Genomic DNA, 56,141 nt, shown 5'->3' with positions numbered 1-56,141 from the left:
TACAGGCCTTTGCTTTCATCAAGATTATGTGAATTAAACTTATATCACAGAACAACATTATTTTATATAGTGTTACAGTTTTGAATGTATTGGCAAAGACGGAAAAATATACACAACTGATTTTCAACGTATTTTAAACATTGTCTGCACACTGAACTGTTTATACTTGTGATAATGTTCAGGGTGTCCTCACATCCTACGGTGGATTTAGGCCCACGACAGGACCGTCTTTATGTTGAGCTGCCTCTGTGGTCTAGTGGTAGAGTGTCCGTGAGTGTAACGTGAAACCGTTTTGTAATCATCACCTCGTTGATCATACACAACAGCAACCTGATCACTGTTCAGCTGTATTCGTGGTCTTCCACGAACAATATAACTGTGTCATCACGTCAGCCATCACTGTTCAGGTGTATCCATGGGCTTCCACGAACAATATAACTGTGTCATCACGTCAGCCATCACCGTTCAGCTGTATTCATGGGCTTCCATAAACAATATAACTGTGTCGTCACGTCAGTCATCACTGTTCAGCTGTATTCGTGGGCTTCCGTGAACAATACAACTGTGTCATCACATCAGACATCACTGTTCAGCTGTATTCATGGGCTTCCACGAACAATATAACAGTCATCACGTCAGACATCACTGTTCAGCTGTATTCATGGGTTTCCACGAACAATATAACTGTCATCACGTCAGACATCACTGTTCAGCTGTATTCATGGGCTTCCACGAACAATATAACTGTGTCAACACGTCAGACATCACTTTTCAGCTGTATTCATGGGCTTCCACGAACAATATAACTGTCATCACGCCAGACATCACTTTTCAGCTGTATTCGTGGGCTTCCGTGAACAAAAAAAACTGTCATCAGGTCAGACATCGCTTTTCAGCTGTATTCATGGGCTTCCACGAACAATATAACTGTCATCGAACCAGACATCACTGTTCAGCTGTATTCATGGGCTTCCACGAACAATATAACTGTGTCAACACGTCAAACATCACTGTTCAGCTGTATTCATGGGCTTCCATGAACAATATAACTGTCATCACGTCAGACATCACTGTTCAGCTGTATTCGTGGGTTTCCGGGAACACTATAACTGTGTCAACACGTCAGACATCATTGTTCAGCTGTATTCATGGGCTTCCACGAACACTTTAACTGTGTCAACACGTCAGACATCACTGTTCAGCTGTATTCATGGGTTTCCGGGAACACTATAACTGTGACATCACGTCAGACATCACTGTTCAGCTGTATTCGTGGGCTTCCATGAACAAAAAAACTGTCATCAGGTCAGACATTGCTATTCAGCTGTATTAGTTGGCTTCCATGAACATTATAACTGTGTCATCACGCCAGACATCACTGTTCATCTGTATTCGTGGTCTTCCATGAACAACTGAAAGTGCAATTCTCATGAGTATATACAACTTGGCAGACTTGGCTAGATCGTAGCATCGTTAATTCAAATATCGTATGCAAAACATCGAAAGCGGCGCGTAAATAAGGTTTATTTGCACATTTGGCCTATCAATTTCAAAGCGAAGCATGCTAATTCTGAAAATGCGTTTATTGTTCTCATTTCGGTACTTTCATGTATTTTGTTGTGAGACCTCTCTGTGTTTAAAATATTCGTTGATCTGTGTATAAAATGATGAAGCATCGAGCGTACTGACGTCGTTCCATTTCGCGGTGTCCAGTGCACAACTTGCCCATGTGTTCGGCTCTGACAGTGATAATGGGTTTCGAGTGGTCATGGAATGTGAATGTATCGCGGAAGATGAATTGTGATTTCTGAAGAAGTACAAGTGAACGCCTACCCGTGACCGACAAAACTGACGGAAATAATCAGGATTGTCACCATCTTGGACGCATGGATTACAAGTGATTGCCAAACTCAGACTCGACCGTTTGTTTAGTATATTTCCTCCAAATCACAATATCCCTTCTTTACACTATACACATGACTGGGTGTTTTATGATAGCTGGTCTGACTGCTGGCATACATTATGAAATAATCTACTGCAGTTACATGTTGTTGTGAGACTGAAGGTCAGACAAGTATAGTTCTCGTTAAATGAAGGTTACTTGACAAGCCCCCACTCGCCATACTCGTAACATACATGGAATCCATACCAGTATTATATATACAACAGCTAAGGAAACGATCGCGTGCCCCGCTTGTGGTAATATCCAATCAGCTTGCTGGCCTAGCTAGCTGTGCTAATTAAGCCCCGCCTACTCGTTAGGGTTTTAAACCCGACACGGGAGAGAGGTGCCCTTCATCCGGGTATTGGTAGAGTACGTAGACTGGAGACAGGTGCCCTTTATCCAGGTATTGGCAGGCCACAAGGTACTGGGGACAGGTGCCCCTTTATCCAGGTATTGGCAGGCCACAAGGTACTGGAGACAGGTGCCCTTTATCCAGGTATTGGCAGGCCACAAGGTACTGGAGACAGGTGCCCCTTTATCCAGGTATTGGCAGGCCACAAGGTACTGGAGACAGGTGCCCTTTTTCCAGGTATTGGCAGGCCACAAGGTACTGGAGACAGGTGCCCCTTTATCCAGGTATTGGCAGGCCACAAGGTACTGGAGACAGGTGCCCTTTATCCAGGTATTGGCAGGCCACAAGGTACTGGAGACAGGTGCCCTTTATCCAGGTATTGGCAGGCCACAAGGTACTGGAGACAGGTGCCCTTTATCCAGGTATTGGCAGGCCACAAGGTACTGGAGACAGGTGCCCCTTTATCCAGGTATTGGCAGGCCACAAGGTACTGGAGACAGGTGCCCCTTTATCCAGGTATTGGCAGGCCACAAGGTACTGGAGACAGGTGCCCCTTTATCCAGGTATTGGCAGGCCACAAGGTACTGGAGACAGGTGCCCTTTATCCAGGTATTGGCAGGCCACAAGGTTCTGGAGACAGGTGCCCTTTTTCCAGGTATTGGCAGGCCACAAGGTACTGGAGACAGGTGACCTTTATCCAGGTATTGGCAGGCCACAAGGTACTGGAGACAGATGTCCTTTATCCGGGTATTGGTGGGATACGCGACACTGAAGACAGGTGCCCTTTATCTAGGCATCGGTAGGCCACACGGTGCAAAAGACAACTGTCCTTTATCCGGGTATTGGCAGGTCACACAGAACTAAAGACAGATGTCCTTTATCCTTGAAATATATGTTGAGATTTGAGACAGTTTATCAAGAGTACGTTCATGTAGAGTATACATGGTAAAATTAGTGATAGTAAAATCAGGTCGCAGGTGTCACAGCATAAATACAAAGGTACTTCAGCAGGCGTGTTGTAGAAGCCAACACGGACTATAAACGAACCTTCTTCATGTTGATATCATTCTGTGCTTAATTCCCCTTTTATGTTATATCTTTTCTAAATCATGACAGTGACAAAGAATATTTTTTCTGCCAAAGATACTTACAAATGTGACCTTAGTTCTTAGAGGGACCCGTGAAGATCCGGGGTAGAACAGGTCTTCAGCAACCCATGCTTGCCGTAAAAGGCGGCTATGCTTGTCGTTAAGAGGCGACTAACGGGATTGGGTGGTCAGGCTCGCTGACTTGGTTGATGCATGTCATCGTACCCCAATTGCGTGGATCGATGCTCATGATGTCAATCACAGGATTGTCTTGTCCAGACTCGATTATTTACAGACCGGCGTCATAAAGCTGGAATATTTCTGAGTGTGGCGTTAAACAACAAATAAACAACAAACAAACCAATCTTAGAATAAATGTTATGTTCATGACAATACACTATGTTCCAGCCAATCATGGACACTCAGAAATACCGGGATGCTAGTCTGAAGGCTGTCAACTGCCTTATTTCCCAGATGGACGAGAACGCTCTCTATCAACAAGAAGAACTTAAAGGGGAGTTCTCTGCCCTTTACAAACTACCAACACAACTCCTCTTGTGGGGCAAGCAAGAAATCGCCAACAAGATCTTTGACCACGTTAAAAAGAACGTCCTCCAACCTAACGGTGACTTCTACTCCTACCCCAAGAAGAAGGGATGGGAAAGGAAATGCTGCAACCCCCTCCTTGCATACAACTGGCCATATATCAACGGGTGGATCGCGGTGGCTGCTCAGAGGGGTGGCAGGTTCGACATCTCCGTCCCAGCCTTCAACTACATCAGGACCTTCTATGACCCTGTACAGAAGGGCTTCCTTTGGAATCAGCCCTATAACCCGGATGTGGACACCCTAGAACAGAGCCTCTGTGCTTTCATGTGTGGGCATCTTGGATACACGGCACTCTTCTGTGGAGGTGGGTTCTCTGACGTATTGGGGCGGTCGGGTAGCCTAGCGTTAAAACGTTCGTTCGTCACGCCGAAGACCTGGGTTCGATTCCCGACATGGGTACAATGCATGGAGCCCATTTCTGGTGTTCTCCGCCGTGATATTGCTGGAATATTGCTAAGAGAGGCGTAAAACAATATTCATCTACTCACTCTATGACGTGTTTAAAAATGGACGTCATTAGTCGGACTCGGAGATCGTTATATCCGAGAGTAAACGTATATATTACCTGTTCTTATTTATCATTATGTTATTTTAGATAAAACATTTCCTTCTCTTTCTTTTTGATGTCAAAAGTCTTGAAAGTGTTAAATGTGGCAATATGCTTTCAAAAGATTTCCATTTTACTTAAATTCAAAATATAGGTAAAATTCATATCTATTTCAGATCCTGGGTATTCTTATTGTCATGATGAAATATTTAATCATTTCTTGTTGTCAAAATGGTTTTATAATCACTGTTACCTTTGTCTTGAGAATGCAAGGTTAATTACAAATAACACTGATTCATCAGTGCATAGTTTACATGTTTTATTATAGGATTATATTGGCAAGAAGCTACGCCGATTAATGTCCTGGTTTGAAGTGTTCTTAGCAAGAAATTGTAACCATGCCTTGTGATACCTTACTGTGGCTTCATGTTTTCTGAACGTAAACCTATAATCATTTTCATTGGAAATATTACAAAATTACAACAATCCGGTTTGAAATATCCCCATTTTGAACTTCCTGGTGGTATTTGATATCAATAAGCTGCACTGTATATGAATTCAAAACGCCAGAGAATAACCAGCCTTGAATATCTACCGAAACAATTTCTATGCGGCGGTAAAGGTTGAGATGAAAATTATAAGAAAGGAACACTGGAAAATAGTGATACGCCAGGTGATCGCGAAAGGTCTAAGCACGTCCAGCTCTACCAGTAGCATCCATTACAATGTAAGTGTCAGTGAGTAAGGAGGCACTTTGAACTATGACTTTGATGGTGAAACCATGACTCCAAAGCTAATTCCATTCTTTCCAACATTCTATTCCTTGCCTTATTCCCGCTAGATATGGAGGTAGCCTGCAGCACTGGCGACACTCTGATCCGATTCATGGACATCCAACCCAACCTGGACGAAGAATTCCTGATGAAGATGGACAGCAGTGGTCAACTAATCCGATCCGGTTGGCCCGAAGACAAGGCTGTCTTCTTCCGGATCAAGCGGAAGGAGTCACCTAATCTCTTCTATCAGCTGGGGTTTCCTGCAATCTTGCTAGCTAAACTCTATCTTGCCACCGGTAAGTCCAGCTAGGGTTTTCTGTAATCTTGCAAGCTGAACGCTACCTGTCTACCTGATTTCCTGCAATTGTGCTGGATACATTCTACCCTGCCACCGGTAAGTACAGCTGGGGTTTCCTGCAATCATGCTGGCTCAAATTCGTATTTTCAATATGTTATGTATCGAACGTAATGAAATATGAGCTCGCAAAACGCAAAAATATAGTTATTTGGTTATGTTTATAGAGTAATATCTTCAAAAGAAACTTATGTAAATGAGGCAAAAATGTGTTATTAGACCAGAGAAAGACCCATCATACAAATAACAGCGTTCTGGCCAACACGTATGATGCGGGATACATATAATCGCACGATAGGGAAATCATTACGAAAATTATGAACCTTCGAAAAAAACAGTGAAAATTCGCTATATTTAATCCTTGGTGGTGTGCTCTCTTGAAAGAACATACCATCTGTGCGAAGGGTATATAACATGTCCTCTTTGTTTTTATTTTGTTTCTGAGTGGAATTGCTTCATGAATTATTGAAGATATTAATTTAACTAAACTCATCTCATTGCAGGTACGAAGCGTTACCTGGAAGGAGCCAGACGCTATCTTGACTTCGCCTACTCGTGTGGAGAATCGCTCTACACCTTTATCAAGAGTCACAAAGTTGCATACGGAGCATCACTCGTGGCCGCCATCACCAAAGAAAAGAAGTATGCCACCATGGCTACAAAAATATCTGACTTTATTATGTCTACGAGAACAGAGAGCGGCATGTTTCTGTCCACCTCCCCGATACTGGAGCGCTTCGACCAGACTGCCGAGAACATTGGATGGATGAGAGAGATATCCGTCGAGCTGGAATCCTATCAAAGATCTTAAAATTACATTTCTCAGTTCTTAATATCACATTTCTCAGGTGTTTATGGTGTATTGTCCTCAACAACTAATCCTAGCGATGTTTATAACAGTTCACCATATCTTTAATATGCATTCACTTGATGAAGGCGCAAGAAGTTGCTCTTAAACGTCGTGACAAAGAATAAAAGAAGTTGCTATCTATAAAAAAGGTGTCATGTATTCAAGTTCACCAAAAGTTCGCTGTTCACTTGATGACGTCAAATCCATTAGCATGAGGTTTGGAATTGGCTTAAAATTCGTTTAAGGTGAATGTATGCCGCATAGGACTTCTTTTTTTTCAGAATTTGGCATCCGTATCATTGTGAAATTGTGCTCAGCCATTGGTAAAACTGAATAAATGTTTCATGCTTGTAGACATTATTGCGTCAGGATCGTATCGTATGGTTGACGTTCACTGACCCTGTCTGGCTGGATCATGTTGTAGGCCTGACATGGGTTTTCCCTGTTTGGGGAGGATCATATTGTAGGTCTGACATGGTTTTTCCCTGTTTCGTAGGATCATATTGTAGGCCTGACATTGGTTTTCCCTGTTTGGGGAGGAACATCTTGTAGGTCTGACATGGGTTTTCCCTGTTTGGGGAGGATCATATTGATTGCCTGACATGGGTTTTCCCTGTTTGGGGAGGATCATATTGTAGGTCTGACATGGGTTTTTCCTGTTTGGGGAGGATCATATTGATAGGCCTGGCATGCACTTACCCTGTCTGGCTGGACCATGTTGTAGGCCTGACATGGGTTTTCCCTGTTTGGGAAGGATCATATTGATTGTCTGACATGCACTGACCCTGTCTGGCTGGACCATGTTGTAGGCCTGACATGGGTTTTCCCTGTTTGGGAAGGATCATATTGATTGTCTGACATGCACTTACCCTTGTCTGAATGGACTATGTAGTAGGCATGGCGTGCAATGTTCTTGTCAGGGCTGGTTCTTGCATCACCCTTCAACCGGCGAGTCACATCTGACATTGTATTTTTATATTTACGAATCTTCATTGTTTGTTGTCTTAAATTATATATACAGTAAACTACGGTTATAAAGAACTCAAAGGGACCACTAATTTTAATTCGTTATAACTGTAGTTTGTTATAAACATATATACGGCATACATACAGCACCTGGACAGGACCAAGAAATAGTTCGTTATATCCGTCACTTCGCTATAAGCGTGTTCGTCATAAACGTAGTTTACTGTATGTTAATTAGACCTTAAACTGGTTGACACGTAAAGTGACGCAGGCGAAGGAGAACTGGAGAACACAACTAGACTATTCCTTCACAGCTGTTGGAGTACCTCAAGGATCTCCCCCTTGACCCCGACTTTTGTGAAGGGTTCGTGAGACATCTCAGCTCAGAATTAATCACCGTAGACTTTGTCACGAACGCCTCTTTTGTTCTTTTATTCAGTGAATTGAATCTTATCTACGTGCAGGTATACATACCATGGCTCAAAACCCAATTATCTTCGCCCCGACTATGTTTCTAAGTTTGTCAGCACCATACCCGTGCTCTTGGGTTTCACCAAAGTGGTAAATGTTTGAGACCTGCTTCACTTCGGGCTTTCCTCACACATTAATCTGACACGTCGTGATTTAACTGGAATACTGTAAAAGTCGGTGTTAAACCCAACTCACTTACTCGCTCAAAACCCAAAACGTTTATTTGTTCGGGCGGTTTTGTCATCTCGCTATGATAGTGTGTTGTTAGGAACGTACTATCTTCAATATCAACTAGGCTTCCAACAGTACTAGTCAACCGGGGATGTGGATTATCGTGAACATTTAAAGGGGGTCGTTGGGTCAGGCATTTCACAGTCCAAGGAAGTTGGACTCCAAACGTCAGCCAAACGTATGTTTGCAACACTAGTTACGGATTTAGCTAAATATCCAGGTTCAAATCGGCCTGATGCTGATGATGCCAATCACTGGATTGTCTGGTCCCGACTCGATTATTTACAGGCCGCGTCATCTAGCTGGACTATTGCTGAGTGTGGCGTTAAACAAACAATTAAATTATTTGTAGTAAATAAACCCCCTGATCGACTTTGACATAATGTCCAATATGTTTAAGCAATCAAGTCAATGTAGATCAAAGTAAAAGTAAGTTTTTTTAGCAGTGTCATGCAGAGATAACGCGTTATCTGTCAATGGGTAGACCAAGGTTACTCACAGCCGAAAAACATGGCACAGTACAGACAGGGCCAAAGCTATACTGGCTTCAGTCGTCTATTCAAAATATTTTTATTTTTTGTATTCTGGTAACTGTACTGGGTCGTCATTAATTTATGATATGGAAATATGTCTTATTTAGTAGAACTCGTTTGTTTTTATTAATACTTAAAGTAACACGGATGTTTTACAATACATCCTTATGACACAATAACCTGACAGGTCGAGGGCGCCACTGTGCACCTGTGTTATTACGCGTTGCAAGAGATCGCCGTTTTCAAAGCGTTGTTGCCGTCAAAGCGCTCGGTTCAAAATTATAATAAAGAGGTATCTATTCTAAAGCGCTCGGTTCAAAATTATAATAAAGAGCTATCTATTCTACAGTGGGACTACATCAAATTTCAAAACACAGTCGGTTTATCTCCTAATTGAAAGTTGCATTATTAAATTGCAGAATAAATATACAGTAGACTACGGTTATATACCGAAACTCGAGGGGACAACTAACTTTAGTTTGTAATAACCGTAGTTCGTTATAAGCATACATACAGCATATATACAACAAATGGTCGGGACTCAAAATAAGTTCGTTATATCCGTCAGTCCGTTTTAAGCGTGTTTGTTATTTTTTGTTGACTTTTATTATATATACAGTAAACTACGGTTATAACGAACTCAAAGGGACCAGTAATTATAATTCGTTATAACTGTAGTTTGTTATAAACATATATACGGCATGCATACAGGACCTGGACAGGACCAAGAAATAGTTCGTTATATCCGTCAGTTCGTTATAAGCGTGTTTGTTATAAACGTAGTTTGCTTATAGTTATTGGCCTTATTGTGAAGCATGGTTACTTTATTCCGTTTGTATACATCATGAACCACACTAACTGGTAATGTAAAATAACTGGGCCACACTCATGTAAAGTAGACGCGCAACCAGACAATTGTGTTCGTCCACCTTTCAGTTCAGATAACGATATTTTCACTCATGCACATGTTCATGGTCTACCCTCGTGTCTTGCATAAACCGAGATATTAACACAGATACCTACATATCAATCTGACCTTTAACGCGGCAACTACTTGGATAAGGACAACTTACAGGAGGAACTCAAACCAGATGATCAAGGTATGGCACGGTGTGGCCACCCGTACTGTGAATTACCTCATTATATTGCAAGTAAACGTGTATAATGTTGGGGGTTGTTGTTGGAACAAAGCCAGACTCGACCCAGGTACACTTGCGCAAAGCAATCGTAGCTCTAACTCCCAAACATAGAATTACGATAGCCGTAGCGCTAAGATGGTTTTGTGCAAGTGGGCCCTAGTCTTAGACGAGTTTTAGCACGGATGCCGTGTTGACAAACCAAGCATGATGATCGGGGAAGGTGGGATTCGAACACGATCATTGGATCCTGGCACGACCAAGGGTCGCAACTCTGCACTATGGCGCATTAAACGAATTGGAAACATGCTACTGGAAAACGGGTAACCAATTTTCTGTCTCCAGCCTCTTAAGTGCAACTAACGAAGCGATAGTTAGATGGTTGGGCCACCCGTGCCCTGTAAGTCAATAAATATTATTGTACAGAGGGAGTATATAGTTTCGTAAAATACATATCCTAGCAAATATGTGAAGCGAGGATTTATTGGGCACATGTAAGGTCATATACAGGAGAGCATCACATTATCAATCGCATGATAATGTGTCAATCAAGTATACACACGAACTGATGAAAAAATTGTGCTTAGACGTCATAATATGACATTATATTACAAACAAGAACGTAAATTGTATGCTGAAAGTACGCATTTGGGTTATGTTCCTACATGTTCTCAATTCTCTTTTACCCTTTCTGAGAAAGAAATTGAAAATAACAACATGTCAACACAACTGTTCAACGTAAAACTTCTAATCCTGCTCAAACGCATCGAATTCCACGAACATTTCCCTGTACCAGCCCGCATTTTCTGATGTCTGATCAAATATGTCCAGAATTGGGCATTCGGGCAGCCAGCGTCCATCTTTCCCCTGATGGCCGAGGATGCTGTCTGCAATGGTTTCCGCCATCTTTTTATACTTCTCCTCCTTTGTAGCCGCTGCAAGAAGCCCCGCCCCGTACATCACCTTGTGGCTCTTGTCGTAGGTGAGGACGTCGCTATGGCAGGAGTGGGCAAAGTCGGCGACCTTCTTGGAGTACTCGAGGTAGCGCGGTTCTCCCGTCGCCAGGTGCAGCTTGTACAGGAATATGATCGGATAGCCGAGCTGCCAGTACATCTGACCCCCTACCTTCCTCTTGACGACGAAGAAGAGTGTCTTCTTGGGATCCTCGCCCCAGCCTTCGGTGACTACCTCGCCCTTGTCGCCTGAAATCTTCATGTACAGGCCTTCGTCAAGGTTGGGCTGACCGTCAAACGCTTTGATGATAGCATCCCCAGTTGATCTCGCTTTGTCCAGATCTGCGTGTATTCGGACATTGATTATTATAATCATTGTGGATATGCCTGGTTTGTTAGTGAGTGAGTGAGTATGGTTTTACGCCGTTTTAGCAATATTCCAGCAATATCACCAGAAATGGGCTCACACATTGTACCCATGTCGGGAATCCAACCCGGGTCTTCGGGCGAGCGAACGCTTTAACCACTAGGCTACCCGACCGCCTCGTCTGGTTTGTGAGCGTAATGCAATAGATAGTGAGTGAGTGAATATGGTTTTACGCCGCTTTTAGCAATATTCCAACAATATCACGGCGGGGACACCAGAAATGGGCTTCACACATTGTACCCATGTCGGGAATTCAACCCGGGTCTTTGGGCGAGCGAACGCTTTAACCACTAGGCTACCCGACCGCTTCGCCTGGTTTGTGAGCGTAATGATAATGATAACAATAACAATAAGTTATGACGAATATGCAGAAAGTGAGCAATTGAGGGAACGTTGTTTAATGCCGCACTCAGCACTATATAAGTTATATCAAAGTGGCCTGTAAACAGGCGAGTATGGACAAGGAGAACAAGCGACGGAGAGCATGAGCAACGATCAGACATTCCGGGTACGATGTGACACCATCTACCTAGTCCGAGCCCTGCCATTTGACAAGCTCGACAAACATAGGATACTTGGAACCCATTCTGATCAGGACTCCCTACAGTAATATAGCTATAGAAATACTTTGCAAGCGATTCCATCTTATTTGATGGTTATATCCCGTTCTCACGTGACCCGTAATGGGTTGTCCTTAGATCTTTGTTCAGCGGTAGCAAGAACTAAGGTCTGATTTTAATGAGATTGAGCTCACTCAGTTCTATCAGGTTAGCAGTAACTAGCAGGCCCAGGTTTAATGAGTGCCCACCCACCTCCGAAGTAGAGGCAGGTGAAGCCCAGGTGCGAGTTTAGGAAGATGCAGCTGGACTGGTCCACGCCTCTCCCCTCTTTGGCTGCGTCGTACGGCTCACACCAGTTGAACGCTCCCAGATTCGGGTTCCAGAACGTCTTCAGATAGCTGAAGAGAGCGAGTGAGTGAGTATGGTTTAATGCCGCTTTTGGCAACATTCCAGTAATATCACAGCGGGGGACACCAGAAATGGACCAAACGCATTGTACCAAGGTCGGGAATCAAACCTGGGTCTTCGCCGGGGTATCGAAGCCTGCCTTCGGAACGCAAACGTTTTGACCACTAGTCTAGTGACTTAGTGAGTAAGTGACTATGGTTTTAGCAATATTAATTCAAGATTCCAGCAATGGGTTTCATACATTGTACCAATGTCACATATCGGATCCGGATCTTTGGCGTGACGAGCAAACGCTTTAGCCACCTGGCTACCCCACCGCCCTCACAAAACAGTAGGTGCTTTGGTGTTTGTTTGTTTGTTGTTAAACGCCGCACTCGGGAATGTTCCAGCTGTATGACGACGGTCTATAAATAATCGCGTCTGTACCAGACATTCCAGTGATTGACATCATGACATGATCAACCAAATCACCGAGCCTGACCACCCGATCCCTTTAGTCTCATCTTATGACAAGCATGGGCTGCTGAAGAGCCGTTCTAACCCGGATCTTTAGGGGGGAATTTTTGTGTTGGGTAGCCTAGCGGTTAAGGCGTTCGCTCGTCACGCCGAAGACCCAGGTATATAGAATCGAAGACACGTTGTGGCATTTGTATAGGCCAGTTTAGTCTGTCGAGGCTGTTTACACGTTAATTACGTCATTAGGATCCTGAACATGTAAGTCAAGGACAGCACACGAAGAATGTTTGTTTGTTTGTGTGTTTGTTGTTTAACGTGACACTGTAAATAATCGTGTCTGGACCAGACAATTCAATGATGAACATTATGATCATCCATCCACGTAATTGGGTTACGATGAGATGCATCAACCAAGTCAGCGAGCCTGACCACCCGATCCCTTTAGGCGCCTTTTATGACAAGCATTGTCACCTTTTACGGCAAGCATGAGTTGCTGAAGACCTATTCTACCTCGGATCTACATGGGTCACACAAAGAATGAATAGAATGAACGTACTTGAAGGATGGGAATGAAATGTCGAATCTCCCCGCCTTCTGGGCAGCCATACAAATCCAAGCGTTCACGTATGGCCAGTTATAGGTTACGTGCCAGTCACTCGTTTTCCGCTCCCAACCGGTTTTCTCCGGAAAAGACAGAAAGTCTCCGTTTTGCTGCAAGAAGTTCTTCTTCAGATTGTTGAGCAGTCGGTTGGCCTCTCTCGGTCTGCCATCGAGGAGTAGTTGGTTAGGCAGTTTGTACATGGAGTCGATGTCGTACCTGACATCCTCCCCAGTGAACTGACCATTTTCGTCCAGGTTCTCAGCCATGAACTTGATCCCTTTACGACTTGCATCAATGTACTTTTGGTACTTCGCCATCTTGGATTGTCGGATAACTAAAAAATATTATTTCTGTTTTAAATTTACCTTACTATGGACCCATTTGATATGTTACGAATCTGATTGACTTGTCGGGTATTTATAACCCAATACCCTGCATCTCAACTACACCGCAGGCTTATGCCATAATTATATAAAGGTAAAATGTACCAGATTAAATCGCATGAATTATCTTAAGATTTGATATCGCTGACCCAGCATCTGTCAAATGTAGGAGTATCGAGACCCACTGAGCGACAAGGTATGTTTGGAATCACTGTGCATGTGCGATCTCACAGGTATCTTCAGGGTGTTTTCACGAATTATCTTCTTTACCGAAACGTCGCCTTTACAGTAATTTAAGAGGTTGTTATCCATAAATTGTGTCTACTTTGTCACTTCACATTAGACTGACACGCCCTGATATATCTGAAATACTGTTAAACGTTTCTTTAAACCCAACTCAATCACTCCGTTTTAGGCTGACACGCCCTGATATATCTGAAATACTGGTAAAATGATTGATAACCCAACTCTCTCACTCACTAACTTGAACTTGATGCGCGAGATCGAGGCTTGTGAGTGGCAAAGTATAAGTACCAAAATGAGGAATTTCACAAATAAACTGACAAATTTTAGAAAATGTAAATCTAAAAAACAAGAGTACCATGCTTTCAAAACAGTGATACATTGAGAAGCTGTACCAGATATACAGCCCCCACTAGATGCAGGTGAGCTACATATACCTTTGCTTCTCCACGGTGACTGTGCCAGAGAGGCGGAACAAGGAGAGAAATAGGCTTATATATGTCCCTGTTATCTCACCACTGTTCAGATGTAACTGACTCACGCCACGCTAAGCTGTTATATCTATAAATGTGTAGTGCGACAAACAAACAGATATTTCAAAGTCGTTCAGCGTGTGATTAAATATCATCGCTAGCTTGGCCATCATATAGACTTACGAAAGGGCTTCCATCCTTTGGATGAGACCCTGGATAGTGGAGTCATCCTCATTATGGACCTCGCAGTGCTCCATCAATAATACTTTTAACATACCCATTTTCACTACTTTATCCATGGAACATATACTTTTACGCGTACATCCTTGGCGCTGATCATTCTAACACAACAGACAGATATATGCGTGCCTTCAATGTTCAGCTAAAGACTGTCGCCCCGTCGTTGTGTATCTGTCTTTTGAAATGGATAGCATGTGTACAGACTGATGGACGCTTGCACATCAAACTTTATTGTCCAAATACTAAACCCAAAACATCTAGATACATTGCTAAACTAACCCTTTCCCCGAGCCTGTTACACTTTAGCGCCATGGCGCTGTGACTCATCTCAATATATGGGTAAGTGAGTACGAGTAACCACTTAACGCAGCTTCCTTAAAAAACAACTCAAATTCAAAATTAAATAAATTGGTTGCTAGTGGACAAATCAATCACCTACTTTGCAACAGTTCTATGCACCCTGCAAGTAGGTGATATTGGAACAAGGTCTTATGTCCTTGGAGAAAAAGATGTTTACAGCCCTCTTAGACGTCACCGATAGCAACACACGCCGGTCTGTCGCACTTCAGATGAACTATGTATGACTAATAAATAATATCAAGATGAGCTTCACGTCAGTTGGCTGTTGTTTGATCAGATAGCTAGTAATCATGTTTATCACCACACATATCTTCTTGACCGACGTATATACAGTCTCAGTTCACATCCTTGTTCTATTTGTCATTCAGTACATTATATCACCCTGACAGCAACCTGAAAGAGAAAGCCCAAAATATGTCATGATCACTCATCTCAATATTTCATCCTATTTCTCTATATCGCCCTGTATCGCAATATCACATATCATATTTCATCCTGTATCTCAGATTTCATCCTATTTTTGGGGGGCACGGGTGGCACAGTCGTCCATGGCGCCGTGATTCGCTGTGCAGAGTTGCGTCCCTTCTGGCACGCCAGAAACCAATGATAGTGGGTTCGAATCCCAATTCGCCCCTATTATGTTTCTGGGTTTGTCAGTACCATACCCGTGCTCGTGGGGTTCATTGCAGTGGTAAACGTCTGAGACCTGCATTATTTCGGGCTGTTAAAAGCGGCGTTAAAACCAAATCACTCACTTACTCATCCTACTTCTAAATATATCTTCTTATATCGTTCTGTAAATGTCATACAGGCACCTGTGACGCTCCGGGTTAGAACAGGCCATCAGCAACCAACCAATACTTGCTATAAAAGGCGACTATGCTTGTCGTAAGAGGCACTAACAGGATCGGGTGGTCAGGCTCGCTGACATGGTCGATGCATGTCAGTGTATCCCAATTGCGTGGAACGATGCTCATAACATCAATCACTGGATTGTCTGTCCCAGACTCGATTATTTACAGACCATCGTCTTATAGCTTGAATATTGCTGACTGTGGCGATAAACAACAAACAAACGTTGTTTCGTCCCAACCTGTGGACAAGTTGATATGCACCAAGACGTGTAGCGAGGGGAGCGTCTGAGAGAAGGCAGACATGAGCTACCCCATCGTTGCTGTGTCCAGTATAGATGTGACTGTGTTGTATCAAGAGTGTAGTGAGTAAATGAAGTAGTCACTAACGCTGTATCACCACACCCTTCTATATGAACTGTTGTCATTATAGACAATATATTGACTAAGGTTAATCTAACCTGCCCAATATTTGTCGTGGAGGACAATTAGCAAATGACTATGTGTTATCATTAACATTCATACTGTGTCAGGATAGACTAGAACTATTTTTTGTCGTCGGAAGATTCCCTTCTACATGTCTGTGTAGACATTTATCACTGTATTATTGTGATGTGAAATACCTTGTGATAGGTTTTGTACCTGAACCTCTTTGATTACATTGCAGATATACAGTTGTATGTAATTGTAGTTGATCTACTGAGGTATAGCACAACGATGGCCATGTTGTACCAGTATTGGTATGTGTACATATATATAGTATGTTTATAAGAAGTATTGGAGTAGAGTGAGTGAGTGAGTGAGTATTGTTTTACGCCGCTTTTAGCAATATTCCAGCAATAATACTACGGGGGAAACCAGAAAAGGGCTTCACACGTTGTACCCAAGTGGGGAATCGAACCGTGTCTTCGGCGTGAAGAGCGAACACTTTAACCACCACGCTACCCCACAGCCCCAGTATGGGTGTATAACTTTTGGTAATTTAGTGTATAGTCTTTAATAAGAGTATAATCAGTTAGTATTAGTAGTGTGTCTTAGTAGTGTGTCTTAGTAGTGTGTCTTAGTAGTAGTGTAATAGCAGCATTTTAGTTGTGGAGTATTAGATTAGTATTACATAGGGGTTCTGTCATTTCTGCTTCCTCTAGTGCACATCATGTAACATTTCTTGGAGGAGAATCCGGGTACTTATTAAAAGTGTTGCAAGATGTCGTACTAGTCTCATCATTCAGCTAATATGGACGTTTGAATATTAAGAAAGTTGTTGCTTTTGGTCAAACTGTTGGATTAGAGAATACGTACCTCAAGCAGTTCGTAGACGAACAGAGACACGTCGAAGGAACAAAGACGTATTGAACGGTAAGAGAAGGAGAAAGAGGGAATATCAGAAGGAGAAAGAAGAGAAAAAAAGGAAAATCAAAAGGAGAAAGAAGAGAAAGAGAGGGAATATCAGAAGGAGAAAGAGGGGAAAGGGAATATCAGAAGGAGAAAGAGGGGAAGGGGGAATATCAGAGGGAGAAAGAAGAGAAAAAAGGAAAATCAGAAGGAGAAAGAAGAGAAAGAGAGGGAATATCAGAAGGAGAAAGAGGGGAAAGGGGGAATATCAGAAGGAGAAAGAGGGGAAGGGAATATCAGAAGGAGAAAGAGGGGAAGGGGGAATATCAGAGGGAGAAAGAAGAGAAAAAAGGAAAATCAGAAGGAGAAAGAAGAGAAAGAGAGGGAATATCAGAAGGAGAAAGAGGGGAAAGAGGGAATATCAGAAGGAGAAAGGGGGAAGGGGAATATCAGGAGAAAGAGGGGAAAGGGGGAATATCTGAAGGAGAAAGAGGGGAAGGGGGAATATCAGAAGGAGAAAGGGGGGAAAGGGGGAATATCAGAAGGAGAAAGAGGGAAAGGGGGAATATCAGAAGGAGAAAGAGGGAAAGGGGGAATATTAGAAGGAGAAAGAAGAGAAAAAAGGAAAATCAGAAGGAGAAAGAGAGGGAATGTCAGAAGGAGAAAGAGGGGGTAGGGGGAATATCAGAAGGAGATAGAAGGGAAAGGGGGAATATCAGGAGAAAGAGGGAAAATCAGAAGGAGAAAGAAGAGAAAAGAGGAATATCATCAGGAGAGAGAAGAGAAAGAGGGAATATCAGAAGGATAAATTGTTTGATAGGCATTACTTACAAGTTGACGGATGACTTAGTATTGTTAATATCAGAAGGAGACAGAGGAGAGGGAAGGGAGTATCAGAAGAGAAAGAGAGGGAACCAAACAACCAAAGAAAAGGTCGGGTAATGGGTACAAGTTATGTTTCTTTATCACAATGTGAATGTTTTCTTTCTTATAGGAAAGGTAAACATCTCTCGGATTAAAGATCACAGATAGTCAAGAAGGAAGTTAGAAGTTGCACCACACAACAACCTAACAGTACAAAGGTCAAAAGGTCAGTATTATCCGTGATAGTGGTTGTACCACAGCATGTTTAAGAGGTTCTTTACTTCCAGATCCCATTGACAAAACCAGAACAGGAACGTACAAAGCCATTAATGGTATTGAATACAGTGCCACGGATTGTACAGTTCATCTCAATGCACCATACTGTACTGGCCAAGTTGATGCAATGTTGTTTCATACCACTGTATGGTGTCATCATAGGATGTATTCCAGGAGCCAGAGAGAGGTTGCTTGGTTGTTTGTTTGTTTGTTTGTTGTTTAACGTCGCACTCAGCAATATTCCAGCTATATGACGGCGGTCTGTAAATAATCGAGTCTGGACCAGACAATCCAATGATTAATATCATGAGCATCAATCCACGCAATTGGGATCGATGACATGCATGAACCAAGACAGCGAGTATGACCACCCGATCCCGTTAGTCGCCTCTTACGACAAGCATAGTCGCCTTTTACAGCAAGCATTACAAGACCCATTGTACCCCGGCATTGAAATGCAGTTTGGAAGAGTTGCCGTGGATCTCGTGGAACCACTGGATCCTATTACAGATCGGAAAAACAAGTAGACAATGCCACCCGTTATCGAGAAGCTATACCCTCAGCGAATATTGACACAGCAACAGCGCTGACGCGCTAGTACCTACATGTATTTTCAGTAGAGTAGGAGTTTCTAAGGAAACCGTGACAGATATGAGTACACAGTTTACATCAGATTTTATGAAAGAGTTCGGAAAACTGTTATCACAGAAGTAATTAACTACCACACCCTATCACCCCATGTGCAATGGATTAGTTGAAAGGTTCAACGGAACATTGAAAACAATGTTGAAACGTTTGTCATGAAGGCCCTAAGGATTGGGATAGGTATGTCATTTCCATGATGTTTGCTTGAAGAGAATGTACCCAAATGATCTGACTATTGGCAACGTGTTTTTGGGGTTTTTTTAAAGCTTGTGACAAGGAACACATCAAATTGAATCCAAGGGTATTGTTGGTATCTGCAGAGAGGTTATTAATGTCACCAAACTTCGATCCGGGTCTCTCCTTTTGGAATATGCAAAGAGACAGCAATACGTCAATATAGTCAAATTGAGAAGTTTGTTTATATCAACATTGCTATCTCTGAGCACAAGACACTGAAAAGTAATTAAAGATTATTTCTCAAAACAATGACTTATGCATCTTCAATGATGATTCTAACGCCTATCTGCATCCTGCCACAGGAACATAATCTCACCTTGATCTTTCACTGACATTCAACCATTTTAGATGAACTTTAATGAAGTGAGCAGTTTCAAACAATGCTTACAAGTATTAATCAAGCTGACGATCCACCTTCAACAAGGTGGAACTTTACAAAGGCCAATTGGTCTATATTGCAAACATTATGTACTGAAAAACTAAAATCTGAGAACTAAAACCTACAAAAATATTTTCAGATTAATTAAATGCCATTTGAGACGAAAGCATTCCTTAGTAGATTACATGTTTTGTCAACGCGCAGGTGGTATTTCAGTTGTGGTAAAATATAATGTGGAAACCCAACAATAACTGACCTGGAGAAGGGATGGAACAGGTGGTTTGAGCTGTAAACACAATAAAAGGTTACGTACGGAAACTAGGCTCAAATTTTGTATACCCCTCAAATATACAGAACCGCAACAAAAGGTCACCATGGACAGATATATGAGAAACCTTATATGTCCAAACACTGTAAACATACTTTGAAACATATTAAAAAGATGAAACTTGGCAAAACTGATCATCAAGGTTAAAATTAAAGTGTCAATGTTTTTAAAGTGAAACACAACACTAGTCTCTGAGAAAATGGCATCACAAGTGAGTATCTCGTGCATTGATGACTGCCGTGCAACGTCGATTGATGAAGGCAATATGCACTTGAGCTCAATAGGATTAAAATAAGTACTTAGGGCAGGCAATTGCATGGTTTTGGTGCCATTCTGCTGGAGGAAGTCTCTTGTTGCTCTCTCAGTGTGGACACGGGCGTTATTATGCTGAAACTCGTGGTTGCGGCGACGTGCCAAATGGCGTGTGGTCTCAAGACTTGATCAATGTACCGAGCTGCTGTGACACCATTGCCTCTCCCTGGACCGAAGTTCTGGAAGACCACAGGACCGACCATCTGTGCAAGACCAATTCCGACCCACACCATGATGCTCGGAGTCTCTCTCAACAACATAAGCATCCGAATAACGTTCCCCACGGCGTCGCCAGCCTCTCTCTGTGGCCTGTGACAGTGGAGGTGTCTGCTCGTCAATCTTCGACAGACGGTGTCCGCACTAATGTGTCGCTGGTGTGTCTCAATGGCCTGTCGTGCAGTTTCCGCAGCAGTAACAAAGCGGTCTTGAAGATACTGTCGCACAATCTGACGATCCTGACGTCGGGTGGTGACCCTTGGTCTTACACTACGGTGTCGGTCATCTGTAGTGTTGGTGGTCTGGTACCGTTGCCGGAGCCTGTATATGGTCCTTACGTGGACTTGAAATGCATTGGCTACATGCCGAGCGGTTTGTCCAGCTTGCAATCGTCCAAGGGCTTGGTGTCGCAGATTTCTTTTCAATCTTGGCATGTGGTAGCAATTCAATAACAAATGAATGTTATCCGATCTGGGTGGATTTTTATAGGGCAAGACATGGGGGGACGCATGTGCATTTCAATTTGCACGGAACTCACCTGCATCGGGTTACCATGGCCGTTGCCATGATGCGTTTGGGCGATCGGTTTAATTGTCATCTGCTTTGGGGGGTTTTATCATCAAATTTCATTTTTCCGGACAAGGTAATTTTAAATTTTAGAAACTTTGACAAAAATTACCCAGATATTTAAATGACAACTTTTCATTGAATGTTACTTGGGGTGACGTTTCTTTTGCGGTTCAATATATTTAAAGATGGAAGTCAATTGGTCCAGAAATCTACCTCTCTGTGAACAATCTCGGTCAAGAGCCTTATGATTATGACCCACTACCACCAGGGGAGGAGGGTAAAACTTTGGCAAACTTGGCGTGTTAATGAATATTATATGTCCGCTTCACTTACTTTCGTCAGCTGTGATACTGTCTTACGGCAACTTCAACGTATTATATAGGTTTATATACTGAACAACAAAAGTTCCTGAGACATTGAGTCAGATTTATTGCAAAGTTATGTTTTTTACCAAATCTGAAACAAATTCAGTTTGCAACAGAAAAAAGACTCCTGTAAGTGTTCAAATGATTTAATTTGCCATACTGACTTCAGAAAATGCCTGATTTTATTAAAAAAAAAACATGAACATGCCAAAATGTCAATTAACAAATGAACCTCTGGTTGCGATGCAAGCAACACATCTTCGTCTCGTGTCATGTTGAAAGGAAATGCCTGGGCCATAACAACGCAAAAACCGGTAACACAACAGGTCCGATGATCTCATCGCAGTAGCGCTGTCCATTGAGATTTCCCTCTACCACTATCAAACGGGTCGAATTCGTCCATCGCTGTGGCTGATATGAAAACGAGACTCATCAGTGAATAGAACTTGTCCCCGCGCATGGCTGTCCAGCGTAGACGCTGTCTGCACCACTGTAGACGTGCTTGACGGTGGTTTCCTGTCAAAATGGGACGTCTGGCGGGTCTTCTTGGGACAATCCCTGCACATCTGAGGCAACGACGTACGGTTTGTGAAGATATTCGTCGAAGGCAAGGGATGCTTCTTGCAGTCACTGTGGCTGGCTGGAATCGATTTCGTAGGTGTGTTGTTCGAAACCAGTTGTCTTGTCGATTATTGGTTACGCGTGGTCTGTCACTCCGATGATAGTCTCTGACTGCATTCGTCTGTTGCCAACATTGCCATAAACACCAAATGGTGTTTCTGTGGACGTTAAATTGTCTCGCAACATCACGTTGACTCGATCCTGCTTCAAGCATACCAATGGCTCGCAGACGCCCATTTTCGGACAGCCTTGGCATTTCGTAATGTTGAATAATTGCGTAATTTTGTTGTTTTTCAGAGTGGTTGTTGTCAGCACGATCCTAAACAATGCATATGGAATCCTGTTAACGCACATGTTTTTATACACATTCTTGGGGAGTGAAATGCATGGATCTTGCATAAAAGTCAACTTTTGCATGGAATGCATGCTTTTCTGTAGCAGTTGCGTTTTTGGGACTTGATTCCATACATGTACTACAATATTGAAAACCAAACTTTACTTGTTTGAAAAATACGCTAAAATATTGGTGTCACAGGAACTTTTGTTGTAAATTTTTGTAATGCGACTTTTCCATTGGGTTATATGTCGGTCTAATGACCTCGAAACTGACTTACATAAGCGTATGAATGACACATTTTGACGTTAATACGTTCTTCACGAGACTATTATTTAAGTGACGTAAATACTGACAGACTACCGTACGTCCACATTCCTTGGGGGAACCCCAACGTGAAGATATGCAATAAAACTTTCGCCACTGTCCGCGCCTTGACTGACAGTGCTAGTCATCATATCACTCCACAGCAATCTGTGAAATATCTTCCCGAGGCAAGCGTGTCCACTAGCCTTTATCAAAGCCTAGTTTCTACCCTTGCCACACACAAACTGACAAAGGCCACTTTTCTTGGCTCGACCCTCGCGCCACCTCGCGTAGATCACGAGTTGTGCCCCTTGTATTGAACACGCGATATCCAATCCGATCACTGTTCTTCTCTCTTACAGTTTCATGAACCTACCAAGATACCTACACCCATCAATGTACCAATTTCCAAATATATTTAAGTTTAACGACATAATGTCATCTACAAATATTAATGTACTGAAGCCTTTGACTGCGTATATATTCCATATATAGAAATGATAAGATGAGTGACTTAAATATATAGTAATCAATGTGTCCACCCACTATCAACAAAGATATGTACTATACCCTGCAAACACGAAAACGTCGTTTTTTTCCGTGTATTGTCACTGGACGGAAAAACGATGTTATTTGGACGCTTTCAAACCATCGTTTTCCTGTCCAAATAACGTCGTTATTTGAAATCGGAATTTACTGGGAGAGAACGATATCATCAAACTCCTCCCTTTCTTGATTGATAATTCTCGATTTTGTGTTTTTGTGGCCTAATTTGACATGTCGATGTTGCGAGATTGCGAGATTTTTCATCATGTCCAAATGTCGCATTCTCGCGTTGTCGATTTTTGACAAAAAGTGCTATGTATCAAAAACACGCATTCTCGTGTTTTTGGAATATTTAGCTCGTTTCCAAAGGTCGAGATAGCGAGAATGCGAGATCGCGAAAATGCCCCTTAATGTATTCCATAATAACCTGTAGGAGCATATAGTTTATACTCGTCCATGTTTTTGACAGACAATATAATTAACATGCTCGGTAATAGTGAGGACGGGCATCATTGTGTGTTTCCGTGTTTTGTTCAGGTGAACAATTGACTTGTCCTTGCATGTGTTTGTGATGGGTGTCACCTGTGTGGCAGACTACGCTCACCTTTCACGAACACCCATTGGATGACCTGAACTACTTCGAATTTTTATCCCACATCAGTCTGATACACCGTGGTATACCTGAAATACTGTTCAAAGTGGTGTTTAATGCGATCACCGTAGTGTGTTACTGCAACTGTCCAAATTTTGTGGAGTGATGTTATGTAATATGTAAAATAAGGCATATTCAATTATCCAATTGATTAGAATATACTTGCGTCAGTGTATTTTATTAACGCCCAAAACCGTATTTGTTAAACACATATAATAACAGATCATATACACGCATGGTGCCTTGACTTACTATCAGCTTTAATAGGCCATTCCGGAATAAAATAGTTCCCCCAAAAGCGAGGAACATCTGTTTTAGTTTGTTTACAAGAAATATATTCCAAAAAATATTCTCATTAGATGAGAAGGTCTGTTAAGAACTACCTCATTAAGTCAATCACAATGACAGAGCGTCGTAATACATTATATTTACATCAAGTACAAGACGTAAAAATGGCCGACACGATAAACGTGAAGGGAGATATTTCCGAAGTTGTTAATTAACCTGTGTCTTTGTCATCACTGATCAATTGGCCGATCATTGAAAAGTGATTGTAAAGATGTGTCAAATATATACTAAGGAAAATTCACAGATTGCTGTAGATGGTCACTACGAGGGTTTGAATTTGGGGGGGATTTTTTTTTTCTCTAGGCTGGGTTGTAACGAGGGTATCCTTGAACGGGCATGTAACCAAACTCTATGACTTATCCAAGAGTATGCTAAGACGCTACGTTTAAAATTAAAGGGTCTAAATGATGAGAAACAACGCTTCTGTATGAATTCATACTTGGGAATTCCCAGGGTGTTCCACAGGAATGTGGAAGTAGTCAGTGCTTACGTAATTTCAAGAATACAGTCACGTGAAAAACGTCATGTGGCCCACCTCTCGTCCTATGGAAAAGTCGTATATCGTGTAAACTTCACATTACAAAATTAGTTACTGTTACAACCAAATGAAACACAACCCGTTATCCGATAGAGGTAACTATGCATAGCGGAGGGCTATGTTATCTCAATAAACTTGGTAACATGGTTTGGTTTGACTTCTTTGCGCGTGTCTGAATTCCATTAACATGTTACACATCCTAAAACTGACTAATCAGCAAATCTCGCTGCGCGCAACAGATACTAGAGCAAGGCATGCCAGATATTAGAAACCTAATGCTTCCGAAAGGAAGCCTTGGGCATCACGTGCGTCGGGGGACCAGCGCCATCTGATTGGCCGTTGACAATTGTACAAAGCGGAGAAAAGCATCGTTTTTAAGTCCATTTTATGCTTGAAAAACTCGACGCTTTTCCGGACACTCTCTAGACGCTAACCCATTAATCAATTTTAATGAATTTTTAGTCGTTTTTCCGTCCAATGACCATATTCGGGAAAAAAACGACGTTTTCGTGTTTGCGGTGATAGGTCTATGGCCTTTCAGTATTTCTGTAAGAAAAATTGATTGATAGGGGCTTCACAAATATGGCGACTACCATAGGCGACGGCCAAATCGATTAGACAACGAAAACATTCGCGATTTCATCAATGACACAAAAACAAAGGCAATCGTTGGGGGGTTTAAAAGATGATACGAAGGTGAACCAGTCGTAGGTGTTGATTTTGTGAACATTCTCAGATTGGACTATTGATATGTGCTATAGTCCGATCATACTTAGCACCGGAAAGAGGGCTTGATGTGGAAACAAGACTTTGAAAAACGTCTCGGGAAGATGTCTGTGAAATTACTTCAGACACGGTCGGAGTTACGGGGTAGCAGTCACGGGAGACGAGGAGTGAGGGCAGAGGATATTCACGGACCCAGGTCACACTCCATGGTCGATGCCTACCGTCGACAAGACGGGTTTGTATACATTACCCTCCCCGTCACCCGTAAATACATACGACCGCGTTGCGGGGTAGTGATGTGTATGGTCAGCTAATAAAATGAGTTTATTTCTCAAGGAAGTCAAAGCAGCCATATACCGTGCATGAATTTTGAGCTAGCGCTACAGTGTCCCGTAGAGAAGATGGTCGTAAGACAGTAGCACGAGAAATATCGCCGTATGTGTAATATATTTACAAGGGATTTTGTATGGAGACTGGGTATTTTTTCAGCTACAGCTCCAAACCAGACATATAAAACTGAGTCTAAATATAATATTTTTAATACATCTTGCAGCAGTGTATATGTTTGTGCCAGACAATTATTATATTTTCAACAACAAACTTAATGATTTCAAGCATTTTCTTGGACAAATATTTCGTAAACACACACACACACACACACTCTCTCTATCTCTCTCTCGCTCTCACTCTCTCTCTCTCTCTCTCTCGCTCTCTCTCTCTCTCTCTCTCTCTCACACACACTCTCTCTCTCTCTCTCGCACACTATCGCACTCATTTCTGGTGTCCCCCGCCATGATATTGCTGGAATATTGCTAAAAGCGGCGTAAAACCGCACTCACTCACTCACTCACTCACTCACAGCTTCACCATTATGTTTACAATCGATTAAACATAATGTGGAAAATATTGGATTATTCCCCTTTACAGTCCGTTTGACTCCAAATGAGAATGATGAATTGCAAAATAACTCGAGAAAAATAAATCCAGAAAAGTGTATGAAACATCAATCCGGTACTTGACCATGAATACCCTGTACCCAACAAAATCTGAATTTTGTTTATTTTAAGACCCATGACGGATGAAGTTCTTTCAGAAACTATCATGTAATTTTGTATAGAAATGTGTACATGACACGTAGGGGGACAAACCGTGGAAGGAACAGCGCAAGCACGGTCTGCACGTGCTACACAGTGACCGTGTTCATTCAATGACAAGATGCGCTACTCAGCAGATGTTAAACAGTTGATGTTGAATGTGTATGATTTCTTTAGAAGTGAAGCAGAAAGAGCAAAGCCTTTTTATGCAATTAATAAATTCTTGAAACGAGCTTCAAAAGCTCTTGGTATGTCCCCTCAGAAACTTTAAAATGTTGTTAGTCGACGAGATACAAATAGTCAGGCCAAGGAGGTAGGGAACATGTCAAAACCACGCAAGGTTGATAAATTAGACAGTTTTCAGAGTTTATTTATTTATTTATTTATTTATTTACCATAAGTGAACGAATATGAAACACACGATACTGTAAATGTAGGTGATAGGTATGACTGAGAAATTTTAAAGTGGGATGTTACTTACCTAAAATACCCGGTCACACTACATTGATAATGATCACATCGGTGTTACATTCGACTTATTAGTAACATAATATACCGATGTTTTAAACCATATTTCCACTTATGGAATAATCCCAGATACCTGGTTACTTGGACTGATTAAAGTATATAAAAACAAAGGCGCTCCATGGGATTCTAACAGTAAACTAGAACAGCCCGATAACTATATTACATAGATACTACTGAAACCGGTGGTGTGTATAATATACCTACAGTCAACACACGTAAACTTTAACATCCATTGCTATAGCAGAAGGATTATTTATTTATTTACACTGGAGGCTTTAAAGGTACATAGATTAATAATATACCAACAGAATATCAGACGCTGCCATTTAAAAAACGAAAAAAAACAACTTTCACATGCGTATTGCTAAAGCAAGCCTGGGTAAGCAATGATTGAAGCATATTTATAATGTTTTGTTTATATGTTTGTTGTTTAACGCCGCACTAAGCAATATTCCAGCTATTTGACGGCGGTCTGTAATGATCAAGTCTGAACCAGACAATCCAGTGACTGGTATTATGAGCATCTTGGGATAGGATGACATAAACTAACCAAGTCAGCGAGCCTGACCACCCGATCCTGTTAGTCGCCTCTTACGACAAGCAGGGGTTGCTGAAGACCATTTCTAACCGGGTCTTCACGGGTACGTCGTTTGGGTAGACAGGAGAAAGATAGAGAGTCAACCCTTCGGGGATCGCTGGCACCTACGCTACAAATAGCGTCTAGTTTGCAAAGCGATGTATGTACGCTTTAGTGTAGTATGAACGTAGTGAATCCAAATCAGTGAAGTATTGACGATGGGTGACACCTTCTTGTTGTGTTGACGAACTTATGTCAATATGCTGCTTGCACTTTCATCACATATGTATGGGTCGATGGCGTAAAGTAGTGGTTAAACCGGATTATGCTAAAGGCAAAATAGCGGTGAATATCGTATGAATGGATCACTAAAAATCAGTGACACAAGAGTAAGTACGTCTTGCCCCATCATAAGCACATCGGTACCGCCACTCACTCATTTTGCATTAAAACGTATTGTTTTAAAAGGTCATCAAACTTTATAAGACATGTCAACTGATGAGATAGCTACCTCTAAATTCTCCCTTTAACGTCATGTTGGTGAATATGTGAACTTTATTGAGCGAGCGAGTGTATACTGACGTCGCTTGAATAATACTTGAGTAATATCACGGCCTGCAGCTTGCTGTAAGTTGACAATCCGGTTACTAACTGTAAATAAGATACATGTACTGAAAACAAATTCCTCAATGTTGACGATGTTCAAGAAATCATGAAAACAAAATAAACCATGTAAACCATGTTTCCGTTTGTGAAACCATACCCTGATAAAACGAATAATGGCCAATGAAAAATATGGGGAATTACTGTCAGTACATTTGAAAATAGCGCGCATGCAAATTCAACACATCAGAATCAAATGTTGAGATGTGTTTGTGTGCATTACTTCCAATGCGTATCTGGTAGACAAGGTTTGGAATCCATGATAGCTTATCACTTTACTGAGTTTAAAACTAACTGTTCCCTTATTCATTTCCATCACTATATATATACAAACACAAACACACCATTCTATGTCTTCTGAAAAACAGGAATAAATATAGGCGAACATAAATGTGGTACTGTATAGACTGATTTTTACATGATCACAATATTGCGCTACATATAGACACCCATAAAGGAATGCACACATCCGAAGGCCCAATCTTCTCATTGCCCATTCGTCACCACTCGCCCATTTCCGCGCTATTCGGCTTGTCCCGGAATAACACGAGTTGGTCACGAATGCTCATTGCCTACACGGGCATGCTGTAGTTTGACAAAGGGATGTTCAAAGGCACCATGGGAAGTTTAGCCCAGGTAGATCTGAGCTGTACCAGTAGCTTGTCCTTGAAACGGTGGGCGTACTTATCGCTGATCCTCTTCTTCTTATCATTAGGCTCTTCAAAGTCCCTGTAATGATGAAGAAGGGCATCGGTTTTCGCCACTTTGTCCGTTGAGTAGCCCGGACGGTACGTCCAGATCTTGTGCACGCCAACAGTCTCCACCCGAAGGGGCAGGATGATATACTTTGAACGTGTGAAGTGTTCAAAAGCACTGCTCTCTCTCAACACGTTCAATAATATGATGGATTTATATTTCAAAGCGTCACTCCTACCGGTAAAATTCTCCGAATATTTGGGCCATTCTTTCCTGAAGAAGTTACATTTTATAACGAAAGCACCACTGTTGGGTTTCACTGATAACCTTTTCTGAACCAAAGATGACCAGTTCTGACCTACTTTGGGAATAATAAATTCATCTAGATCCGTGAACACAATGTATTTCGAGCTGTGCAAATGTCTGTATAAACAATCATTCAAAGCTGCAATTTGTGCAAAGTAGTGCACTTCCACTTCTTTGCTTGGGGGCCAAGTGTCTACCTTCATTGGAAGATGCCACTGCACTACTTTTACAGATCCTTCCGCAGCATAGTGCTTCAGGACAGCATCTACATTGCTGCCCGTGCTGTGATTGTAAAACATTAGCTTTCGGGCACCCATTAATTTATTGAATTCTACCATTTCCACTAGTTCGTAGGCTCGGCTATATTTGAAATTGAGTGGTGTCACGCACATTGTAAAGTCTATTGAAGTCTTCTCAGAATACAGCACCGGAAAAAAATGAAGTGGTTTTTCGCATGACTTCGTTACGATTGAAACAGCGTATGGGCGTCTCTTTTTTGGTAAGTCACACTTAATGTACACGGCTCGGTACCTGGAAAAAATGAAACAATCTGAGGTTTTCTTTTAAAAAAAACATTAATGTGACTGCAGTAGAAAATGTTTCAGTCGACAATAAGCCCTCCAAGTCATATGTAACATATTGTGAACACACGATCCCCTTTCAGTCGTCTCTTGTAACAAGAATGTAATGCTGGGGACATATTCTGCACGAATGGCATTACGTGTATTATGTATTCAGCTCTATCTCTATGTCCCCGACGTGATATTGCTGTAATATTGTTGAAAGCAGTAAAATATACTGATGGAAACGAATAAGAGAACAATGAAAAATATAGGAAAATAGGTCTTACTGTCAGTACATTTGAAATAGCGTGCATACAAATTCAACACATCAGAATCAAATGTTGTGTAGTGTTTGAGTGCCTTGTTTCCAACACATATTTGGTAGACAAGCCTGGGAACACATGCTAGCATATCATTTTACTGTGTCTAAAACTAAGTGTCCTCTTATCAATTTCCATCAGTATATATTTGCTCATCCGCTTCTGTAACGTGCACCTCGGGGCTTCTCGGGAAAGTTTCTTTGTGAGAAGAGTCTCTGCTGCTTAGAAAGTTTTGTCAAGCTAATCATGATGTTAGATGAATAACCGTTTTGGGGAGACACCCATTGTCAATACATCACGGGTTTATATACGCTACGTTCCTCCATCAACATCAACTTTCTAGAGTTATGCAATACTGATAAACTTTTTGTACTTTTTAAATATTATGTATATTTTACAGCTATAACCTGTGGCTAGTTACGGGTAGTATATTTTCATACCCCTTTTACACCAATATATTTATGCTGTACATACTGTGATATATTTTAAGTCCCTCGTAACCCTTAACGGGTGGCTCACTTTTATGTCCTTTTATATGTATTTATGTTATTATTTTTGTGAGGTGAGACTCAAATAAACAATCTGTCTGTCTGTCTGACTGTCTGTCTGGATACGGATGGCCGATATGCTGTGTGGCAGTGAAGCATATCAAAATGGAGAATCTCACCCTTGTGTCTCTTGATATCAAATATATCTATACGATTCGATAAAAGATTAAAACTCCGAGTCTTGCCGAGCAGGTTTAAACTGGTATCGACGAGTGTTGATATATTTGATATCAAAATACACAAGGGTGATCATCTATTTATCGTCCAGCATCATTCTTCCCACTTTTTTCAGTTTGTAGACAATAAAAAGCAGTGTCATTAGTGTAAAACGTACTGCTGGCAGCTTCAGTAGCAGATCCATTAGTGATATCATTTGATTGTGACGTCATGGTAACAATGACGTCAAAATGGTCTGCAAAGCATTGTGATGCAATTTCATGGCAGCGATAACTACAATATAGATATCACTTGATCTCACCCAAGCAATATTCCCTGTGGGGGCCAGTTTTGGACCCAATTGTTGTTGTAGTTGATTCTAAACAGAAATTCACAGGTCCATTCAGAACGTGCATTACAAGTAAACCAAGCGCAGCTCTATGGGTCATTATGCAAAACTCTACATCAGCAATATTCCAGCTATATGACGGCGGTCTGTAAATAATCGAGTCTGGACCAGACAATCTAGTGATTGATATCATGAGCATCTATCCACGCAATTGGGATACGATGGCATGCATCAACCAATTCAACCAAGCGAGCCTGACCATCCGATCCTGTTAGTCGCCTCTTACGACAAGCAGGGGTTGCTTAAGACCATTTCTAACCGGGTCTTCACTGGTACGTCGTTTAGGCAGATAGGAGAAGAATAGACAGTCAACCCTTCGGGGATCGCTAGAACCTTCGCTACAAATAGCGTCTACAGTTTGCAAAGCGATGTATGTACGCTTGAGTGTAGTATGAACGTAGTGAATCCAAATCAGTGAAGTATTGACGATGGGTGACACCTTCTTGTTGTGTTGACGAACTTATGTCAATATGTTGCGAGCAAATTCAATACAGATGTATGGGTCGATGGCGTAAAGTAGTGGTTAAACCGGATTAAAGTGAGCATAGTGCGTGAAGTATTTCTTGGTGTCCCCCGCCTGGATATGGCTGGAATAATGCTTAACGTACCCAAACTCACTCACTCACTCACCTACTCACCCACTCACTCCCTCACTCACTCACTCACTCACCCACTCACTCACTCACTCGCCCACCCACTCACTAACTCACAAAGGCAAAGAAACTAGTCGCCGAAGGGTTGGTTGGTTGGTTGGTGTTTTGTTTAACGCCACACTCAGCAATATTCCAGCTTTATGACGGCGGTCTGTAAATAATCGAATCTGGACCAGACAATCCAATGATTAATATCATGAGCATCGATTCCACGCAATTGGGATCGATGACATGAATCAACCAAGTCAGCGAGCCTGACCACCCGATCCCGTTAGTCGCCTTTTACGACAAGCATGGTCGCCTTTTACGGCAAGCATAGGTTGCTGAAGACCCATTCCTTCCCCGATCTTCACGGGGGAGTCGCCGTAGGAAGATGTGAGACATTGTACTACTAACTCACCCGTAGCTCCCAGGGAGGCAGCCAATACTTACTTTCTGTCATGACTCTCCTTTAGTATGTCCACACGTGCCTGAATTTCCTTAAGTTGTACTTCCTTGGTGTCTTTGAACCACAGCTGGCACAATAGGGGGACACTGTTCCACACAGCCAGGCCGACAAGCCGAACGATAGCAGACGTTCCAACGTCGTCGTAGAATGCTGAGAAAACGTAGACATTGTCACCGAGACCCACTTGTTGCCATATCTGGGCGTCCGGAACCTCCATGGGTCGTGTGATACCGGGACATAATGTTGGATCTGGTCCTCTTTCAACAAGGGTGACTGTTTGTCTTTTTTCTTTTGTCCTCTTAGTAAGACTAGGTATGCCCTCCACCAGCCCCCGAGTGACGTCAGACCCCAGTAGGTTAATATAGATAATAACCATCACCATATTCACCACCACGAGCATGAACACGCCCCTGGCGATCCGAGACGCCATTGTCACTTCCTTGAAGACATTTACCAACTGGTTAGGTCTGTAATAAAGATCATAAACCACAAGCTAAACGTTCACCTGTTTCCATGGGTAAGTCAAGTCAATGCAGCTCGTCCCTTTGGCATTATGAAAGTTGTAAGTGATTTTCCTTAGTTGTCCCAGTCTACACACATCACGATCCACGTCAACCCCAAATCCGACTCCCGCAATGAGTAAACATCTATGATGTACTTCACTAAGAACTTTCCTCCAAAGTTCCATCAATGTTTTAAACAGCGTTGAACCTATTATTCACCTCACGTGACAAAACACAGATTCGTTGCTAGCCGTTGCAGCTGCTCATGCATATCGTGGCACAATCAATAACAAGTACGACAATATTACTCTCTCAGGAATGTCGGCACACATAGTCCGCCACTGCAACAGTCGACCGAATCTGCTTGCCGCTTCACGTATTACCTGTATTACTTTTTTGTATCATGTATGCTGTCCCATACAATTTCCTCGGTTCGCATATATCCAAAGGCATGTCAATCCAGCCAATACAAACAGGCTTTCGGTAAGGAGATCTTTCAAACTGAGAGGGAGCGTTACGCTTTGAAAGACAACTTTAGAAGGAGCACCGAGTGGTCTATAAATAGTACACCTTTCGTCAAAAGATATCATTCAGGGTACATTTTTCCCAAGCTATGTCTTATTTGATCAAGATTTCTTTGAACAGTCAGCGTGGTTATTACTATGCGCAATTTAACTTAGAATAGCATTGTGTGTACAGGTAGGGTGCTACCACCCGAGAAAGGTAATATTCTGCATGAGTGACCCATGACAATGGTGTGTCCCAGTGTCCCAGTTAAAGTACTGTAGGAATATTAATCGGGTCCGAGCAAGGCGTACATGCAGTTGTTGGTCGTTCAGCATGGATCAACGCCGGCAGGGCGTGATGACACACAACCACTCCCATAACTGATCCTCGATTTGTCGGTGTATTCTGAAATATTAATACATTCTATTTTAAAGTTCTCTGGTGATGATAAGACTTTCGAAAATTACACTTCTTCGAAATAAAGAGGGAAGTCAACTTTTTATGTTTTCTCAACTAAAATCGAACAAGAATCGACTCCTTCGACAGAAGCCCATACTTTCCGTCAAGATATAGTAAACGGGTGACAAAAACGTTGAAATATAAGAAATATTTACAATTAAACTAAACAATGGAATGTCAACATTTAAAGCATAATTTAAAATGATTGAAATAAATTACAAACTGTAAGACAGCGGTCAATGATGGATTTGTTCATTACATAATTCAGAGTGAAATGACATGGGAACTAGTGTTATGCCTCTTAAATCTAGTCAGGCGCTTTTGCTTGTCGTAAAAGGCGACTAACGGGATCGGGTGGTCAGGCTCGCTGACTTGGTTGATTCATGTCATCGGTCCCAATTGCGTGGATCGATGCTCATGATATTAATCACTGGATTGTCTGGTCCAGACTCGATTATTTACATACCGCCGTCATATAGCTGGAATATTGCTGAGTGTGGCGTTAAACAACAAACCAACAAACAACAACTTAAATCTAGTCAGTCAATTACTGACTGGCGGCGCAGTCATTTATCCGATACCACAGATGACAGACGACACAATCAAACTATCCAATACCACAGAAGGTACATTCATGATGTCCAACACTACAGACTGAAGATGACGCAATCCTATTATCCAATACCACAGACTGTTGATGCACAACCCGATATTATCCATTACCGCAGACAGTAGATGACACAATCCTACTGTCCAATACCACAGACGGTAGATGACATCATCCTATTATGCAATACCACAGACTGTAGATGACATCATCCTATTATGCAATACCACAGACTGTAGATGCACAACCCCATATTATTCATTACCACAGACGGAAGATGACACAATCCTACTGTCCATTACCACAGACGGAAGATGACACAATCCTACTGTCCAATACCACAGGCGGCAGATGACATCATCCTATTATCCAATACCACAGACTGTAGATGCACAACCCCATATTATCCATTGCCGCAGACGGCAGATGACACAATCCTACTGTCCAAAACCACAGATGGCAGATGACACAATCCTATTATCCAATACCACAGACGGCAGATGACATAATCCTATTATCCAATACCACAGATGGCAGATGACATCATCCTATTATCCATTACAACAGACTGTAGATGCACAACCCCATATTATCCATTACCACAGATGGCAGATGACATAATCCTACTGTCCAAAACCACAGATGGCAGATGACACAATCCTATTATCCAATACCACAGACGGCAGATGACATAATCCTATTATCCAATACCACAGATGGCAGATGACATCATCCTATTATCCATTACAACAGACTGTAGATGCACAACCCCATATTATCCATTACCACAGATGGCAGATGACATAATCCTACTGTCCAATACCACAGATGGCAGATGACATAATCCTACTGTCCAATACCACAGACTGAAGAAGACATCATCCTATTATCCAATACCACAGACTGTAGATGCACAACCCCATATTATCCAATACTACAGGCGGTAGATGACATCATCCTATTATCCAATACCACAGACTGTAGATGCACAACTCCATATTATCCAATACCACAGACTGTAGATGCACAACTCCATATTATCCAATACCACAGACTGTAGATGCACAACTCCATATTATCCAATACCACAGACTGTAGATGCACAACTCCATATTATCCAATACCACAGACTGTAGATGCACAACTCCATATTATCCAATACCACAGACTGTAGATGCACAACTCCATATTATCCAATACCACAGATGGCAGATGCCATAATCCTACTGTCCAATACCACAGACGGCAGATGACATAATCCTACTGTCCAATGCCACAGGCGGCAGATGACACAATCCTATTATCCAAAACCACAGACGGAAGATGACATATTCCTACTGTCCCCTCACTTACAATGTATTGATTTAAAATGTGTGAATTACGCTTGATACATGTTCACAATTATTTTCCTACATGTTCAGAGGTTCGTAATCTAGACATATTTGTGATGATTAATTGGAATTTATATTGGTTGGTAAAACTCCCGCCTGTAACCCCTGCCTCAAAAATTTAATAAAAATCATAACCCCTGACTAGAAGTATTAACAAAGCATTTACATGCATGCAGTTTAGGGTAAGGGAAAGGGGAATTAGGGTGCCCTAACCCAGGCAAAATTGGAAACAGGGTTTACGGGCGGAAATCTTTCCTGTTTTTTGCTTATAAACAGGAGGGGCACACAAATTGTTGACTTTATTCTAAAAGAAAGGAGGTAGAAGGACCAGTTGTTCAACAAAACACACGCTTCACACCTTTACTAGCCAGCAAATAAACAACCAACGTCAGGCCTTTTGTCAGTGCTTGTCTTTTATTGCTTTTTTTAAATAATTATTATTTATATGTTATTACTTGGTTTACTGGTATATTGTTCACAAAAATAACATTGCAAAACAATATATTATTAATTGGTAACTGAATAGTATAATCAAAAGAGTAAGAGAACTAAAATACGAGAATAGCTTTACAACTATTAAAGCACTGCCACTGAACCAAACATTTATTTATGCAAATTTAATTATACTTTGCGTGACACCCCTCGACGGGAATAAAAACAACGTAGCTTCTCTATTCTAATTTTAATTATTCAGCCTATCGGTAATCAAATACAAAATACAAATACCACCTTAATTTACAATGAAGTGAAAAAAGGAGATCTGGATACAGACTTAAAGTAATCGACATTTGGAACATTGATGTTGTATTTCAGTCATGTCTGTATTATCTTCATAGAACAACGAATCTTAAACCTTCACTGCGAAACAATATCAGATCACCTTCTTTATATTTGAAAACAGTTAAAACATTGTTCCAGATCGAAAACGTAAAATGGTATGGGTTTCTACAGGGTCGCAATCTTGCACTCCAAATCCGTTACCAATTATTGCTTTTCATTTCGTCCAATTCCGGTGAAGTATGCACAATTTATGTAGGCACGTGTTAAGGTGGAGATATGTATATGGTTTCTAAAAATATGTGTTTATTGTCAGCAATATTCCAGCTAAATGACGGCGGTCTGTAAATAATCGAGTCTGGACCATGCAGACAAGCAAGTGAGTATGAGCATCAATCTACGAAAATGGGATACGATGACATGCTTCAACCAACTCAGCGGGCCATCTGAAAACCTGGTCCCGTTAGTCGCCTCTTACGGCAAGCTTGGGTTGCTGCAAGACGAATTCTAACCCGGATCTCAACGGTTGCGGTTCATCCTGTTGCCCCCAGTGGTGACATAAGGTGTATACTGACTTTCATATACACTGTATAACGTATAACTCCCGCACTTTAAACAGATCAACAATAACCTAAACACTAAGGTCGCTTTGATCGCGAAGCAGATAACTGCCCAGGAGGAGAGGGAGTGACGCAGCGAGACTTTTCCTAAAAGCGGCTTCAACCGAAACTCGCTCACTCAGTGTCTAGGCTGTACTGCTGCAAAATCATACGTGCTGTAATAATTTAATCTCAACTATAACAACCCTACCCGTACAAATGAAACATGTCTGAAATAGTGAGCATCACCACCGAAGTCTTCACGATCGAAGCTCACGTAAAATCACTCCGCGAGAAACGTATTTTGCATCATAATTAGCTCTATTTTATATTCAGTTTCATGTTAAGTTAATGATATAATTTATGACATTATATTTTAATATGTCTTTCGAACTTTCTCTCATACATCGCAAAGCGATTAGTTCTAAACATGTTTTATGCACAGGAACTCTATGATAGCGTGTATAACATAATATTCGTATAGTAAAAAATCACACACCCTCTATATACATAGAGACTCTATGTATATAGAGGAGGTGTTTTTTTCTCTTTAATCGAATATATTGTGTTAAACACGCTATCGTCGAGTTCCTGTGGTTTTAAGAGGACCTTTTTGTGAGCGGTGTCCACCAATCTTGGCTGTTCCCTCCAATGCCGGTGACCACTTTCAAACTACACGTTCTAAACCGCTGTGTTGGTAATAACAAAAACTATTCTTCACACTTATTTTGTCTCTAAGCTGGACATTACGCTGCTGCAGATTATCTATTTCACGGAGTCTTGAGTAGCATGCGTGGATCAATGCTCTGTCTGGGCAGTGGTGTAACCGAGTGGTCATAACGTTTGCTCGTCACGCCAAAAGGCACTGGTTCAATTCCTTACATGGTACATTGTGTGGAGCGTTTTTCTGGTGTTCCCGGATGTGATATTGTTGGAATATTATGTGAATGCATGTTACTGTAACATTGCCCCAGGTAGTCGGTTTGTTCTACGGCGGTCTTAAGTTAGCCTTGCTCCAAGGCTGTACTGAATGATAAATCCATGGGTATATAGTAATTCTTACCTTATAATAGGCAAGTCTAGATACGCGGACGGACGCCAGTCTCTTATAGGAACAACTTGTTCTTATTATTTGTATAATCTAGAAATTATGATTGAAACTAATACATAATTATTGCTTTATAGACTTGTGCAAGTCTATTCGTAAACAAATACTTCATGCTTGCCTTTCAAACCTAACTAAAATGGTGTTCGGAAAGGCAAACTGTGTGACCTAGATCATAGCACCGTACCCCAATGGTAATTTCTCGTGTTTTCAGTCATTTGTTTGCCTGGTTCAAACTCGTTTATCTACAAGCTGTCGTTAGATATAGCTTGAATACTGCCACGGGGTTAAACCACAGTCACTCACTCACCATGTCAAAATACGGGAGTTAGTAACTGGCTATGGATTATAGGGGTGGGGATGGCGGTGGCGGTCAGTCTCATTAAAAAAAGACCCAAGTTCTCGAGAGAACTCAGATATGATTTTACTGAGAATGGAATGGCGGTAGGATTGGTCTTAATTTGGACTCAACTGTATATATTTTGACGCCCCTCCCCATTTTATGTAACGGTTTTCCATAAACCCCTCATATACATGTAACAGATATACCAGTCCCTAAATAATGTTCAAATTTGTTTTAAAAATATTTTGAAATAAGGACCGTGCCATTTTTCCTATCAAATATCAAAATAAATACACCACAGCAAGTCTAGAATACAATTCTGTATACGCATGCGTTAGGTGACCTTTGACCTACAGAGGTAGTGTACTACGTCCGATCGCGAACAAGATTAAATGGAATTTCGCAGGTTGTAGAAGAACGTGTTAACACAGTTGCGTGAGTATGCCTGAAAATATTCCTAGAGATCGTATGTTGTTATAATTTCACATCCCATATTTCCTTTGTACACTTTTGAAGTTTGACAGCCCACTGTGTAGTGTTGAGAGCGAACCTTGTGACATGCCACGAGAAATAACGATAGTCCCACTGGACAAACGAAAAACATAGGTCTATCCATATGAATGATTTCTGACTTATTTGGTCTCACGGGGGCGTAGTCGCAGGTCAGGGTGTAAATCATACCATTTGTTCGACGAGAACAGGTGTCCGTGAAAACCCAAGTCAGATGGTGGGTTGTGATTCAGGGGCAGATAACTGCGGTTGCCTTTGTAAGTGTTAGTAATTTTAGGATCAGCACTTTTCATTGAGGACAGAGTGAACCACATGAATTAAAACCTGTTAGTAAAACACTAGTTTCATAACCCATGTACTCACACTCACCTCAATTCTCTCCCAGTTTATTATTGATGTAGAATATTTCATTTTAAACAAATGTGTTGGTTCTCCAAAACATTAAAATGATTACCGTATTCGACGTAATAAGCGCCCAGAGCGCTCTCAAAATTAGAAATATGGGGCTCTTATTAGAATATTTTTTTGGTGAAAAGATAAATTTCGTGGTTTATGCTGACAGCCTGAAATGTTTATATACGACTGATATATGTTCCAGAATTTAAATACCCATAATTGAGGGTGCATATTACACACGAGTGCGTATTATTTACAAATAAATAGGTCCTGTGTACATTGATCAATCGGAAGGGGTGCCAATTGGGATTGTTCACTAGCCAATATATTAGTAAATATATTGTCGTGGGCGCTTATTAGAGCGGGGCGCTTATTACGTCGAATACGGTATACTATGTTCCATTGTTTTCCATTTTCAAAAAAGTTGTGGACGTTATGAGTGCCTTGCGTCACTAGACAACCTTGTCTGTGTGTTAATCTACATTCTATTAGCTGTTCCCAGAGGTTGTCAATAATCTGCTTTTTACTTATTCTGTCAATATAGGTACAAAATACAATTTCCAAGTGTGCTTTAATAAGTTATGGATTTATGCATAAAGGGGAAAAATTCAGCATATGCAGATGTCTTACTTTACCCAACCTTTTAGTGAGATATTTTAGACAATGGGCATTAAACAAAACAGGAATCCATTCAGCTAAGAAACACTCATCATGCAAGTGAGGTAATCAAGGTATTGAATACATAGACGATTCTGACTTGCCACTTGTTATTCATGCCAGAGATCTTATTTATGAACTGTTGCTGGATACCAGTAAATACTTCATGTCAGTGATTTTCTACAATGCAGTGATAAAGGGTGTGTTGGATTCAACAAACAGCAAAACAGTGGAAGACAGTTATATTTTAGAATTTCTGGACAAAGTTTTGTCCTGTGTTTCTGGCATAATAAACCAGCTTGAACTCAAACTCCATTAGTATTTAGTAAAATGAATAAAATTCTTTTTACATAGTAATTCTGTTCACCAATGTTCTGGTTTTAATGGTGCTGAAAATTTCACTGTCGCCTTTATCATGCTGAAGAGCAAGAGGTCCCTGGTTCGAACCCCGTTAGTGTTATTTAGAATAAAGCTTTATTACCCCCAGGGGAATTTGGATTATATTTGAAGTGAAAAGAGTATACATACACTCATTACGAGCAATACAATTTCAGACCAACACATATATCTACACTCATGCATAACACTCCATGCAAACTTACATAACACTCCATGCATACAAACATACACACAGAACATACATGCATAACATAAAGCAACAAAATATGCACTATTAAAGAAGATAAAATATGAATTAACACTAGCACATAAGAATTAAACAATGATTAAGAGACAGGTTGACTTGGTTCATCATTTAAAAATAAAATACTAACGGGAAGAAATGAAGATTTGGCTCTATTTGATTAAAAACAAGGTACACGATATCTTCTTCCAGATGGTAAAACGTCATAACAAGGGTATAAAAAGTGATTTGGTTGGTCTAAAATTCTATTTGCAAGCTGTAAAACACGTTGATTGTAAAGAGAGTCCAGACTGTTGAATTTGCATCCTGAGATTTTGCTAGCCATTAGTTATTTTAGTTATTTAACCTAAGGGCTGACATTAGTACAGGTCCTAAAAGTGTTGTCGCAAGCATAGCCTGCAGTTCACAACCCTGTGCACTAAACAGAATCCGCTCATCAGTTGGTAAATGAACAGATGACGGAAACAGTACTCACGTATATATCTTCCACTGAAACACGAGTTGAAAAACTTGCGGCGTCACCTTTGGCAAGTGATCTTGTTCATGCATGCCTCTGTCCACAAACAGTAAATGGGTACCAAGGAGTTAATGTGGTAATGGTAATGGGAATGGGTAATCTTCTAGCGCCTGACAGGCAGCTTTGGTTGCATATTTCACATGTAGCTGAGCAGTTCTGGAATGCAAAATATACGGACCTCTGATCGGGGCAAGAAACGCCATGAGCATGCACAGATATATGCGCTATATACGTTGTAAATATACTTTATAATATACTTGGCAGTGAGCGACTGAGGATTCTCGATGACAGAAAAGTGATATGTCACTGCAACCATGATAAGGAGAACGACTGCCGTTCAAGTTTACAGTGCAGACCTGATAGAAATCAACTAGCAAAGTGTGTTTCAACTAGCAATGTGACGTATTGTTACTGAAGACAGTTGGAAGATTTTAAGATTCGCAGATTTACCTCAAATACACAACAACAAAATAAAAAAAACAAAAAAACACATACCCTACTAAATAAATATATAATAAATAAAACATTTCATTTCGTCAGTGACAAAAGGCTGATCTGATCTGTCAAGTGACAGATCCTCCATATCTCACTATCGAAATGAACTATCCTCTATTTATTATACTTAAGAATGTATGGCGCAAAAAAACACAAGATTTTAATAATGGTTTATCTTGTAAATTTCTCCATCAGCCAACTGTACATCTAGGTACTTTTGATAATAGACATATATTCAATTATGGGTGAAATCTGACTCCAGAGCGGAAAATTGGCTATTTAGTGTATTTTCGGGGGGGGGGGGGGAATATGGCCATATAGTGTGCTTTCCGTGGGAAGTTTGGCTATATAGCCATTTTTCCGGGGGGGGATTTGGCTATATAGCCCCTTTTCCGTGGGGAAATTAGGCTAGGGGGGAAATTCCACTCTCTGACACCGGCTCAAAGCTACCAGTCAATAACTACCATTATTGGATTATCCCATCTTATCCCAATTGCGTAGATCGGCACTCTACCCATGCTCTGTGATTTCAAGAATGAGGTAATCTCCAACAAATTATGTCGCATACGCCCACACTAATAATCTTCAAGACAGTGTAACTATAACCATTTCACTTTACCCATGTGGGGAATCAAACCAGGTCTTCGGCATGATCTGCAAGCACTTTAACCACTAGGCTACCCCATCGCCACTCCAATCAAGAGGAAACAGCTTTGATCTTAGCATCAATGTTAAAATACTACATTAAAATACAAATCTGAATTTAGGAAAATAATAGCAATAAAGAAATCTCAATACATAACATGTACAATGTATATTTATTTTGTTTCTAATTTGATTGCCAATAAACCCCTGCCCCCTAAATACCCTTGATGATTGATGAATGAGCTCGAGTAGATCCAGTCTGTTGTGTTAGTTCCTTGAGAGATATTGCAATCAATGCTGAGGATCTGTAAGATAGTGCTTGTGCTGTAACAGAGGTCAAGGGGGGTAAGGAGTTGACAGGACATACAATGTAGAAGTGTCCAGTCTGACCTGTTGGACAAGCCACTTATGGATTATGATTATTATCATATTCATTCAGTCGATTCATCATTGTTCCTCCAGGACTTTCAACCTTCAGAAAATAGGTCAGAAAAGGTTGTCGCCAGTCAGTCAATTAATACTCAGGTTCACGTGGTTTGGCTCTGTGACTTTGCTGATCTCACTGTGCCCCAGTCGTATGGATCATTGTTCATGCTTTGAGTCACTGGTATGCCGGGTCAAGATTCAATAATTTACAGGCTGGTGTGTTAGCTTGGGTGGCACGGTTGTCTAAGGTATCGCGATTTGCTGTGCAGAGTTGCATCCCTTGGGCACGCCAGAAACGTGTTTCTGGGTTCGAATCCCAGTTCGACCCGTTAATGATTCTAGGTTTACCACCAAAGTGGTAAACATCTGAGACCTGCATCTCTGCAGGCATTCCTCCCACAATAATATTAAGCTGACACGCCACGATATAACTGGAAGACTTATTTTACAGTTCACAGCGGCGGTAAACCCGACTCAGGGCGGATCAGCTCGGAGGTGTCCAAAATATTAAAATTGTCTCTCAGATAAATTTACTGTCTACAACATACTGGATTTTGATTTCAAAAGGGGGAAGGATTCCAGATGATTTTTTTATGAAATGGGAAATTAGTTCATAGTTAGATGATATACTGAACAAAATGTCTTTTGGATCATGAATATTTTGTGGGTATTTTTGTGAAATCATTGTTACAGCTACACCTGCTCAGAGGCCAATATTTGTCCCCAAGTCTGCAGCAAATGTCATGAAAAATACCTAAATATGAATAAATAATTTGCCAGTTCTTCTTTATGATATATATAACTAATAACTAATTTTATGGCTTTGTTGTGAGAATCTCTATTTCTCTGATCATGCTGATAACACTATATTAACAGGGCCAATAATTAGGTAGAGGTTTTAGTGCTTAGTTATATAATATTCCATTATTCCAGACCAAAACTACAATGTTAAAATACTACTGAGGTAAAAATCCTTTGATATCCTTTAAATAATTTTAAATAACTGAAGTCAGAAATATTGTGTTGTAGTCTGAATCTTAACGTAGTTAATGTAGTTAAAGCTAAATCTATGATCTTTACATTTAACTGCTGAACATCAAGCATGTTAAGTTAAGCGCCCATGCTTGTTGTAAGAGGCAACTAACGGGATCGGGTGGTCAGGCTCGCTGACTTGGTTGATGAATGTCACCGATCCCAATTTCGTGCATCGATGCTCATGATATCAATCAATGGATTGTCTGGTCCAGACTCGGTTATTTACAGTCTGCCGTCATATAGCTGGAATTTTGCTGTGTGCAGTGTTAAACAACAAACCAACCCACCTTCTTACGTACAAATTTATCTTTAATAAGTCCTAAATGTAGTTTGTGGAAGCTATCAGTGTTTACTTGATCACTTTCAAAGAGAATTACATTTCTAAATTTGATTTGAAGAGGTTCATAGAATATTGAGCAAGAAGCATTTTCACTATTGGATTTGGGAAATAGATGTGCCATGATCACATGTTTAATGGCAGATGTCCAGAACATTTATGATGAGGCCAAAAGAATATCCTCCTGGTACGCAGCATATAGAAGCCAGTAACATTCCATGTCCCTCAGGCGCTGGTAATATTTATACTTGGACATTTATTTATGTACAGAAAGAAGGTACAGTCATGATTCACTGAGGCATCCAATATTACTAGTCGCTTTTGGCATGTTTGGCACTCCCAGGATCTGTTTTGCTATTTTGATAGTGATCTCATTACTTATAAATAATCTTTGTAATCATGGTGATCACAATTCTGTGTAAGAGTCGAACATCAGAGCCCTGCTCATCAAACACTTAAGATAACTCATGTATGTATTTTCAGTGGTCCAAGGGATTATTAGTTAAAAAGGTTTAACTGTTGTTAAGTTTCCAACTAACCGTCCCTCACATAAGCTGTGTTACTGCATGTATATATTCAATACAGCCCAAGCAAGTCTATGTTTGGAAAGTCTAGATTACTGCAGTATCAGGAAGAGAATCTCTGGGCTCCTTTTTATTGTATTTTTATCAAGATAATTTTACAACTGTTTTTTTCTGTAAGATATGTTCATTTCAGAGACTAGATGTTAGTCTACATGTCCTCTTATTGTATGTTCTTCAATTAAAGGACAATTGCTGTCTGCCCGAACCAATTTCACCATGTTCACGCGGAGATAGACATCATTATTACTCAGATCAAAGTCCATCCTTCTTTATTCCTGTTTTCAATTCACATTTACTTTATCACAGACAGCATTCAGGATAAGATGTCAACACAGGTTGTCTGCTGGTTTGTGTTCTCTTTGTACATGTTGTAAGGAGCTTGCTGAACTAGATATTTTATCCCTTGCTGAGAGGCGGTGGGGCATGATGAATAGGTGATGTTGGGAGCTTTGTGACTAAGTGTGTGGGGGTGGGGGTGTGGACGGTGCACTGACACATTATCGACATTACCGGGATAAAGTACTCAGAGTCATGGAACATGGATGATTGATCATGTTCATGTGTGGTATGTATTTTCTTTGAAAAAATGAGATTTTGACATTTGTTTAGTGAATGGTTTTATGTTGTTTAGAAAATGTACCATTTCCTTTTGATGGGAATGTTGTGCTCTCCTTGCAATGGGAATGTTTTTGTATGGAGAGATGTCACCGATATGTTGTGCTCTCCTTTCGATGGGAATATTTTTGTATTGAGAGACGTCACCGATATGTTGTGCTCTCCTTGCGATGGGAATATTTTTGTATGGAGAGATGTCACCGATATGTTGTGCTCTCCTTGCAATGGGAATATTTTTATAATGAGAGATGTCACCGATATGTTGTGCTCTCCTTGCGATGGGAATATTTTTGTATTGAGAGATGTCACCGATATGTTGTGCTGACTCCTTGTGATAGGAATGTTTTTTGCATTGAGAGACGTCACCATTATGTGCTGCTGACTCCTTGTGATAGGAATGATTTTTGCATTGAGAGACGTCACCAATATGTGCTGCTCTCCTTGTGATGTTATCATCACAGAAGTATAATGTTGGAATATTTTTCATCTGTGTTTGGGTTGTCATGTTTTTGGGGAGAACAAACATTCCAAATATTTAATATAATGTGACATCTGTTTAAACCAGACTTCTGTGTGACCCAGAGTTTAGTCCAGTTTAGACATAAACTGGATTAGTGGAATACAGATGTGACATTTGTCTAAACCAGACTTCTGTGTGACCCAGAGTTTAGTCCAGTTTAGACAGAAACTGGATCAGTGGAATACAGATGTGACATTTGTCTAAACCAGACTTCTGTGTGACCCAGAGTTTAGTCCAGTTTAGACAGAAACTGGATCAGTGGAATACAGATGTGACATCTGTCTAAACCAGACTTCTGTGTGACCCAGAGTTTAGTCCAGTTTAGACAGAAACTGGATCAGTGGAATACAGATGGAGATGAAGAAATAGCAAACATAAATAAGGTTGTAGAAAATATACATGGTAAATGTGGTCAGGGAGGGACACAGCCTCTTGTTTGTTAGTCCGAGACAAGACACAATTGAGATGGAGTTGTTTTATCCCCAAATCTAGTTAATTTACGTAACCACTGAGTTATGAGCAGCAGACTAGGTTGTTATGACCCCTGGTCTAGACCCTTGTGTCTCTGACATGAACATATCCTGAAGAAAAAAACCAAGTCGTTAATTAATCTTAATAAAATATAATTAAAAGGAGCTCAGAGACTCTCTTCATTTCTTCAGGGGCACGGATGGCCCAGGCTTGAAAGGCGCTGTGACTCACTGTGCAGAGTTGCATCCCTTGGGTACGCTAAAAACCTATGACTGTGGGTTCGAATCATGGTTCGCCCTGATTATGTTTCTAGGTTTGTCAGCACCATACCCAGTTCAAGGGTTTCACCGAAGTGGTAAACGTCTGAGACCTGCATCACTTCGGGCTTTCCTCCCATATTTACCTGACATGCTGTGATATAACAGGAATACTGTTAAGAGCGGCGTTAAACCCATCTCACTCACTCACTCACTCTTCATTTCTTCAGAGACTTAAAAAATCTGCAGAGATATAAATGCTTGGAATTTCATAAAAACATGTAAATATAAAGATTGTAAAGAAACTGCAGTAATCAGACTTGCCCACTATTATAGACTTGCGTGGACCGTTTTGGATATATTTATTTCAGGGTCTGTAGGACAGGCTACCCCTGGTGGTCCTGTAGTGGTTGAAATCCAGATTAGTCAGGTCCATGTTTGATAGATTCCTCTTCTCTACCCTGCTGTCACTTTATGTAGATATCAGGTGTTAATCGTCATGATCATGTTCAACAATATGTTGTTTCCAGCATGGATATCGTCTCCTTGTACATCTATCTGATTACCTAGTGAAAGAATAATAAAGCCGTCACATCACCTAGAGAACTGCAGACCAGGCGGTGTGGATATTGTTCCATTTGATGTACATGATGTATGAAGTTTTGCTCCATAAATATTTCTAAGTGTACAGGGGGAATATTTCTGGACTAGAATAATAAATAGAGATTATTATATGAGCATGGATATCATTCTGATTTTACAAAATGAGTGTCAGGATTCCTGTACTAACAGAGCGAGAGAGAGGGTAATAATACATGTTTCTTACATAAGTTTGTAAAATCAATATAACACACATCCAATTCTGGACCAAACCTGTAAGTGTCCGAAATAACTGCCTTCCCACCTGCCCGTCCCCGATTATGTTTCTAGGTTTGTCAGCACCATACCCATGCTCGTGGGTTTACACTGAAGTGGTAAACGTCTGAGACCTTCATCACTTCGGGCTTTCCTCCCATATTAAGCTGACACGCCGTGATATAACTGGAATAATGTTAAAAGCGGCGGTAAACCCAACTCACTCACTCACTCACCCACCTGCCCGTGGCTAGTCACTTTTCTGTTGGGCTGCATGAAGTTTTCCTCCAACTACCTGACTGTCTGACAGACTATTTTAAGACTACTTATGTATTCAGTTTAATTATAGCTAAAATGGATAGAATTATCATAAAAACGCCTGCATGTTATCAGAAATGAGCGGGCCACTGTTACTTGATAATGCCCTCATATTACTTCATGACGGGCCATTATCACACCCGTTGTTAGGTGACGTCATAGGATAGGGATAGGTGACGTAACGTTCAATAGTGACGTCATCTGGTTTATTCTATGACGTTTCCATATTTGTAAAAGTGGGTCAGTGACATTCGTGTTGATTGCAGTAAATGTTTCAAAATCGACATTGTTGTTTCTTTTTATTTGATAACAAATTCCATCCATTTTAGCTATAATAACGGTAACGCTATTTTTCAGGGCATTATCATTTGCAGAAGCCCTCGGTTTTTTCAACTGGCCTCCTTCGTCTGGCAGTTAATGGAAGACCTCGGGCTTCTGCAAATGATAATGCCCTGAAAAATAGCGTTACCCTTATATTATAACTCCTTGTAGATTCTCAAGTGATTGCAATAATTCAACTGAATCAAGACATGATTTGTCTCTTAGTGTTTACGATTTTTCAATATTGATGATGTCTAAAATCGGGCAGATAACTTTGAAGATCGGCAGGAAACACTTATGGGTCACCTGCCTGGCTGTCTTGTTGGCTTTTATAATTATTTCAAACACTGAATACAAGTGTCTTCAATTAAGTTGGGATTTTTTCACTCAGTGTCCCTGCAACCTATGCTGATCAAATGAGGTGACTAAATGGAGGGGTGGTCGTGCTCGGTGACTTGGTAGATTGTCTGCCATCGGGGGATGTTGCTCTGATCGTAACTTCAACCACTGATTGTCTTCCCCACACTCACTTATTGTCAGGCCTTTGTCACTTACCGCAAGTCGGAAAATCCTGAGACCGAGTGTGGTATTAAGCAAAACAAAAACCAGATAGATTAGATAGCGTCTGTACTGAGATGTCAACAATGTTTTTAAACAGGGTGACTGACAATACTTCAGTGTCACTGAATCACAAAAACTAATATCCTTGTAAAGATGAAATAAGTTATCATATGATAAGGTAGAAATGATGTTCAGTTAATCAACATGTTCACAGTGGTCCACTCATCGTGATCTTTTGAGCCATTGAGTATTAACACAAATTATCATTACAATGGCTATTGACAGTTTTCTTCACGTACCGTATTCGACGTAATAAGCCCCCTGCTCTAATAAGCGCCCACGGCAATATTTGCTAATATATTGACAATCAGACAATCCAGTGATTGACATCATGAACATCGATCCACACAATTGTGTAAACTATGACCATGATGACTTATATATAAATGTTACAATAACTTACATATTATTTCAGTAGATTATTCTATTTTGAAAAGTGTTAACTCAACCATGAATTGCTTTAGTGACCAAATAAAATTGTTTTTAAGCAATATGGTCATTGTAACAATTTTTTGCAACGATCTATTGTTTGAGTCTTTTGGATTAATTTTTCTTATAATTTTGAAGGAAAAAGGGTGTTGGATCTGTCGTCCAACCAATACGAAATGATAGCCTTAGGTAAATAAAAATGGAGGAAGTTTGAAAGAAGGATAAAATGAGGCTTTATCCTCATCCCACTTTCCTGAATGACAAGGCTGATCTAGATAATGAAATGTATTTCCGAACATGAAATCAGATTAAGTACTTCTCTTGCCTGTTGACGGGGCCCGTGTCGTGAAGTGAGTGACTTCGACTCACATGCCGTCCCTATCACCAGCAGCAGTGATAACAGGATGTCTCTTCATATTTATACATGACGGATAGGGCTGGATATAGACCAGCTTGCATTTGTGATTCGTAAAGTTTATTTGTGTATGTTTGTTTTTGGGTGCACTATGTTTAGGTGTGAAAATTCTATACCTTTTCCAGATGTGACAGTCAGTAGGGGACTGTCACGATAAATCGAAATATCGATGTATTGCTATTGGTAATTTAAGCACTTAAAGTCAATGAATATATTGTTAACATGGTTAAATCAGTTTCAGATCAATAGTATCGATTTCAGTTAGGAATATTGATACTAGTTTCTTTTGATCATGAGTGGTAGTAATTTACACATGGTAATGTAGAAGTTTCTTCTTCTTAAATTATTAGGGTAAAGAAAAAACAAATCAGTCATATCTCAAACTTTACTTTTTATTTGTTGTTATGGTTTTCACATTTAAAGGAAACTTCAGTTCCAAGATATTTATCGCAATAGTTGCTTGCAATATCAGTAGCTATCGCAATAGTTTCTTTCAATATCAATAGTTATCGCAATAGTGATTTCCAGACCAATAGTCACCCCTAACAGTCAGTGTTCAAAGATTTTGAGTCTACTAGCCTGAACTTGTTTTTAGAAATTATCATTTTGACATTCTTGACAACTTTACAGAAGCTGACCCAGGTTCGATTCTGACATGGGTACAATGTGTGAATTTCTGGTGTCCCCTGAAGTGATATTGCTGAAATATTGCTAACAGCAATGTAAAAGAATACTCACTCACTAACTTATATACATATTTACAAGTTACAAATAATTACAGGAACTATTATTAGCTGAGCTTACTGGCAAAAACAGCTAGGCCATATATTTTAGTTGGTTTACAAGACCACGAAACCCAAGGTTTTTTAAGATACATTTGTACGAAATGGTAGATATTATGGCAGGATTGAGAAACTGCCACTCAAAAAAAGATGTTTTTTATTCGTACACGGTTGAAAATACTTTAGATTTTCATTCAGTACCCACATAGGTACTGAGCGCAATGTGTGAGGCCCCTTTTGGTGTCCTGGAGTGTCTGGACATGGCATGGGCCACGGGGATATTGCAGGAAGTATTGTAAAACCATACTCACTCACTCTTTGTAAAGTTTTTATTTTTTTGAATGCTCAATGAAACTCATAACTAAAAAATACAGGTCTGTCATTTGAGGTTAGAGGGCAAATCCTGTCAATTTGATTGTGGGAAACGTTCATTTAGACAATACCGGTAGTCTTTTGATATAATGCTTAAAACTGATCTTACATTTCTACATTGGGCTATGACTGAGCATGCATGTGCATCCTCACTTAAAGGGGCACTGATCTAACGCAATTCCCCGGACTGGTTGTTGCCTTTGTTATTGTTTTTTCCCCCGTGAGTACCCGGATGATACGCAACGCAACTGAGCGGGACCAGAGACTGGGCTACCGTCTGCAATGACAGCTAAATACACTTGGAGGCCGGAGGCAATATTTGTTTTACGAATTTTTGCATAAACACTGATTGGTTAACTGTGATCTATAAAGATTTCGACAAAGGGCGCATGTAAATTAATTTCTTCAGCCTAAACAAACAGACAAAAAGAAAGGCGGAGCTCATCGGATTTGGAAATACCCCAGATGGTTATAGTTTAATAATAATAAAAAAGAATCTATGCAGTGAAAGCATTTTCGGATTTCGGATTGCGTCGATAATACGACTACTACTCCCTTGTTGTCATCCACGTTTTCTGGTATAACCCTACACTTGTGTATTTGTCGTCATTCACATGATGCTCAGTTAATGAATTTATTACAGGTACAATTAGTGGTAGCATCACTTAGATTACCTGACAAAGGTTCCCATTTGGCATTTATTGTGTCTGGGGTAATTATTCAATCTAAATCCAGGTTTGAAGTGAGGTGAAATGTGTGTTATGTAATATGCACGTGGCAGACCAGCAAGAGGTGAATGACCAATTGATTTACTTTTTTTTGTAAATCAACGGATCGTTCCAAGTCATCAAAGGATTAACAGAAAATACGTTGATTGATTAATTACTGTTATCTTGCACAGTGGATATGTCAAAAGTGAGTGTTTACATGTCTAGGTTTACTAAAACAAAGGGAATACACTCATATCATGGCGTGAAGTGCCGATGTAAAAACAACATACTTTGTTCAAAGGGTTAACTGATAATGCGTTGATTGATTGATCATTGTTATCTATCACTTAATGGATTTTTTAGGAACCGTGGACGTTATGAAAATAGTTGTCACGTGGGCTTTCTCAGCCGACCCTTGAGACTTGACACCTATGTGAACGCCAAGTAATCAGTTGAGAAACGAACACGGGTTATAATATCCCGAAACGATACATATCTTTTAAAATATTTGATTGTTACAGAGACACGTGACATCGAATAAGTTTCTTTGTACAGCTGCAGACGAGTGGGATATTGTTCCTTTGTGTGGATATTCACTGATACATTCCTCGAACAAGGAAGCTCCTAAAATTTATACACATAAATTTGGTAGGTTGCAATTATGGTATTTGCATTTTGTTTTCCTTCATTTGAACCGATTCGTTCTTGTTTCTCAACGTCATGGTTGGGAAATTCTTCAATGCACGATAGACGTTGTTTTCACAGGTCTTTTCCTTTGTAAGCGTGTATATATTACCGTCAATTTGTAAAATGTGATTCTCTCAGGCAATTTATAAAATGTGTAAATATTTCAGTCATTTTGACTAAAAAATCTGCCCAGATTGATAAAGATGATCAACAGGGCCTACAAACATCACAACAGATTATTATGTAGGATTAGAAGCCAAACAGCATAGAAATGTACTTTTCAACGTATCATTTTCAGTCTCTTGGTGGTGACATTAAACATCAAAATGTTTGGAATTCGTTAACATAATAATACAAATGGAAATGTTTTTTAGTCACTTTTAATAAATTTGAAAATGTTACACATTTTGACAGTAAACAAATATACACACTATAATAAAGCAATGCTCAGGTGAAATATTTACTTTGTGTTGCAAGTCAAAATAGTGTAAACGAAAATCGTAAAATTACCAAGCAATTGACTTATCAAAACTTCGTCACCATTACCGATGTTACCCACAAATATACTTACATTTCCTTATTATCTCGAAAACTGTATTTCATTTTGTTGATCAATGTGACCATACGCCCTTATTACTACCCATAAAAGTGACAGATGCGCTTACGAATTGCGCAGCAGAGGTCGCGAACTAGTCTAGATTTCTGCTATACATCCGGGTACTCTCTGGGAAAAAACCATAACAAAGGCAACAACCAGTCCCGGGGAATTGCGTTAGATCAGTGCCCCTTTAAGTCAGCTGTGCCCAATCACCTTACCTCAGCGTGTTCATTCATTCTGTTGCATAAGCTGCTCTAATCATATTAGTGACATGTCACGTACACTTGAGTACCGGCCGGCCTAGAATCATATTTATTCCAAGTCACATTTGGCCCAGTGATCTGGGCTGCCAGAATTCCCAAAACAGAATTGTGCCCCTTTGTCCCATGAGGATCTGCTGACGTTAGGCTTGAATCTCAGATTATTATTGACTATGATCCTTGGTTTGTTGTGGATTTTTCCACATTGGTAAACATCTTGATCTACATATAAGTATAAGTTTTTAACCTTGCACATCTTTCTTTCTTTCGGGGGGCTTGGTTGGCCCAGTCGTTGAAGCTGCTACAGTTTGCTATGCAGAGTTGCATCCCTTTCTGTCTCTCCAGCTCACTCACTCATTCTAGTGTCAGCAATTTACTAGACCCTAGATTTAAGTACTGGAGCAGTAAATCTGATTTGTTTGTTTGTTTGTTGTTTAACCCAGCACTCAGTAATATTCCAGCTATATGAAGGCAGCAGGGCTGGAACAGGTAACTCTGGTACCCGGGTCGGGTGGGTACTGAGTAGGACCCGGGTAGCCACAAGACTACCCGGACTCGTGGTTAGTCACGTGATTATATTGTTTAATGGCAAAAATTAACTATGGTTACACTACAAGTGATAAATGTGCACATTTCTTTCTGACTTTGCACACATTCCTTCTGACTTTATATATTTGCATAATGTTAAAACATCTGTCAACCTCAGTGTATACATGACCACATCGGTTTATACGTGTATCTAAATTTATTTTGACAGAAGTACGGTCAAACTAATCTGAATCGAACATGTTTTACCTATCTCTTGAGACCTACAGTGGGTACCCGGGTAGGGTCGGGTAATAAGGGGGTGGGCACCCGGGTAGTAAATTTGGACTCGTCCCAGCCCTAGAAGGCAGTCTATAAATAATCAAGTCTGGACCAGACAATCCAGTGATTGACATTATGAGCATTGATCCACACAATTGGGATACAATGATATGCATCAACCAAGTCAGCGAGCCTGACCACCCGACCCCATTAGTCGCCTCTTACAACAAGCCTAGTCGCCTCTTACAACAAGCCTAGTCGCCTCTTACAACAAGCCTAGTCGCCTTCTATGGCAAGCATTATCTGGGTTGCTGAAGACCTATTTCACCCCGGATCTTCACGGGTTCAGTAAATCTGGAAAACAACTAGACCCCCTTAGGTATATGTCTTAAATAATGATGATGCAACGTTAAGTTTTAATTCACTCATGCTCTCTCTAAGTCTAACACAGTGTTAAGTGTTCTAACACTGTTCGTGTTCTCAAAACTCACATCATGCCATGCAGATGGCTTATGTCATGCTTGAATATATGTCACATGAAATGGATCCAAATAAAGAACAAATATTGATACATTAAAAATAGCATATAAAAAGATAACATCAGCTGATAGTCATTTTCAAGTAAAAGAATTGCCTGTAATGAACTAAGTAGATAGACAAGTATTATATGTGTTTGTGAATGTCCAGCTCGCCACTGTAATAAGGCTGAGTTATTCTTTATAATGCAATCTATTTAAAAAAAATAATTCAAAGTCCATTGTGGGGGTGTTTGTTGGAATTTCAGTTGTGTTGTTGAAACTAAAAAAAGGTACTCCTCACTATAACATGAATGGAGATTTTTATGTCGCCCTGGTTTGTTGTTATAGTGAAGGCATGAGGCCACTGCTCAAAACACCTGATCGGAATAAGTGACTGTAGACTACACTTTGCTGGGCTGGCCATATGTGAGGTTCATTCGGTAAATTCTCCAGTCAGAAAAAAAGTTGTTAACCATTAAATGGACCACGGTGATTTTTAAGAATCAGGTAAGATTGGAATCTAAAATGTCCTGAATATTTTTTACAAGTTAAGTAATGATCAGGATGATACTGAAGAATATTCCATCAAAGGTTGATAACATCGTGACAGTGTCAGCATGTCATTTGACATGTATATAGAAAATTTAAGGGTGGTTGTCAAATGTACTGTTTATCTCATCGAGTAGACCGCCTCTTGTGGTAGAGTGTCCGTCCGGAGAGCCGAAGGTCCGGGGTTCGATTCCCGGCCGTGTCATACCTAAAGACGTTAAAATATGGTACTTTTTGTTACCCTGTCTGGCACTCGGCATTAAGGGGCTAAAACAAGGACTGGTTGGCTCGGAGTCAGTATACTGTGTCTGAGTGGGGTATTCATGTTAAACTGCAGCATGGTCATCTCAGTGAGCTAGCACTATAAATTGGCATCAGTCCGGACTAGTACAAGCAGCCACACACACACACACACGTACATGCACGTCGCTATATAAGTGCAATAATCTTGGACGCGATGTTAAACCCAATTTCACCTCACCCTCTCTCATCAAGTGGCCTCCTTGATATTCAGCTGGAATATTGCTAATTGATGAGTAAAACCACACTCACTCACTCATCTAGATACCTGATTAAAAATATTATGTTCACAAATGGCAGAGATCAAAAGTGCATTTGACATCTGTCATTAAATATTCTATTTAAGAAATAATTATAACTGATTTTGCCTTGTTTTACTTCTCAAACTAAGTGCTCCTACTGAAACCAATTCTGGACCAAACCTGAGTGTCCAAAATAACTGCTTGCCCGCCTGCCCATGGCTGTTAACTTTTTTTTCGGGCTGCATGAATATTTCCTCCACATGCCCGACTGTCTGACAGATAAGTTTCAGGCTACTTACATATTCAGTTTTATCATAACTCCTCGTAGATTCTCAAACATTTGTTTGCATTGTTTCAATTAAATCATGACATGATTTGTCGTGATGTTTTATACGTCATATCTGAATGCGGGCAGGTAACTTTGAAGATGGGCAGGCAACATTTGTGGGTCACCTGCCCGACTGTCATATTGGGTTTTAAAATTATTTCAAACGCTGGAGCAAACCACTTATATCATGGTTCACATACAAGGGAAACTTTTTAGACTAACGGAAAATAGTAAAGACAAATTGTAAAACTTATTTGATA

At 40.6% G+C, this 56,141-nt stretch overlaps 4 protein-coding genes across 4 annotated transcripts in view; 2 read left to right on the top strand and 2 right to left on the bottom strand.

The window, feature by feature from the left end:
- Positions 1–6,804, top strand: part of LOC139450599 (uncharacterized) — a 6,971-nt gene extending 167 nt beyond the window's left edge. The window contains exons 2-4 of the mRNA XM_071232368.1: positions 3,794–4,298; positions 5,383–5,613; positions 6,176–6,804. Coding sequence (XP_071088469.1) covers positions 3,800–4,298; positions 5,383–5,613; positions 6,176–6,483 — 1,038 coding nt within the window. The 5' untranslated portion in view covers positions 3,794–3,799 and the 3' untranslated portion in view covers positions 6,484–6,804. The remainder of the gene's footprint in view (positions 1–3,793; positions 4,299–5,382; positions 5,614–6,175) is intronic.
- A 3,522-nt stretch (positions 6,805–10,326) lies between these two features.
- LOC139454386 (uncharacterized) lies at positions 10,327–14,414 on the bottom strand. The gene is made up of 4 exons (XM_071236052.1): positions 14,328–14,414; positions 13,220–13,598; positions 12,052–12,197; positions 10,327–11,154 (listed from the first exon to the last, which is right to left on the bottom strand). The coding sequence occupies exons 2-4, from the start codon at positions 13,579–13,581 to the stop codon at positions 10,607–10,609; spliced, it is 1,056 nt and encodes a 351-aa protein (XP_071092153.1). The 5' UTR covers positions 13,582–13,598; positions 14,328–14,414; the 3' UTR covers positions 10,327–10,606.
- Positions 14,415–16,118: 1,704 nt separating this feature from the next.
- LOC139453820 (octapeptide-repeat protein T2-like) lies at positions 16,119–17,822 on the top strand. Its single transcript, XM_071235279.1, has 2 exons — positions 16,119–16,179; positions 17,176–17,822. The coding sequence occupies exons 1-2, from the start codon at positions 16,119–16,121 to the stop codon at positions 17,820–17,822; spliced, it is 708 nt and encodes a 235-aa protein (XP_071091380.1).
- An 8,313-nt stretch (positions 17,823–26,135) lies between these two features.
- LOC139450590 (beta-1,4-galactosyltransferase galt-1-like) lies at positions 26,136–33,381 on the bottom strand. The gene is made up of 2 exons (XM_071232358.1): positions 32,355–33,381; positions 26,136–29,804 (listed from the first exon to the last, which is right to left on the bottom strand). Exons 1-2 carry the CDS (start codon positions 32,798–32,800, stop codon positions 28,844–28,846), a joined length of 1,407 nt encoding a protein of 468 aa, XP_071088459.1. The 5' UTR covers positions 32,801–33,381; the 3' UTR covers positions 26,136–28,843.
- Between the last annotated feature and the right edge of the window lie 22,760 nt (positions 33,382–56,141).

This window comes from Haliotis cracherodii, unplaced genomic scaffold, assembly GCF_022045235.1.
Source record: "Haliotis cracherodii isolate W230 unplaced genomic scaffold, xgHalCrac1.p SCAF_10, whole genome shotgun sequence".
Taxonomy (NCBI): Eukaryota; Metazoa; Mollusca; class Gastropoda; order Lepetellida; family Haliotidae; genus Haliotis; species Haliotis cracherodii.
Note: the sequence above shows the minus strand (reverse complement) of the source record. Positions and strands in the feature narration are given on the sequence as shown.

What these genes read in the sequence shown, in the direction of transcription:
- LOC139450590 (XM_071232358.1), bottom strand. Translation starts at nt 32,800, where the DNA reads ATGGCGTCTCGGATCGCCAGGGGCGTGTTCATGCTCGTGGTGGTGAAT. An exon ending in AAGGAGAGTCATGACAGAAA is followed by an intron (nt 29,805 to 32,354) that starts GTAAGTATTGGC and finishes CATTTTTTCCAG; the next exon opens with GTACCGAGCCGTGTACATTA.
- LOC139454386 (XM_071236052.1), bottom strand. Translation starts at nt 13,581, where the DNA reads ATGGCGAAGTACCAAAAGTACATTGATGCAAGTCGTAAAGGGATCAAG. An exon ending in ATTTCATTCCCATCCTTCAA is followed by an intron (nt 12,198 to 13,219) that starts GTACGTTCATTC and finishes CGCTCTCTTCAG; the next exon opens with CTATCTGAAGACGTTCTGGA. An exon ending in CACCTGCCTCTACTTCGGAG is followed by an intron (nt 11,155 to 12,051) that starts GTGGGTGGGCAC and finishes GAATACACGCAG; the next exon opens with ATCTGGACAAAGCGAGATCA.
- LOC139453820 (XM_071235279.1), top strand. Translation starts at nt 16,119, where the DNA reads ATGAGCTACCCCATCGTTGCTGTGTCCAGTATAGATGTGACTGTGTTG. An exon ending in TGTGTTGTATCAAGAGTGTA is followed by an intron (nt 16,180 to 17,175) that starts GTGAGTAAATGA and finishes TTGAACGGTAAG; the next exon opens with AGAAGGAGAAAGAGGGAATA.